General features: G+C 45.1%; 2 protein-coding genes and 2 non-coding genes across 7 annotated transcripts in view; all 4 read left to right on the plus strand.

Annotated features, from left to right (window-relative positions):
* The first annotated feature begins 5,421 nt into the window (after window positions 1-5,421).
* Atg16l1 (autophagy related 16 like 1) lies at window positions 5,422-37,177 on the plus strand. Of its 4 annotated transcripts, XM_051190736.1 has the most exons (19): window positions 5,422-5,669; window positions 9,611-9,704; window positions 14,767-14,872; window positions 15,496-15,569; window positions 16,255-16,506; window positions 18,779-18,844; window positions 20,905-20,991; window positions 21,600-21,656; window positions 21,868-21,915; window positions 22,543-22,645; window positions 25,264-25,369; window positions 26,414-26,484; window positions 28,464-28,535; window positions 31,845-31,965; window positions 32,281-32,386; window positions 34,096-34,245; window positions 34,336-34,383; window positions 35,344-35,445; window positions 35,923-37,177. In XM_051190736.1, exons 1-19 carry the CDS (start codon window positions 5,555-5,557, stop codon window positions 36,014-36,016), a joined length of 1,872 nt encoding a protein of 623 aa, XP_051046693.1. In that variant the 5' UTR covers window positions 5,422-5,554; the 3' UTR covers window positions 36,017-37,177. The 4 variants fall into 4 exon arrangements, with proteins under 4 accessions (XP_051046693.1, XP_051046694.1, XP_051046695.1 ...); XM_051190737.1 differs by lacking the exon at window positions 21,868-21,915 and having other exon boundaries at window positions 5,423-5,669; XM_051190739.1 differs by lacking the exon at window positions 9,611-9,704 and having other exon boundaries at window positions 5,508-5,669.
* LOC127226808 (small Cajal body-specific RNA 6) lies at window positions 23,869-24,138 on the plus strand. The gene has a single exon (XR_007834934.1). It is a non-coding gene; the product is annotated as a small Cajal body-specific RNA 6 (non-coding RNA).
* On the plus strand, window positions 30,530-30,794 carry LOC127226807 (small Cajal body-specific RNA 6). Its single transcript, XR_007834933.1, has one exon. It is a non-coding gene; the product is annotated as a small Cajal body-specific RNA 6 (non-coding RNA).
* Window positions 37,178-47,058: 9,881 nt separating the features above from the next.
* Window positions 47,059-70,792, plus strand: part of Sag (S-antigen visual arrestin) — a 37,769-nt gene continuing 14,035 nt past the window's right edge. Inside the window, exons 1-9 of the mRNA XM_051190655.1 lie at window positions 47,059-47,124; window positions 52,139-52,195; window positions 55,215-55,323; window positions 56,995-57,188; window positions 59,567-59,626; window positions 62,639-62,715; window positions 63,896-64,031; window positions 65,282-65,366; window positions 70,205-70,277. Of these exons, the coding sequence (XP_051046612.1) occupies window positions 47,059-47,124; window positions 52,139-52,195; window positions 55,215-55,323; window positions 56,995-57,188; window positions 59,567-59,626; window positions 62,639-62,715; window positions 63,896-64,031; window positions 65,282-65,366; window positions 70,205-70,277 (857 nt within the window). The remainder of the gene's footprint in view (window positions 47,125-52,138; window positions 52,196-55,214; window positions 55,324-56,994; window positions 57,189-59,566; window positions 59,627-62,638; window positions 62,716-63,895; window positions 64,032-65,281; window positions 65,367-70,204; window positions 70,278-70,792) is intronic.

The raw sequence follows: 70,792 nt of genomic DNA on the forward strand, positions 1-70,792 counted from the left end.
TCTGCTGCTGCTGCTGCACTTCCTGGCTCTGCCACATGAGAGTGCGGTGTTGGTGAGGCGCCCTGCTATAAATATCTCATGACTCACTGAACAATCCATTTTGAAATGCTGTCCCTTCATTTTCTGTTTAGGAAGAAAAGAAAAAATAGCTTCAACATATGGCAATAACAGTATTTTCTAATATTCTAAGTTATTCTCATCCTTCTAACTACTAGTTTACAATTTAAAAAAAAAATCAGTATCTCACCAGCAAATACTATCATGTATCTCATGTGATCTCAGCTCCAGAAACTTCTGAGTTTTGGACAAGGCTGACTGCTCACACGAAGAGCATCAGATCAACCCTTGCAAGTGGAAAGGACTGATTTAGTGTCTGTTTAGGCCTGGGCTTGCTTGCTGTAATAGTGGTAGGTGACAAAGAACACCTCAACATAATCCAGATGGACCATGCATGTAGCCAGGAAGGCAGAGGCTGTTTGCAAAGGAAGGAGAGCTGGGCAGCTCAAGGAGAAAGTGTGCTCTGCAAGTCCCTTCCGGGAACTCACAACCCCCTCCAAAGACACCCTCAAGGAAGACTGGTCCATCTTCTTGCCATGCTGGTTGTTAGGCAGGGGCACCTGTTCATTCCTTTCCTGTGAATGAAGACTGGAGTTCAAAGATCAAACTCTGTTAGGGGAGCCATTGATCTGCCACCATGGCGATGGCAGGACTGCGTAACAAAAATAATAGGACCACAAGCAAAGGGGAAGGGAACAGCAAGTTGTAGATGGAAAAAGATGCCAAGGGCAAAATACTCTTGATTATTCGGTATCCAGGCTACAGGGATTCCTGAGGGCTGGCCATATCCCTGCTTTACAGCACCCTGAATCCAGGTGGTTGTCACTCATTCACACTGCACATCTGTCTACCACTGGCAATGAGAAGCACTTACATTAACTCAACCCAAAACAACCAACAGAGAACTTCTTACGGTTAAGCTGAGATTTGACATCAGTCTTCCTGGCTATCTCTGAGCCATAGCTCTCACTTACCATGCACTTCTTTATGTCTGACTCTGTCTATAAAAATATGACATATTAACAGTTACTCAGACCACAATGTTGTGATAAAAAAATAAGTTTATTCTTAGAAAAGAGTGCCTGATGTGCAAAATCACCCAACAAAATTAACCATTATTCACAGTAGGAAAAAGCAAGAGTGATTAAGAGAAGTACTTATAATTTCCTTAAATATCAAAGAAATTGGGATTTCCCTACCCTGCTAAGAATCACGGAAGTGCCATGTGGAGGGGGCTGGGAAGATGACTCACTGGTTAAAAGCACTTGCTGCTCTTGCAAAGGACTGGGTTCAGTTCTCAACATACACACACACACACACACACACACACACACACACACACACACACACACACACACAGGCTCACAACTACCTGTAACTTCTACCCTAGGAGAGCCAATGCTGTCTTCTGACCTCCAAGGGCACCAGGCACTCACATAGTGCACATATACATGGCAGGCAAACCACTCATACAGTATGGAAGAGAAATTGCAGGGCACCATCTATGCAGCTGTGAGGAAGTCATCCTTATGGGGGAATTCCTGGAAGTCATTGTTTTTGGTAATATAGCTGTTTTAGAATCATCTTCATTTCTGTGACTCCTCACCCATGTTCTGTAATCAAGCCCAATAAAACTCACTGGTTCACTGAGTTGGGTCTTGGTGGAATTATCACTGTGGTCTGTCATTGGTAATCTATCTGGGTAGTAGCTGCATGTTCGTGTCTGCCTAAGAAAAGTCAACCCAACGTAGGCTTAGGGTGAGAATCTCCTGGAAGGTCTTAACAGTAGAAATGACACCACTGAAAATCCATTATGTAAAAGCAGGCAGTGTTTTATCTCCGTGAAAGCAGACTTCCCACAAAGTGCCCTGGTAGTGATGCTCCTTCCACTCTTGGGAGCAAATCTGTGCTGATTCTTATGTTGCGACAAGAGCTGAGAGATATTTCATGTTCTGCTTACATCCATTACAGGGATGGGAACCTATTTCACACATGCTGCTTCCCATCAAAGCATACAGAATCCTATAGACACTCATTATTTACCAGAACAGAGAAAAATGTCTTCAGATCTGTTATTAACCACTGCAAGAGCCTAACAGCCTCATTTTCTGCTGATTTCTGTTACTAATCTCTGCTTCATTTGTTTCCTTTAGAGCCTGTAAATGCACCAAGGCATCCCCATTACTGCCTCCTGGCTAACTGCTAGATGCCCTCTTACTGGCTAATTTGCAGATGAATTACAGAGGAGTGGACCCAATAGTCTGCAGAGGGAGGGAGCACAGTAATGGAAGGATGGCTCAGGGTGGTTCAGGGTGTGCTACCCAGAGCTATGATTAGGAAAGAGGATGGAGTAAAGTGTATCCCACTTTGTTTAGTAATTATCAATCATTCAAGTATCTATAGTGTCTGAGGAGTTAGGAATACTTTTAAACAAATAAGATCTATGCCATATACTGCTTTTACTATGAGCAATTGACAATGAACCTATAATAATTTGGACAATCTCAGGGTTGGAAAACCATCTCTAACTTTACACTATTATTAGTAATGCTCTGACAAACATTTTTGCATATGGTCATGCATCACAATATTATTGGACATAACTCCAAGTGATGCTGGCTGGACAAATTAGTAAAACTATCAACACTATTTTAATTATATGCCTGTCAGAAAAGTGTCATGGTCCTTTGCAGTTGATGCCACCATTACAGTTGGAGATATTCCTGGTGACTTTCAGGACCTGTTTCTTCATTTCATTCCCTGTAGGAGAAAATCACTTCCATCTCTGATTTCTGTGGGTCCTTTTGAATGCCTCCAGAGTGACTGACTGCTAATGGAGTGTCCTTACTACAGTTCTAGAAACTGACTCTCCTCTTCTGCTCCTTGCTTGTTCTTTTCCAAGGATTTCCTGTCTATGAAGGATTTTTTTTTTTTTGAGACAGGGTTTCTCGGTGGCTTTGGAGGCTGTCCTGGAACTAGCTCTTGTAGACCAGGCTGGTCTATAAGTCACAGAGATCTGCCTTCCTTTGCCTCCCAAATGCTGGGATTAAAGGCATATGCCACCACCATCCAGCTATTAAGGATCTTATTAGAAGATTCTCTGACATTTCTTCCCCCCTTCTGTGACCTCCTACTTTGTGTGATTCCATTATTTTTTTAAATTGCATTTATTTACTTATTTATGTACACATGTGTTTGTGGTGTGGTGTGCAGGCGCATGCATGCGCATGTGCATGGGTGCCCCTGTGTATGTATGGTAAGAAGATAATTGGAAGGAAGTAATTGACTCCTGCCAATTATCTCCTACTGTGTGGGTCCTGGGAGTTGAGCTCAGGTCATCAAGCTTGGCAACAGTTGCCCTTACCTACTGAGCCATTTTACTGGTCTGGCAACTTTACTGATATGTTAAAGGCAATGCATTCACTAGTCTATTGAAGGCAATGACATTCTGACAATTATATTTTGACCCAGGTTTTCTGTTCCTTTGAGCTTGTCAACCAAAGCCATCTTTTCAAGGATCTGGGCATCAGTTTCTCCCATCTAAATTCTACCAATATTAGATTGCCTTCCGAGGCTTCTAGGAGTCTAATGATGGACACAAACTCTGATTTATGCTTCACATTTCTTTTAATTAGCTCTTATTAGCTCCAGTGTTGTTGGTGGTGTTTCTAAGGTCAGTGGTTCTAGACACAGGGACACATGACTGCATATAGTTTCCGCTACTCCAGAAGTAGATAAATAATTTTGTGTAGAAGGCAACTTGAGGGGAGACTCTGGGAGAAGGGGGTCCTAAAAGACAGCTTAATCCTTATATAATTCTTTGCAGCTTGAGAAACTATCTTGAAACCATGGCCCAACTTTCATACCAATTTTCTTTGTTTTCCAAGACAGGGTTTCTCTGTGTAGCCCTGGCTGTCCTGGAACTTGCTCTGTAGACCAGGCTGGCCTTGAACTTACAGAGATCCACCTGCCTTCTGCCTCCCAAATGTTGAGATTAAAGGCGTGTGAAACCGCCTGGCTAAATTTCAATTTTTTTATCAGAGAGCCAAGAAATCTTTCTGGGAGCTTGAAGTCTCAAAGGATCTAGATATGAAACAACTATCTTAGATTTTTTGGTTTTGGTTTTTTGAGACAGGGTCTATGTAGCCTTGGCTATCCTGGAACTCGCCATGTAGACCATGCTGGCCTTAAAGTCAGGGAAATCCACCTTCCTCTGCCTTCTGAATGAGCCATCAAGCCTGGCCTTTAGTTTGTTTGCTAATCAAGAAAACATTGCAAGGGCCAATTTTATAGAGACATTTTCTTAGTGGAGCTTGCCACTTTCCAGACTGTGTCAGGTTAAAAGAAAACACAAACCCAGCGCAGCTCAAGAGAGCTACAGCAGCAGTTAGGTAGCTGTGTGTCCTGATAAACAGAATTCCTCTAGCTAATCAAAAACTAAGGCGCGCGTGCGTGCGTGTGTGTGTGTGTGTGTGTGTGTGTGTGTGTGTGTGTTCACAAAGGTTCTGCATTCCTCCAGCTAAATACCCTGTGGGCTTTTCTGGAAAAATCAGAATACCCTAAAAGAGTAAACTAGTCCACCATGACTTGGGAGAGGAAAAGCGACACCATACTCCATGAATTATGCTACCCATCGCCTTTTCATAAAAACGTCAATAAAACCCCCAACAGAGACAACTTTGCAACAGCCTGCTCCTCTCTTTGCTAGACTTCTGCTTCTGTGTATGTCAACTGATTTATTTCCTTTGACGGTATAGGAATTTTGAGCTCACGGGTTTGAGAGTAGCCTAGAAAAGACACACACATGCGCACACACATGTGTAAAGTCAGTTGCCTGCCTCATGTTACAGCAGCTAGACTGGGTAGACCTTGGAGGGCCATGGTTGTCTATTTAAAGATAGACTTGCCATGCAGCTGAGCCAGAAATTAATTTATATAGCTTTTCACAATCCTGTTAAGTCCCATTACTGTTTCTATTTTCAGACTAGGCAACTCAATGCTTATGGAGGCTGTCACTCAACATTCAGCTACTAGGAGAGGAGTGGTTCCCACTTTCAAGCTGAAATGAGGAAAAAGGAGGTGGACCAAGAAAGAAAACATTACAAAAATATAAAAGTAGCAAGAAAACAGACATTGGAGGACCAAACAGCCCCTTTCCCGTCTGCTTCCGCGCATCCAGGGCGCCCCACAGTGGCAGTTTCTCGTCACCGACGCTTCCGGCGTCATAGTTGCGTCATTTGAGAGCGTCCCGCGATGTCTCCGGCCGCGAGTTTGCGCTCACCCTACGACGTTCAGTGACGAGGCGGGCCTTCCGGCCTTCTCCAAAATCATTTCCTGCAAGGACCGGAAACCATCCCGGGTAGCCTCAGGAGTCCCCTGTAAGTGGAGGTGAGGTTCCGGCGGCCGGCCCCCTGCGCCCGCCGCTCGCTCGCTGCAGCCTGCACTTCCCAGTGGCGGCACGGATCGGCGGCCTTGCGGCGCCGGGGCAGCGTTCGGCATGTCGTCGGGCCTCCGCGCCGCTGACCTTCCCCGCTGGAAGCGCCACATCGCGGAGGAACTGAGGCGCCGGGACCGGCTGCAGAGGCAGGCGTTCGAGGAGATCATCCTGCAGTGTGAGCCGCGCACGCGGGCCCGGGGCGGGGAGTGGAGCGGCGAGGCAGCGGGAACCCCAGGCGAGCCCCGGCTCCGCCCGCGCGCATGGCGTCGGCGGGGACCTTGGGCCCCGCGCGCCCCAAGCCCTTTCAGCGCTTTCCTTCCTTCCTTCGGCTTAAACCTTGTGTGGGATCGTGGAGGTTCCACTTCCACTTTCCTTCTACAGGCATCCTTTGTGGTTGTGAATCTCGACAATCTACTCGGTGCTGGTGCGCTTAGGTAGCCGGGCTCCACAAACATCCTGTTTAGGGTATCAAGTTCGAGACAGACATTAAGCAGTAACTGGAGAGATTAACGTTGTCTTCGGAGTACTGTGGAACGAATGGCCTTTGATTTCTCAGGCTTCTCCATATGTTCCATTTGCTTATTTATTTTACACATTTTGAGTCTTACTGATTTGTCTGTTGGGTCATAGTCCATTATTGAAAGCCTTAGGCGAGAAGTGGTTTTCTTCGCCGCTCTTTACGACTTTTAAGAATCAAAAGTATCTTGTGTTGCTGAGGCAGCTATCAGGAGCATTTTCCTGCTTCGTGTTCCCTATGTTTGCCATTTGAGGGAAGAAATTGTCACTCCGGTCCTAAGGTCCCATCTGCTTCCAGAGTTAACCTGGGCAAAGTCTTCCTAAGTAATGGTTCTGATTTGCACACACGTTTGAGCACTTTGCTAAACAATGGCATGTATTATTTCATCTTAAATTCTACAAAGCACCAAGTCCAACGGTGATGAAGTGTGGATTAATGGTGGGGCTGGGATTCAGTCTTAGTTTTAATACACCTGCATTTGCTCTTGTTGGGTCAACCAAGAAGTGGCCCTTGCTTTCACTGCACTTAGCTGCTTTAAAAGGAGAGAAGAAAGAGGGGCTGTGTCTCTGCAGTGTTAATCTCTTGTATTCTGGGAGAGCAAAGGCTATTTCTGTAGTTTAGGAAGTCTCTGCTTCCTCAAAATGTGATTGATTCCCTTAGACATTTGATGGGTTCAGTTCTTGCTTCTTTAGAAGATAATGTACTTCAAGTGTGGAGAGATGCCTCAGGGTTGAGAGCACTGGCTGTTCTTCTAAAGGACTTGGGCTCAAGCCCCTGCTCTCTCAACTGTTTGTAAACCCAGTCCCAGGGGATGCAATGCCTTCCGTGGGCACCAGACATAAATGTAGTGCACAGATGTATACATGCAGGCAAAACACTTATACACAAAGTTTTACCAACCTTTTTCACTTCTCTAGCTTGATGCATCTTTAAAATGGGGGAGAAGGTTTGCCCTGCCTGCTTCATAAACAGTATAGGGCTTTAAAAGCTATCTGTGCGATTAAGTGTAATTGTCAGGTGCAAATAATCTCAAGACGCAAATTGAATAACTTTTTTTAAATTTCAAAACTGGTAGGTAGGAGAGGGTAGAAGTGTCTGAACAATCAGATTTGGGTTGTGAGCCTAGCTTTTAATGGCTGAACCATCTCTGCAGCCCAAGAAGGGCAGTATTTTTAAATAATGAAGATTCCAAGCTGAGATGAATTCCAGGTCCTTAAATATGCTGTCTGATTGGAGCAGGGGAAGCTGGGATATCCAACAACAAACATGAAGAAAAGAAATTTCTTATATTTATAGACTTGGAGCATGGGATCTCTGAGCTTGCTAGGTTAGTGAATAGAATATTTTTATATACTTGCTAGGCAGTAAGTAGAATACAAAGCTGTAATTTGGGAAGCTAATCCTGTTGTCCCACCCTACCTTGGGCTGTTATATTCCCATGTTTTGTCAGTTTGGGGAAAGTATGGGGTCTGATCCTACCGAAAGAAAGTTAAGTAATGGCTGCTGGGGGCCAAGGGAAATGAGAGCAATATGGGAGACTTGGAGCAGGTTGCACGGACAGCCTTTGCTTGCTTAACTCTTTCTTTATAGGCCCGGTATTTGCATTTCTTTTCCAGCTTGACTATGGCCTAGTTCATTCTAGCCTTCTCAAGCCTGTCACTTCTGACCGTCCACCTTTGTTTCCTGTGTAGCCTCTGTCTGAGCCAGAAGAGAACATGAAAAGGTGCCTTGGATAGGGTTAGGCCTAACCTTCTTAGCCTTCTCTTTAGAAGAAAAGAACCTTGATGAAGGAGCCCTCTTGAATAAATGCCTTGTGTCCTTTAAGAGACCTACCTATTGTTGTCACAGGGTGTCCATCTGTGGTGAAACTAAATGGCACCAGATTTTAAACCCCCCTTTTTGCCATGCTAGTTAAGGGATCACTTCCTCCTAAAGTTCATCAAATGTAGGAAAAAACGCTTCCTGGACTTCCATTGTCAAGGAAGAAGTGGGACCGCTGTAAGTCTGGCTTTTGTTGTGTTGATTTGTAACTACCCTCCTTCATAGGTCTACAAAGTTGCCTCAGTCAGTTAGGTTGGAACTCTTAGATTTTTGAGACTGGGATTCTTTTTAACCCAGACTGGCCTCCAACTGAGATCCTCCTTAAGCCTACAGAGTGCTAAGATTAGAGGCATTTCCCCTGATACGTTGAACTGTGTCTTCTGTTTGTCCCCTAGCACAAGACATTTTTTTTTTTTTTTCAAGTTACCAAATGAGAAATTTTCTTGGCAATACTTTGGCCTCACGCTCAGAGACTTAAATGTGTTAACTGGACTAGTTAGTACTCTATACCTCAGTGCATATGGATGAGAAAACTTCCAAAAGAAATGCAGTTGGGGGACATCTACCTTTTTCTTTTTTATTTATTTTTTACATTCCAATCCCAGTCCACCCTCACTCCTCCCAGCCCTCCTCCCATCTGCTCCTTGGAGAGGGCAAGGCCTCCCTAGGAAGTCTACTGAGTCTCCCATCTCATTGAGGCAGGAGGAAAGAGAATCTTGAACTTTATCATCTCACCTCTCAATTGTGTATTTTGCATGGCTCCACATTAATAGACTGGCCATGTCCTTTCTGTTAATTGCTTTTCATTATAGGGCCGTAGGCTTTGATCTTTTGAAGAGGGATTACCCCCATTTCTGCCCCTTCAGAGGCCCCTCAGTCACACCTTATTGGTCTGTGCCTTTTGTCCCTGACTACATCTTTCAAGCCCTGTCTGTTCTTTTGAGTTTCTTTACTATTTACCATTGCATATGGGCAGAAAGAACCTGTTTTATTCCCAAAGTCTTTCTTACAGTGTTTTGAGACAAACCTCCATCCAGTTGCCTGAGCAAGAAGCCTCACAGGGGACTTTGACATCTTTCTAATTCAGACTTTTTTTCATGTAGCTGCCTGTTTTTACAGTCTCTTATTTCATCATTGCCAGTAAGAAGTCTAAATATTTCACCTCACCTTTAATGCCAGCACTCAGGAGGCAGAGGCAGGTGGATCTCTCTTAAGTTTGAAAACCACCTGACCTACAAAGCAAGTTCCAGGACAGCCAGGGCTATATAGGGAAACCCTGTCTCTGGGGGGGGGGGGGAACAAACCAGCAATTAAAGTCTCAATATTTAATTCTTTTTCCTGTGTTGGGCTCTAATCTTTCCAGTCCATTAGACTTTCTGTTTTTTCCAACACCCTGATCTAAAGTCTTTAAATGCATCGATACAGTAAGTTTCTACACCTAGCATTTCATTTTGCTGTGGTACATGGTAATTTGTTCCTATTCCTGAGGTGGAAAACAATAACCTTGGAAGTAAAATGCAATTTTAGTTGTCTTTAGGGGTCATTCTTACGGTGTGTGTCCATGGTTGTCTATAGTTGACTTCACAAGTTTAGGCCAAGAAGCACCTGAAGAATTGAGTTCTTAGATTGCTGCATGTAACCAAGCCTACCAGCAAGCAAACTTGCTGCAGCCTAATAATGATGACACATGCCTGGGGCATCTAGTACTTTTTTGGTCCCAAGCTTTGTGACTTATATACATGGTGCAATAATAGCTTTTTTCTTTTATATGTATATAGATACCAAGTTGCTGGAAAAGTCAGATCTTCATTCAGTTTTGGCCCAGAAACTACAAGCTGAAAAGCATGACTTACCAAACAGGCACGAGATAAGGTATTTGGAAACAAATTCTATTGTACCTTTTTATTGGAAGCTTGTCTTAATTGTTCTCTCTCATGCTTGCTTGCTTGCTTTTTTTTTTTTTTTTTTTTTTTTTGAGGCAAAGCCCCACACTGTAGCCCAGGCTAGTCTTGAGCTTGTAGCCACCCTTCACCCTTCTTCCACCTCCCAGCTGTTGGTCATAGGGATGCACCAGCATGCCCTGTCCATTGAGCACTTTCTAAAGCAAATGCTTATTTTTCTAACCTAATTTTCCTCAATTTCCTTCAAATAAAAAACTCCTAAAGGCATATAACTAAAGTGGTTGTTCAAAAGTTATGCACACACACATGCCCCCAGAAGCCAGTACGATTTTATCAGGTTGAGAAACTTCTCAAGGCCTGTTCACATGGTACCTGTTATCAATCTCACATCTAGCCCACTGGGTTCTACTTTTTTGAGTAATCAGAAACAAGGGCTAGGTCTAGTGTAGCACACCTGTAATTCCAGCCCTTGGGAGGCAGAGGCAGGCAGGCTAGCAACATAGTGTGACCCAGCCTTTAAAAACAGAAAAAAAGTTGAATGATCAGAACCAACTGGGTTACTGAGTAGTCTTCCAGGGCCTTGGTAAAACAGGTAAAACAGGCAAATAAACACATATTGCTTTTTATTAAAGCACTGGTCTGTTTGATCCTTTTTAGCCTAGTGTTTTTCAGCTTTAGCTTGTGAAATCAAATTAGCAGGTTGCAACTGGTTTTTATTTTTCTCTCAAAAACTAGATTGGAAAAGAAGCAGTGTATGTTCATGTGGGATGCTTGATTGTTTACTGGACCTGAATGAAAAGCCATACTCTAGTGTAGATGGGGTTCAGAGTCTTTCTGCCTCCTTCTAGTGTCTGAGATGTATGCATAATTGGTGGCTGATATGGGGGCCATTATCAAAAATCTATATTCTTTTTGCATGTTGATACCTAGCAATTCTTAAAAAACAAGGTAGCTAACTTGGTTTTAAAAATAAAACCAGAAATGATATGTGTGCCCTACCGTTTACTTCTACCTGTAAAAGCATCTTCCTCGAAGCCTTCTGTCCATCTGGCAAAATGGTGTCCTGGGAAGTGATAGGGTGGGAAAATCCTGGAGAATAGTTGGCTCTGCCCAGCTTACTTTCTGTCTTTTACTTAATCACAATTCAGGGGATCCTGCCTGTGTGACTTGAAGAGGCTTCTTTAGTGTTGAAGGTATTAGTTACAATGATCTGGTTAATTACAGCAAATGTGGTCTTACCTTCCTGTTCATCTAAATTCATTCAATAAAAGATTTGTATTTCTGTCTGGGTAAGCGCTTTGGTTTCTTGAGACAGAGTTTCTCTGTTAGCCCTGGATCTTCTGGAACTCAGGCTGTAGACCAGGCTGGTCTAAAACTCAGAAATCTGCCTGCCTCTGCCTTCTGAAGGCTAGGATGAAAGGTGCTTGACCGCAGCAGGGTTTGTCTGGTAAGCTTTTGGTGTCTGTCCTAATTAGGCTTCTATTTCTAGCATCAAGACCATGATCAAAAGCAACTTGGGGAGGAAAAGGTTTATTTGGTTTATATATCCCAGTCACAGCCCATCATTGAGTGAAACTGGCATAGGTACTTAGGCAGGGCAGGAACCTGGTCGTGGCAGCTGCAGCAGAGGCCACAGAGGATCCCTGCTCCCCGTGGCTCACTCAGCTTGCTTGCTTGTTTTCAAATACCCCAGGACCACCTGCCCAGGGTTGGCACTACACGTGGTAGGCTGGGTCCTCCCACATGAATCATTAACCAAGAAAATGCCCCATAGACTTGCCCACAGGCTACAGTTGCAGTTTGATCTTCTCATATGGTCCTAGTTTGGGTGAAGTCAATGAAAACAGTCAGCACAGTGACTGTAGTCCTGTATCGTCAGCCAGTTGATGTGTTTAGGAGGGTATTCTAACTAAGACAGTGTAATTGTTTTACTGGAAGTCTTCTTTTCCCACAAGCATCCATGACGAGTCTTTCCTCTTGATCTCTTGATTGCCTTATTTCCCTTAATGGTATCCTTTCCACAAAGGGTTCCTTTTTCTCTAGATATCCTTCCCTACCATTTCTACTGTCAGCCAGGCTTTTGGTTCTTTATCCCAGGCTGTGATTCTGTCTATTGATTTACATTTATTTTGCTACCACTTTCATTCCTGAACTATAGCTAGAGTCTCTTTTACTTTAGATTTGTGACTACTGTGTCCAGGCATTGGGGGTGCAAAGGTGAGAGTTAAGAGTCCACTTTGTGAAGACAAACTAAGCCAGAGACGAGCACAAAGGGATGTCTGCTTGGAAGAGTGAGTGTTTTGTTTTTTGAGAAGGAGGACATCGCTGGTCCCAGAGCAGAGAGTTGCCTATCCCTTCTTGCTTTGTGCCTAGCAGTTCTGATGGGTGCTGTGTCCGTCTGTGTGGAAGTCGCCCTCGGCCTGCTGTTCTTGTCTGCATTTAGTCATCCTAGGAAGTCCTCCCTGTTAAAACTTTTTAACCCCTCCCAGCCTTATGTGAGGAATGACTTAATTTTCTTACTGCTTTGATGTCAGGAGCCTTTTTCTTTTGAATGCTGGTTTATACATTAGAAGGAGTATATTTGATGCTTTGCATAATCCATGCTGCCTTGCATTTAGAGAAAGATTTGGTAGAATACTTTATCTAATCACTCAAAGTCATTAAGAATGGCTTTATATAGGGTATTCTGCTTTTTGACTGCTGCTGTCTACTTTTTGGGCTAAGATTAGGGAAGTATCCAGTTGCATAAAGGGGTGAGATGAATGGATGAATACTTATGCTTAGATAATAAAAATCCAAGTATTGGTAGAGGTTTGAATTTCGAGGTGTTACAATGCTGTTCTGGGCTGGGCATTGGTGGGTCACACCTTTAATTCCAGCACTTGGGAAGCAGAGGTAGGTAGATCTCTGAGTTGAGGCCAGCTTGGTCTACAAGAGCTAGTTCTAGGACAGGCTCCAAAGCTACACAGAGAAACTCTGTCTTGAAAAACCAAAAGAAAAAGAAACAATGTTGTTCCAAACAAAACAGGGCTTCTCTGTTTAGCCCTGGCTGTCCTGAAACTCGGTGTATAGAGAGCAGGCTGGCATTGAACTCAGATCCTCCTGCCTCTGCTGGAACTAAAGGTTCTTACCACCACACCCAGCTTACTATACTGCTCTTTGTCACTAACCCTTCCCCCACTGTAGTCCAAATCTTAAAGAGCAGGCTATTCTCTCTCCTTTAAGTGTGGATATTCTAGTCACTATCCAGCCTTCTTCCTTTTTTCCTATCATTTTTTCCAGTTCAGAGTCATGTGCTAATAAGCACATCTGTAGCTCTTGCCAAGACCCTTCCCTTGAACCATAAATCTTCAGTTTTGCAAGATGTCAGAAATGAAACTGTTTATTAATCCAGTACAAATGCTGGCCAAAAAATAAAGCCAGAACCTGGGACACTGGGCCTTCTGATACTGGGAGCGGGGCTAGGTGGTCCTTGGTAAAAGTGTGTAGTCACCACACCTGATCAGAGCTATTGGCGGTTCAGTCTGTTTCCCCTTGAGCTTTGGGACTGGTAGGAAGTTCTTGGGGAAAAAGGGTTACTTTTGGATCTGTTTGGGTTTGAGTCCACAGATTTTCTCTGAACAGAGTTTGGTGGCCCTGGCAATCTTTTCTGATAGGATTTAAGTCTGGATTTCCACATAGTTTGTTTTGCCCACAGCTGTTAACTGATTAACTTCCTTGATGTCTGCCCCTCTTCCCTTCTGCCTCTCACTGTTTTTCATCATAGTGTTTCTGAGATAGTATCAAATGTCTGACAAAGTTCCCAAAACAAATTATTGTTGTGGTGGCCTGTACTCCTGTAGCGTCATGCACATCTGTGTGCTGACCTTACCTGTGCGCTTTCAGTGTGGATATCTATAACAGAATGTCCTCACCTAGACCTGTTCCAACCCAGTCTTGCCATGTAATTAATGATGCCTGGCTTGCTGGGTGCCTAGGCCCAAAGCCCTGAGTCATCTTTTACTCCTGTCAGTCTTTTATTGAGCACATCCAAGTACTGTAGGCACCATTCAGAAAGGGCCTAGACTCTCGCCCGTGTTGGCACCCCATGGTCTGAGCTCCTTTGTCTAGAAGGGTTATTCAGTGTCTGCTAACTGGTCTCACTGTTTCTGCTCCTGTCCTAGCTCCTCCTCCCCACCCCAGAATGGTAAGACCCTTCAGCAGTGAGCGAATGCCACCCCACAGTCACAGGGCAGTGGAGGGAAGACACAGCATAATCTTTCTGAGTCTTGGTTCTTGTCCCTCTTCACTGTCTCCCAGGTCTGTAGTATGTATACTCAGAGGGTCCTTTTCCAGGTAGGGGTGAGCACATGGCTGGCCCTTCATTTCTTTCTGGTCACCTTAGAGAAGCCCTGCCTCCTCATGCTGAATAAAATAGAACTTTCCTCCCCTCAAATATCAGTCACTTGAAGTTGGGAGCCTTACTGTAGTTTTTGACCTTACATAAGACAGTTCTGGGTGCGAAAATAAACTGTTCAGCTGAGTCGGTCACAAGGTGGAGGGTATGCTCTGTACCAACGTCCGGGCCAAGATAATAAGAGGCAGCAGACAGCCCGAAAGGCCCTTCCGCTGTAGCATGTAATGTCACACATTGACTGCTTTTTATTGATTGTCAGATGTCTGAGGACAGCTCTGTGCCCCCTCTGCCTTTCTCGTCAGCAGCAGCAGTACCTGGCGCAGGGCTGGAGTGCAGATATTGGGAATGAGGGGTGTGTTGGCTGTTCACCCACACTTAATTGAGAGCCCAGCCTTTGCTCCTGATCTCACTGGTTGCTGTGGTTGTGTTTGGTTTACCATCACCAGTCTCCTGCTTTATACCCATAATGGCTCTAAGATTCACCACTGTTTCAGATGCCGAAATGGTTTGGTAGATTGGCAGGTTTAAATTCTTGAGTTAGTGCCCCATTGCCTAGTGGGAAAGGTCTGGAGTATGATACTTTATTTCACTCTCCTTTTTTGCATGTTGCCTTCGTGTGGCTGGCGGTGCTTTTTAGTCCTGGACACGATGGTTCGCGGAATGATAATCAGCTACAAGAAATGGCCCAGTTGAGGATCAGACACCAGGAAGAGCTGACAGAGCTGCACAAGAAGCGTGGAGAGGTAAAGGAAGCCCTTCTGCTCTTTTCAGGGCCTTCTTGGGAAAGGCAGGGAAGCAGGCACTCTCTAATTTGACATCCCAAACTCTCCATGAGGCAGGGTGGAAGGTGGGGGCATGGGACAGGACACAACAAAGGAAATCCTCAATCAACATGAGGCCCAGAAGTAGGAGGTGAGCCAAAGCCAGACCACTGCTCTAACAGCAGTAAGAGAAATGATAGGCAAGTCTTCAAGAGCAAAAGGTTTACTATGTGGTCCCCTAACGGTCCTTCTCATGCATCAGCATTTGAGTGTGAACCCTCAAATATCAGTCACTGAAGTTGGGTGCTTTACTGTAGTTTCTGACCTTACATAAGACAGTTCTGGATGAGAAAATAAACTGTTCAGCTGAGTCGGTCGCAAGGTGGAGGGTATGCTCTGTACAAACGTCTGGGCCAAGATAGTAAGAGGCAGCAGACAGCCAGAAAGGCCCTTCTGTCTGCCTTGCAGCCATCTCCTTTTTCCTTCTAACTTTACCTAGCCCACGGGCACTTCTTCTTTCTTAAAAATAAAGGAAATAGCAACCCACTGGGTAGCTTGTGGTTAAGATTCAATGGTCTCTTATTTATGAGTGTTCTGTCTCCCAGTTAGCTCAGTTGGTGATTGACCTGAACAACCAAATGCAGCAGAAGGACAGGGAGATGCAGATGAATGAAGCAAAGTAAGTAGACTGTTGCCTGGGGGTCCGACTGTTGGCTTCCACATTAGTTTTGCCACACTACTGTGAGCAGGGCTGGTGGCAAGCAGTATCCACACTGCTCCCAGCAAGAATTGTGTTGCATTGCTTGTGATCTGGGGTTCTTTTCTAAGTGAAGCCCTGTGCTTCTTTTACTGGATAGCTGCCTAAGGAAGTAATGATGGCCATTGCAAGTGAATGTTCTCCAGGCATTCTCAGTTCTCCATGGCCACTGTGTGTGGTCACTGGTGTCTTTCCACTAGAGGTGGGGCCACAGTATCCAAGCGTGTGTCTGTTAGGATGGTGGAAAGTACATTTATGAGCAGCAAGAATTCTGGCAGATGGGAAACAGACTCAGACCATGTGCCTTAAGAGCTGTGGAGAGGTCCCTACAAGGCCTTTGCCATTTGGGAAGTGCCTAGAGCTTCCCCTTCTCTTAGGTCCTGTTTCCTGAAAGCTACTGTTACTGGCTATCTGTGGTCAGTAGGAGCTTCATCCTGGGTGTTTGCTAATAGAACTACTCTGAACACCAAGGAGCTAAAAGGGCCAGGTATGGTGGCCAGTGTTCCTGTTGTTGCTTGCTCAAGCCTGCCTAGATGGTACTTGGGCCAGGTGCTCTGGCTGTGATACAGGGCTCTGATGAGGGAAAGCTCTCAAATTGTATTTTCAGAATTGCAGAGTGTTTACAGACCATCTCTAACCTGGAGACAGAGTGCCTGGACCTGCGCACCAAACTGCAGGACCTGGAGCTAGCCAACCAGACTCTGAAGGATGAGTATGATGCCCTGCAGATTACTTTTACTGCGCTAGAGGAGAAACTGAGGAAAACTACTGAGGAGAACCAGGAGCTGGTCACCAGGTGGATGGCTGAGAAGGCCCAGGAAGCCAATCGTCTCAATGCCGAAAATGAGAAGGACTCCAGGTGGGATGTTTAGCTGCAGTTTGTGTTGTCGAGAATTGTGGAGCAGAACCTAGTTCTTTGCAAAGAAAAACATGCCAGGCAGTTGTCAATGTGGTGGTGATGGAGGAGACGTGAACCAGATAGAAAACACTGACCAAATTAGAAGTGCAGGAGACAGAGAAGTTTGCATTTGCAGGGACACTTGCAGCTGAGCAGGGGAATGCACTTTTTGGACACACTGTTGAAGTGGCCCACCCTTGCTTCATGTCTCCCTACTATCTCCCAGTGTCATGAAGCTGTTCAGACACAAAAAAAAATTCTGATTCTGCTAGTATATAAGAAGACTATAGTTTAATCTCAGGAATATAAAAGTGAGATTCTGAAACCAAATTTATTGCTAATATCTTTTAATACAGTGAAGTCTGGGTAGGGTTTCTGCTAGGAGTTAAAAGTGGGTCACTGGAGTGCCAGTGATAGCACCTTGAATAAGGAATTCATTAACCATCCAGTTAATATTGTCCCACCAAGTCATCTTGATTAAACCCCATAAATCCAGAACAGCAAAGCTTTGGAAAAGAACGTCTGTCTGACCAGTGTCCTCCCAACCTTCCTATTAGGAACTTTCATCTGTGTCAAGACATGAAGTTAATTTAGAATGCACATGAGTACACACATAGGTGCTGATGGTGTATTCATGGTCAAGGTCCACTGTTACCACACATAATGTCATTCAGACAACAAGACTGTACTTTAAAACATCTGGAAAATCTGTCTGTGGCTCAGTCTGAAAAGAATTTTAGTTAGTCTACAGTGGTGTTAGAAATGAGTCCTAAGGACTAATAGTGTGTACACTGCCATGTTTTGTGCTCACATTAGTGGAAAAGTATAATTTTAAAGGTCAAGTTAGGAAACAATGAATGCTGATCATTTTCCTAAATAGAAATATGAGAGAACTTTGCAGTCAGAAAATCAATTATAATAAACAAGGAACGATGGTAAATTGTTAGATTTCTTAATATCAGAGAACAGTAAATTAAATGTGCATTTATTTCAGTACTTTGTGTTCTTGGGTATGTGCCCACACAAGGTAGGGAAGGGAAAGTATGTAACCGCAGTGCACATGCGGGAGTTGGAGGACACCTTTGTAGAGTCAGTTCTCCCCTTTATGTGGATTCCAGGAAGTCAAATTCTGATCCTTAGACTTTGCACATCAATCGCTTTTATCCACTGGAGCAGAGATGCTCTTTCAAACTAAGTGTTCTTAATGCAGTCATTAGGAAGAGATGGGTATGACAAGCAGCAGTGGGTGTGGTAATAAAGATAGAAATGTTTGTTAGGCTAGTATGTTCTGGAAGCACAGGGCACCATCAGTAGGAGGACTGCTTTAGACTAGCAGGAATCTGACTGGACCTTGTCCCAGGGAGGTAAGAAAACTTGTTCACAAATGGTTGGTAAAGGTGGCATGTTATTCATAGTGGGAAAAAAAATTACATCCTTACATTAAGATGTGACATAAGCACACAGACAGTGGATATTTTTTTTAGGAGTGGGGGTGTTCAAGACAGGATTTCTCTGTGTAGCTTTGTAAACCAGGCTGCCTTCGAACTCACAAAAATCCACCTGCCTCTGCCTCCCCTGTCTTTTATTTTTGTGGCTGGGTTAGTAGATAGTTTACTACAGGAAGCAGTCATAAGCATAACTAGCTCTGGGGTCATGAAATACCTTTATGTCCTAGGCAACCATGGGTCCCTACAGGCCAATTTTCTTTTGTGTGAGAGAGTACACTTGCAAAGACAGGTAGCTCCCACAAGAGATCTGATGCAGGTTGTCAGGCTTGGTGGCACATTATCTTTTCACTGGCCCTGGAACCTTCGTATAGTGGGATTCTCATCAGTGTTTGGTTATCTTTGACCATACTAGCTGCTAGTCGAAATACATTCTTTTGTGTGCTTGAGGGCACACAGCTCAAGGGGGCTGTTAGGTGTTCTGCTCTGTGACTTTGCATTATTCCTTTGAAATGGACTTGCTCACTGAACCTGAAGTTAGGCTGGCACTGTCTACACTCCCATTGGGGTTACAGGCATGCAGCCATGTTGGGCCTTTGAAAGTAGGTGCTAGGACCTGAACGCGGGTCCTCGTGCCTTTGGCAGGGAACACTCTTACCCACTGAGCCATCTTTCCGGTTCTGCACTGAATATTCAAATATGCTTTCAGAACTAGAAGTGTTAAGAGTGAAACTTTAAGCAGGCATAAATGTATGTTTTGGTTTGTTTGTTTTTATTTTTGCAAACAGGAGGCGTCAAGCACGGCTACAGAAGGAGCTTGCAGAGGCAGCAAAGGAACCTCTGCCTGTTGAACAGTAAGTACAGACAAGTCAGTTTAAACTATACTCTTAATGGTTTGCTTTATTTCTTTAAAAGTTTAAAAAGTTTTATTTTATTCCAGGGAGGTACTAGGGATTGGAGCTCCAGCCCAAAGTTAAAAAATTAAAGACAAAGAACGAACACGTTATTCTGCCACCACTGGAAAAATAGGATGTGTACAGCCACTTTTGTTATTTTTACACTGTGCATCCCATTGCACTTAGGAATAATGTACTGAAAATGACCTTTGTCCATATTTCAGATCAGTTACTTGGGATGAACTTTTGAAAATAGTATTGTGTTGATTTAAGACTTTCAGATATATCACCAAATTACTTTCCAAGAAGTTTTTCTTGTTGACAGCGACCAGCTGATTCTGACTAACTCCTGAGCACAGAGCCACCTTACTGGTTCCTGTAGACAATTGGATCGCTGTCTCCTACTATCTTGGTCTGTGACCTTAGTGGAAGTTTTCCCAGTTTTTGAGACATAAGTGAGGTCAGAGATCTCTTTGCAAAAAGAACTAAAATCAAACCAGCCCTCCCTGGTCCACCTACTAATGAAGGTAAAGCACCTGGTATTAGAAGTCCTGCGTTAAGTGGTGGGCATTTCAGTAACAGTCCTCTGTGCTCTGAGATATGTTAGCTTCATAATTATGACCTGCTGTTACTTTCATTTGTACTGACTCCTGAGGCTGAGAGATGCTCGGCAATTTGAAGCACTGGCTGCTCTTGCAGAGGACCTGGTTCAGTTCCCAGCACCCACACAGTGGCTCACAGCCAACTGTACCTCCAGTTCAGGGGATCAAGTACCCACTGGCCTCCCCAGTACCCAGCATGATACATACATACATTCAGGCCAAACACTCACGCATGAGTACATTTTTCAAGTGGAGAGGAATAGTTTAAATTCAAGCCCATACATCTTTCCTTAGAGGAAAGGAGAATTCTCGGGCTAAGCCCTTGCTGTAGGAAAGAATATGAATGCCTTTGTCTCCTGGCCTCAATGTATTTTTTTTTTTTTTTTTCAAGCCCACAAAATAAATAAGTAGGTGGTCTAAGAGTTTGTGCCTTTAAAAAGAGAAATTGTCATGTGTCTGCCACCTGTTTGCCAGTGTAACCAGGTGACATGAGATTAAGAAAGATCCAGCATCCTGCCCAGGATCCCGCATGAAAGGCTTGTGCTGAAATCAAACTTTGGAGAGCTTGCCATAGAGGTTTTCCCAGTCTGCCTGCTCCTCAGGAATATAACAATCTGGATGCAGAGGAAAGACCTGGTATTTTCTGGGGTGTGGGCGTATATATACTACCAGGTACTTGAGAGCCATGAGACTGTCCCAGAGCATCACTGTAGGCTCAGTTCATGTTATTCCTCTTGTCATCTTTCTCCTGTGACTCTCTTCAACTCTAGATCTGAGAAGGCCAGCCAAGAAGGAAATCAGACATAGCCTTGTTCTCTTTATCCTCTTTATACTCCAGCCAAGAGTGTAAGACGGTTACATGTGACCCCAGAGTAAATAAATTTACTTAGTTATGGTTTGATTTGCTTGGTGTAACAGGTTCTTTAGTGAATATGCTTGTAATCTAGACAATCAGGGGAAGAAAAAAATCTTGCTTTTGAATTCTTCAGAATCCAAATAGTAAATGATAAACTCTTAATTTTTTTTAAGGTATTTTTTTTTCCAGTGATCATTAATACCAAATAATCACTTGCCTTCCCCAAAATCACTTGACCTGTAAGAGTCAGAAAGAGGAATACCAGAAGTGCCTGGCATCCACTGGCATAAACAACAAAAGAGCGTTTTCTGAAACCAGATGGTATCACAGGAAGTGTGCGGACCCTCGGCCTTTAGAAGCACATGCGTTTAAGTTTTGCTTTTGGAAAGTTATTTTTTGGTTGGCATTACTGGTTTTGGATAGGTAAAGTTTATGTTGCTCAAACGTGATGTGTTCCCCTTTCTCCTTCACCATCACCTTGCAGCCAGTGTTAAAGGGTCCATCTCTTTAAACAGAGCTCCTATTCAGGAAAATGACAGATCACGTCTATTTCTTTTCAGGGATGATGACATTGAAGTCATTGTGGATGAGACTTCAGATCACACTGAAGAGACCTCTCCTGTGCGAGCCATCAGCAGAGCAGCTACGTGAGTGGACCGGCTGGGTGGGGAAAAGGCCAGCTGTAACATCGGTGTGACTGCCCATTTGTGGACATGCCAGGAGAACCTAGTCAGATGTACCTAGACTCCCCTAGTCTCTTCCACCCCACAGAGAGGAGAGTGGGAGGGAGGCAGAGCACAGGTGGCCAGGCATTCTAACACAAACAGACGCAACGCCTCCTGAAAGATGGGTGAACTGGTAAGCTTTATTATGCACCATGAGCATTCAGACACTAGGACACAAGGATATATATTGTAGGATTTTTTTTTTGTTTTGTTTTGTTTTGTTTTGTTTTTATTTGTTAAAGTAGGGCTGAAAGAATGGGTAGAAATTTATTAACATCCTGAAGTTCTTGGTGAGTTAGATCCCTTGTCAGGGAATTTCTTAGGGAGCCTTGTTTCTTTTAAGACTGTAGACTGGGCTTTCCCTTCTGCCTTCTTACTACTTCCTGATGGTTCAAACGTTGTGTTGGTTGAGTTGGTCTTGACTGGGATTTGGGACTGGAAACTGTATTCCCAGATACTTGTTTTTAGGGGCTGTTTGATTTGGGGGCAAATGTTTCTAAGGTTTAAACCTATCCTCCCCTCCTCTTTAGTAAGCGACTCTCGCAGCCTGCTGGAGGCCTTCTGGATTCTATCACTAATATCTTTGGGTAGGTTAGAAGACCTTCACCTTTCCTTTTAAAAATGTGTGATTATACCTAAACGTATGTATGTGATGTATTATTTTTAATGTACAGCAGAATCTCAGCAGTGCTAAGGACATGGATGCCTTAATTCAGCTTGTCATTAGCTTCTTTCTCTTTTCTGCAACTTCCTTTCTCTTTATCTTGCTGTGAGCTGATCTATGGCCTTTCCCTTTAGTCTGTCCGAATCTCCCCTTTTGGGACATCATTCTTCTGATGCTGCCAGGTGAAAATATTACCCTCTCTCAGCCCAGCATGTGAGTGTGGGTTGTTGATAATCGTGCTGATCACACTGTGCTGCCCGCAATCATCGATGTCTACACGCTAACCAGGGCGCTTTGCATGCTCCTAGGAATGAATGCTGGAGCCCTTGGGCTGGGCAGTGAGGTTGAGCTCCGTGCAGTCATCATGCTCTTGACGCTCTTCCTCTTAGCATGCATCTGACTCTGCCTTGACCACGATGGTAAAAGCTGAGGCTTGTTGCACTAGGCATGGAAGTCAGCTCAAAACAGTGCTTCAAAGTGCCTGAGGTTCGCCTCTAAGCTGACTAGTGTGTTAAGGTTGAGAAGGAACGTTTCCCCGGAGTTAACTGAGAGGGCAAGCAACTTCTGTTCAGGATTGCGTCAGTGCTGGAATTTGGAGCCCATGAATTAGCAAACAGAAAAGTAAGGTGTGTGCTAACTCCAGTCATTTGAGTGAGATGGTATGAATCCTGAACTTTGAGGGTCTGGAAACATAACAGCTATTAACTAGGCACACTGTTAAAGCAAGGTTGTTCTTGAGGCCTGTGTAACAGTTTGGACACGAATCCTGAACAGTCCTGTATAATGTCTGCCTTTGTGTTGTTCCTTAGGAGACGCTCTGTCTCTTCCATCCCAGTTCCTCAGGACAATGTGGACACTCATCCTGCTTCTGGTAAAGATGTGAGAGTCCCAACTACTGCTTTGTATGTCTTTGTAAGTATGCTCTTTACCCAGACCCCTCTGAGCCTGGGATAGTAGCAGAATCTGGGACTAAAGGGTCCTATGGCCTGTATCTAGGCTTTCCATTGTTGACTATTTAGACATGCTAGCTTTGTGACCTATAGGGAATTAAGGTATGTTGTACTTGGCTTCAGCACACAGAATTTATTAAAGCTATCCTTTGTACCCTGGGGCTGGCTGAGAGGATTGGTGGCTTGAGCTATGGGTTAGGAGAAAACTAGGGATGGCGAGGAGCCAGTGTAATTAGTGTACTTGTTTTTAACCAGTTAGCTGCTGCTTAAGGTGAAATTCCTGATGGAGACTCAGATGCTCAGGTTAAATGGGGAGCCTTGCCGGGCAGTGAAAGCAGACGAGTCTCTGAGTTCAAGGCCAACCTGATGTACAGAACTAATGCCAGGGCAGGCTCCAAAGCTACACAGAAAAACCCTGTCTCAAAAGAAAAAGTAGAGAGCTAGAGAAAAGATTCTGTGGTTAAGAAAAAACAGCTACTCTTCCAGGGGACCTGAGTTTGAATTCTAGCATTCACATAACAGCTTACAGCTGTCTGTAACCTAAAGCTCTAGGGGATCCAATGTTCTTTTCTGGCCCCCATGTCACCAGGCATACACATGGTGCACAAACAAACATGCAGACAAAACACCCATGCATACACACAAAATTAGAGAAGTATAAAGTCCAGCAGGGCGGCTGTTGGTTTCATAAATCAAATTATATCTGGATGACTTCCAGCCACTAAGAGCCTGTTGAGAAGCAGGACACAGCACTGGACAGAAACCGTGGCAGTACCTAGGATTCTACGCTGGGTTCTGGTAGTAACAGTTAGCCTTAGTCCCAGGCGGGGCACACTGCAGAGAATGGCCTAGCCTGGGGAAACGTGGTCTACCTTGCTCAAACCTTTCAGAACAGTGGGGAGGCATAGAGGCATTGTGACTCTGTGCCTGGAGTTAGTTAGGTGGGTGTGGGAAATTGAGAGGGACATGCTGCTCTGGCAGCCTGCTTCAGTTAGTGCCCTAGAAATGGGATGGCCCCTGGATGGTGGCCTTTTCAGTCAGGATATTCAGGAGAGCTTCACTGATAGTCAGGCATTGCCATTCAGTGAGCAGGATGAGCCTTGCTTTGAAGGAGGAGTTGCACTGGGCAAACAGGGCCACACCCACCCCAGTCCTTGAGTTCATATTGGGCAGAGTCCTTCCCGAGGTCAATGATGATTGGTAAAAGGTCTGATCACACTAAATGTCACAGCTCCTTCCTTGCCCTCCACTCCCAGCAGCCCACTTTATTCCTGGCACATTGAAGTCGTGTGTGGGAGCGTGGAGCAGCTGACAATGTAGGATTGTGTCAGTGTGTGTGCCGAGAGGGAATGGTTCACAGCTGACTGCTGTCCAACAGAACCCATCATACAGGAGTCTTGCGGAGTGGCAGGGTGGATGTGACAGTGCATGATCTCAAGTTTTCAATCTGAGACCTCGGGAGCAAAGGAGAGCTGCGTGAGGTGAAGCGGGCAGTCGCATCACCAGAGTGCTCATAAGGTCCCAGTCCTCTGGGGAGATCTAGCTCATTAGCTTTGTCCGTAAGTAGTTGTGTGTCCACTGTCATGTTGAGGGAGAGCACCGTGACACCGCCTCTTATTCTTTCTTCCCCTTCTATGTGGATGTTTTTGCTGTTCTTACTCTGAACATGAATGCTCATCTGTACTAATTGTGGAAACTCCCCTGTGAAAAGTTCAGGCACAGTGGCACGTGCTTTTAATCCTAGCACTCAGCAAGCAGAAGCAGGCCTGGTCCGGAAAGGAATTTCCCTACGAAGAACTTACAATTCTTCCAAAATTAACTCAATTTTCAAGCACAGTTTGGGTCATAAAAATATTTCTGATTTAAAAAGAAAAAGAAAAAAGCCATACTAATGAACATTTGATGAACATGACACTGTTAACACATACTAGTGCCATGTTTCCGGAGTGATTACACAGGCTCACAGTATCAGGACTGGCCAAGAAAACTTTTCTTGGGGCTGCATTCATGGCCTAGTGGGTGAGAACACTTGCTGTAATCTACGAGGACCTGCGTTCATATCCATAGAACCCATTTGAAAAGCTGAATGGCAAAGTTTAGGCAATATACATTAATTTTGACTACTTTTTGTGGGGGTTCATCATTTTATTTCCTTTCTGGCCTTGAACTTCTGGCAGTCTGCCTTTAGGGAGATGGGATTAGAGGTGTGTGTCACCATGCCTGGCTGATTTTGAATACTTTTTTTTTTTTTTAAGTGACTACAAACCAAACATGGTAGCGAACTCCTGTAACACTTAGCTCAGAAGTTTAAGGCAAGATGATCACAACTGTAGTTCAGGTTTGCCTGGACTACACACTGAAATAGTACTATTTAAATGAATGGATTCATGCCACTGTAGCTCTAAGAATTAAATGAAACTAGGATCTTCAGAGGCTGGGTGCAGGGTCTACTCAGTTCATAGTTGGATCCAGCTCTATTTAAGATTTCATGTTTGGCCTAGTGCTAGCCAGTTGGAGTATGTATATGTCTTAGGCTCCTAGGTGATGGTAATGGGTTTGAAACAAGGTACTGTCTTGCAGGATGCACATGATGGTGAAGTCAACGCAGTGCAGTTCAGTCCAGGCTCCCGGTTACTGGCCACTGGAGGCATGGACCGGAGGGTTAAACTTTGGGAAGTATTTGGAGGTAAGAGCCCTTTATATCCTTGGCAGGAAACTCGGACATCTGAGTGACCTTTTGCTTTGTTTTAAATTACATTTTAATTTGTCTAATGTATGAGTAGTAGTCAGGGCTAACTGAGAGCTCATGACTTGAAATTAATTCTCATTGTCTCATGTCTCAATGTCTCATTTTTGAGACAGTCTCACTGTATTTGCAGGCTAGCCTGAAACCCATGAGTCTCCTACTGTGTCTGCTGCAGGACTGAGGTCAAAATCCCATACTCTTAACATTTAACATTGAAGACCTCTAGGCTCTAGAGTGGAGAGAGAGATATGGGCTTCTGCTTTGATGTGTGTTTGAGCCAGAGCAGCTTGTGGAACCTTTTGGTTGTTAGGAAGCATTATGCTGTCTTCCCTGAATTGTGGTTAGCAGGAAAGTGACTCAGATAAACCCCTAGTCTGTCGAAGCCTTGAGAATGTGCTTGTTTTACTCAGACTTATGTTAGAACAGATGGAATGACTGAAGTTGTTCGAAGATAAAGCTCAACCATAAGGAAATAAATCTTGGCAGAGTTGTAGGTGTAGTTTAACAGTAGAGCACTCGCCTACTACTAAGTAACAGCATAGTTTCTTTCTCTGTGGTCAGTAAAACACCTCTGAGGAGATTAGAAGGGTGGGAGAAGGTGAGGGAGGATTATGCCCAGAAAAGAGATAATTCATAATTGACTATCTTAATTGATAGACTTATGAGCACAACAGTTTTTCAAACCATAATGAAATGAAGATACCCAAAACAGGAATTATGAAAATTTGGTGGTCAATTTCATTGAGAACTAATACAAAGTCTTGGCATGTGCCCAAGATAACAACTTGGAAACACATGCATGTGACATTGCTGACTCCACTGTTTCTGGACTCGGATTGCAGCAGAATGCCCTGTTTTCTGTTTATCTTGTCTGATTCTGCAGAGCTGCAGGAAAGCTCCAGTTCAGTGTCAAGATTGACTTGCCTGTGTTTCACTGCCTCTTTTAAATGCATTTACTAACTTTGAGCTTTTGATTTCATGCAGATAAATGTGAATTCAAGGGTTCCCTGACTGGTAGTAATGCGGGAATTACAAGCATTGAATTTGATAGTGCTGTAAGTACCTAATAGCTATGACTTTAGGTTGTTGTTTGCTTTTTGAGACAGGGTCTGTACATAGCTCTGGCTGTCCTAGAACTCATTATTTAGATCAGGCTGGCCTGCCTCTGTTTCCCAAGTGTGACCATCATGCTCAGCCAATTTTAGAGATTTTTTTAAAAATACAATTTAGGATATCTGATTCTTGAAATTAAAAACAAAAACAACATGGGAGGCAGAATCAGGAAGGTCTTTGTGAGCTTGAGGCCAGCCTGGTCTACAGAGCCACTTCCAGGACAGCCAAGGCTACACAGAGAAACACCCCCAAAGAAACCAAAACCATAAGACTTCCTGTTTTCTGCAGTATGAATCCAGTCCACACTGGGGAGGGTTAGAAGTTAATTAGACGCTGGCTGTCACCACTTTGATCTGTTTCATAGCCTGATTTGGTTTGTTCAGATGCTTGCTCCTAGGGACAGGGAGGTGTCTTCTCTCAAGAAATTTCCCTTTTAAAGAGCCAGGCCAGCAAGTTGGCTCTCTACAGAGCACTTGCTGCCAAGCCTCACAGTTTGTATCAGATCCCTGAGATTGCTGTGGTGGAAATATAGAACAGATTCCTGAAAGTTTTCCTCTGATACACACACATACTTTTTTGTTTGTTTTTTTTTGTTTGTTTGTTTGTTTTTGTTTTATTTTGTTTTGTTTTTGAGACAGGGTTTCTCTGTAGCCCTGGCTGTTCTGGAACTCATTCTGTAGACCATGTTGCCTATAAACTCACAACGATCTACCTGTGAGTGCTGGGATTAAAGGTGTATGCTATCACTGCCCAGCTTAAAATTTTAAGAGAATGGCCAGAAAGCATTGAATTGATGGTCATGATATTAAGGTAATAAACCTCTGTCTTAAGGAACAAAATAAGCCATTTGAGGCAGACCTCAAGGTCATATTCAAAGGATAGGCATTGTGGGTAAAGGAAGCAGAGAGGAGCTGGAGCAGGACTGATCCGGTAGCTGGTGAATGATTATAGCATCCCCATTGCTCAAGAGCACTAACTGACATGATGGAGCACTTTCTTTGTTTTCTGATATCCTCCATGTCCCCAATTTTGTTGCCCTCCCTGAGAAAGGTGATAACCACATCTGCCTCTCCACAGAGCTAAACACCTTACCTTTTTGATTTTTCATGTAAGGGTTTCTCTATGTAACCTTGGCTGCCTTGGAACTCACTCTGTACATCAGGCTGGCCTCAAACTCAGAAATCTGCCTGCCTCTGCCTCCCAAGCACTGGGATTAAAAGCGTGCGCCACCACTACCTGACTGAGAACTTATCTTAAAGGATGAGCATTGACTAGGTGTCTTTGTGCCTCAAGCAGTATTGCCTGGATATTGGGGAAAATAAGGAAATAAGGCTAGTTATGTGTGGGTCAGAATGTCCAGATTTTTTAATTAGCCATTCTGAGAGTCTTGAGAGATTTCTTGGCAATTTGGGGGATGAAACTTAGATACTTGGACATACTACACAAGTGCCTTATCACTGAGCTACGTCTCTCAGGTTTTGAAACAGATTCATTCTAAAGAAGCGGGTCTGAAATGGCCCACAGGAGCCCAGAAGGACCGAAGCAGTGGAACTCCAGAGGAAGAGACCAAACTCACATGGAAGATGGACAGCCTCAAACATAGAGATGAGTTAGGAGGCTCAGTAATATAAGGAACTGTTTATTAAGGCCATTGGTGAAGGGAAAAGTAAGTGGGCAAGGCTGGGCTCTACTTTGAGCTTGATATGTCTACTGCACTCAGGGTAAGGTCAAGCGAATCTGGGGAAGAACAGCTTAGCTTCAAAGACTAAGTGGGGATAGTTGCCAAAACATTGGCAGTATAGGTTGTGTCTAGCTTAGAGGTGTAGTTAAATGCATCTGAATTCCTTCTTGGACCTGCTAACTGGGGAATTTGTACTATGTGGACTGAATTTTGCTAATTTTTTTTTTTTTATTCTTGTAGGGAGCTTACCTCTTAGCAGCTTCAAATGATTTTGCAAGCCGAATCTGGACTGTGGATGATTACCGATTAAGGGTAAGACCCAGTTTGAGAAAGCTAGCATAATCTTCTAATTGCATATGTCAATCAGTGTGTGAAACACACAAAAACTTGGCAGATGCTTATAAATATATACAAATATATATAATACAAATCTGTGTACATGTATATGTACACATACATACATATACATGTACATATACATACATACATACATATGTTTTATTTTTCGAGATAAGATTTCTGTGTAGCCCAGGCTATCTTGGAACTCACTCTGTAGACCAGGCTGTCCTTGAATTCAGAGATCCACCTGCCTCTGCCTCCTGAATGCTGGAATTAAAAGTGTGTGCCACTACTGCACAGCATGGAAATTATATTTAATTCATGCTTTACTATGGGAAAATGTGTTTGAGGTTTGTTTCAGCATATTTGCTACCAGACCCTCACATGTCCATGAATCTCAGGACTCTTGTGTTCTTAAGAACCAGGTATATTTCATAATCTGTTTTATTTAGTTTGTCATACTATGACACCAACATGTGAATTGAGACAGGATTTTTCTCTGTAACAGCCCTAACTGTCCTTGAAATAACTTTATAGACCAGACTGGCCTCAAACTCAAGAGATTTTCCTCTGCCTCCTGAAATATGAAGTTAGTGTTCAAAGTAAATATTAAAACAGAGGTAGGTGATCTCTCTGTGTTCAAGGCTAGCCTGGTCTACAGAGTGAAGAGTTATACATATAAGAAAAAAATATAATGGTTTGGGTGTGGCGGCTCATGCCTATAATCTCAGTACTTAGAGGTTGAGACAGGAGGATTGCACATGAGGAGGCTAGAACAACTTTCAGGAGCCTGCTTTCTCTTCACGAGGTCAGTTCCATGGATCAAACTCAGGGTGTTAGGCCTGGTGGTAAAGACCTTAACCCCCTGAGCTATCTCACCAGCCCAGGTGTGTTTCCTCCTCAGTTCGTCCTGCTGGGGTGTGAATGTAACAGCTTGACTTCCTGAACTTCAGGGACCTGTAAAGTCATCCTTTTCACATAAAGAAAAAAATTGACACATGGCCTTTAATCCAAGCACTGGGAGACAGAGACAGGAATGTCTTAAATAGCTGTGTGGTTAAGGGCAGCTTGGTCTACATGGTGAGTTTCAGGACTAAATGGAGAAGACACTCTGCCAGGAAGGAAGAAGGGAGGGAGGGAGGAAGGGAAGGAAAGAAGGAAGGGAAGGAAGGAAAGACTCGTTTGCATTTATTGCATTTATTCCTGTGGGGGAGGGGTGTGTGTGTGCCATGGCACTTTGTGGAGGTAAAGGACAACTGAAGGAGTAGATTCTTTCCTTCAACCATATGGATCCTTCTGTAAGCCATCTTACTGGACCAGGGCATTCTTTTCTTAATTAGAAACAAAACATTAATGAACCTTTTGGACTTTGGGGAGGGGGGGGTCATACTTATAAAAAATTATTCTAGTCAGGAGTGGTTGTACATAACCATAGTCCTGTCTGGTAAACATAGTAAACTCTAGGACAGCTAAGGTTACATGGTGAGACCCTGTCTTTAATTAAAAGCAAACAAACAAAAAACACAAAATGACCCCTGGAAAGTCAGAGATAGCTCAGCAAGTGTAGTGCCTACCATACAAGCCTGATTCTTTGAGTTTGATAATTGGGACCTTGTAAAGGAAGGAGAGAACTGTCTCCATTTGGCATCCACACACATAATACTACTAAATAATAATTAAAGGGCTGAAGAGATGCCTTGCCAGTCCAGTGCCAAAGTGCTCTTGCAAAAGACCAGAGTTTCATTCACAACTACTTATAGCATCAGCTCTATAGGATCTAATGCCTCAACCACCTGGAAACTACAGTGGTGTGCATAAAGAAAAGTAAACCTTTAAAAATAAAAATAAAAAGCCAGGTATGTTGGCACATGCCTTTAATCCCAGCACTCAGAAGACAGCCTTATCTACATCGTGAGATCTTGTCTCAAAAAAAAACAAAAAAACAGACAAAAACTACCTTGAAAAGAGGTCAATGATGAATAGTAAAAGGTCTGACTTCCAAGGTTGCCTACCAGCATCCTACATCCCCAGCTGCTTGCTTCTTTTCCATCTTACTCTAGTAGTGCTATCATGGCAAAACCAGTAGCTGACATGCAGTGATGTCTCCATTCTGTGTTCTCTGACAAGCCCAGAGAAGACACCGGTTGGCATCCAACAGTTTACTCTCAAAGGGATTTGATTGTTGGGAGTGCTGGTATCCCTTGGCTATGATCTGACTTTTAAGCTGAGACCTCTTATTTTACATGCCCCGTGGCTTCTAATTGTGTATGTGGAATTCTGATGTTTCTTTTTGTAAATGATGCCTGCAGTGGACCTGCCTTTTCTCTATAAGTATAGAACTGACTTTAAGGGCACTGGTAATTTGAGCCAGACTTGGTAGCACATCTGTTTATCCCAGCCCTAGACAAGTGGGAGGCAAGAGGTTTTAAAAGCATCCATTTGGTTTTTGTTTCCCCAGTTTTTTGAATTACAAGGAGTTTGTGAAGTTTTGTACTGAGGTTTGTATTTATCTTTGGTAGGAGGTCCCCACCCCCCTCCAGTGCTGGGGTCTAGAGCCTCATGTGTGCTAGACAAGTGCTGTACCACTGAGCTATCTCCCAATTCTTAACTGTGTTGCCTAAGCTGATTTGAGTTTACAGATTCCAGGGATCCAAGTACTGGGATTATGTATGCAACCCCGTGCCTGCCTTTATCTTTGTGGTCTTGAACCCTGTGTTACTCAGCCTGTGTCACTATTGTGAGAGACCTAAGATAGGACAAAACACCTGACATCAACATGTCAGGTTCAGAAGTTTAACCCATGGTTGCTTGGGCTTGGGTACACTGTGTGTTTGAGGAACCTGTTTGCCTCGTGAGAGTCAAAGGTCAAAGCAGGAAGGGTCCAGGGGCCCCAGTCTTTTGGGGGGAGCATGAACTCAATGTGTCATCTTCCCACTGGGCCACATACTATAGAGACCAAGCCTCAGAACATAACATCAAACCAAAGCAGTGCCTCATCTCTAGGCAGCACCAGAAATAGTTTCTGGAAGATTCTGAAAGCTACTTCTCAGGTCAGAAATGTGACTGCCTGGTTGAAAATACTTCAAATGAAACCTGCAGCTTCTTTGAGTGAAGCCAAGTAGGTGAAGCTGTCTCCATATGCTGTATGTCTTTGCCCTTTTCTAATGATGTCTTTGAGGATGTGTGGCTGGATTTCAGGGCTTTTTGGGACTGGCTCTGGAGCTTCTCTGGGAGGGCCGTGTGCCATCCCAAGGCTCACCCTTGCTGTGTCCTCTCTCCTAGCACACACTCACAGGCCACAGTGGGAAAGTGCTCTCTGCCAAATTCCTGCTGGACAATGCTCGGATAGTCTCAGGAAGTCACGACCGGACCCTCAAACTCTGGGATCTACGCAGCAAAGTCTGTGAGGAAATTCAATCTCTCCCCTCTCCACCTCTTTCTCGTTACACCTCTTTCTCTCTACCTCCCCCCCCACCCCCCACCCCCGTTTGTATAGATACTAGCAGTGAGGTGGGTGCCCACATCAGAGCTTGCATTTTGTGTAGTCAGTCTGAACCCCAGTTTTATTTCAGTCTGGGAGACTGGGGTAGTGAGGGTCATTTCTGCGTGGTCTCATTTCAGTTCGTAATTTGGGGGGCTCAGTGGTCAAGCATGTAGCCATGTTCTATATGTTTGTGGCCACATGGTTGCCTTTGATTGATGTTTGGTTTTCTTTCAGGCATAAAGACAGTGTTTGCAGGATCCAGCTGCAATGACATTGTTTGCACCGAGCAATGTGTAATGAGTGGACATTTTGACAAGAAAATTCGTTTCTGGGATATACGGTATGACACCTAAGAGCTTGGTGGGGATGCTGATAAGGACGTATAAAAGAGCTTTGAGCGTGTTTATGTGGAGCTGTGTTCTTGAGCTCCAGGACTGACCTGGGTCTGACATGTGCTGTTCTTTATACAAAGTAGTCTGGATCTATATGTACTATAAACCAGATGCTCTGCCTGCTTGGAGATAAGCAAGATGAGGAGATAACTCATTCCTATCTTTAGGCAAGTGAAGATGAAACAGGGAGGACGGAACTCAAGGCAGTCCACATTTTGCTATAGTGGAGACAGGTCTTTTTCCCTGGTGTGATGGGTATGGGAATTAATCTGGAGAAGCAAATGGACTTCATATGGCAGAGAGCCATTGAAAGACATGCCAACTAGAACAGCCTGGTGAAAGTGACATGAAGCTAGCATGTGCCAATGAGGTGGTAGGATGAGTGGGGAAGATGTCCACTGGCTTTATAAACCACTTTGGATGTCTTGATACTTGAGTTGTAGATGGTAATAGAAAAAAGTCATGACTCTGACTCTAAAACTCTGCTCAGTGATTTTTCGGAGAGCAGGTTAGGGCATATTGAAAGCTAAGTGTTGGTGAGGACCTGAATTCATGGCAAAAGGGCATAGACGAGGGACATGCTAGATAGAAGGTTCCTATTGCTGGGCAAGGTTCGGAGGGGGACATCTGTCAGGAAATTAGACCAAAAGAGGTCCAGCGAAATGAATCCCTGAGCTGCTTGCTGAGGAAGATGGAGGTGACTGATAGTTGGATTGAAATAGGGAGGCCACAGAGGCTCATAAGTGTGAAGGAAGGGGTAAGAATGTATGGCTCTGGATGGACTTTGAAATGCAGAGCACCCACAAGGACACCGTGGGTGTGGTCTCGTGAGTCCTAGACCATACTTCAAGCTATGCTTTACTCCCTCCCCCAAACTATTTCACTGGATGTTTTAAGTCTCCTAGCTAATCCCTTAATTTGACAGTAAAATGGCCTACATACCAAAGAATTAGAGTAGGAGTCTAGGGCTGTATATATAAGAAAAAGACAAACTCCTCAAGTAAGTTCATTGAAAACCTTCAGCAAAACAATTCGAAGTGTCCCCCTTGAACCTTGTCTATTGGTGGCCTATTAGCTGACTTCTGTTGGTTGAGTATATAAGAGAATTGGGGAAGCGGCAGCAGAGGATGCACAGAGTGATAACTGCCCTGGGTCATCCAGTCCCATGTCATAATGAAGCTACCTGAGCGTGAACAGGGCCTGTGGGCTCCCTGACCTACCAAAGCAGCTTCCACTCCAGCCTTACATAAAAGCTAAAAGTAACATTGCGATTGTACTGATCTGTGGCTTGGGGACACATGTTTATCATACACATGAGGCCTCCCTCAGATCAGTCCACAAAACAAAGTAAGAAAAAGCAGTGCTAACTACCATTACCCTGGTTTGCTCTTGCCTATCAGGAGTCGGTAATTGCTATGTTATTCTAAAAACAAGCAAGGAAATTCCTAACCAGTTTCACAGTTCTAGTACTCAACATTCCTGTAGGCTCTTTTGTTGGGAAAGTTTGTGAGCAGTAGTGAGGCTAGGAACATGCTTAGTGCCCTTGAAGACTGTTGGATCTAGCTGGGTGGCAATATTTTTTTGCTCAGTGACATACATCCTAGTCTAGTTGGACGTAGCCTACTTGTCTTAGGTCTCAGGCATCTGTCTCCCTTAGATCAGAGAGTGTGGTCCGAGAGATGGAACTGTTGGGGAAGATCACTGCTCTGGACTTAAACCCTGAGAGAACTGAGCTCCTGAGCTGCTCCCGTGATGACCTGCTGAAAGTCATTGATCTCCGGACAAATGCCGTCAAGCAGACATTCAGGTATTGGGCCCTGGGCCAGGCCTGGCCTGCTTCTGCTCACTGGGTGAGTGCACTGTGGGTGATAGCTAATCTGTCTGCTGTTTGTTTCAGTGCGCCTGGGTTCAAATGTGGCTCTGACTGGACCCGAGTTGTCTTCAGGTTAGTAGCCATGTCCTCCCCCCTGCCTGGTTTATCTCAGATAAACCTTTAAGGGAAGTAAACACCGCTCAGAGCTTGCAGGAGTGAGTCTGAGGGTCATCCGGTGGCCCTGCTGCAATCTTTTTTTTTTTTTTTTAATGGTGCTCTTGTGGTTGTGAGCATGGGCATGGTTGCCTGAAGATTGGTTCAGAGTGAGCTACCACATTCCCCTTTTCACCTGCCCACCTTCCAGACTTGGCACAGTTTCCGGGAACACTGGACAGGCTTGACCTCCTGGGGCGGAGTGGTACAGTCTGTTTGGGGTGACACTCCAAGGTGATCCAGTGTCCCTCTCGTTCTGCCTTCTGTGTACCATACTTTTCTCAAGAGTATTCAGGGTTGGCTTTCATAATAGGGCGAAGTGTCTTCTCTGTGTGTGTGTGGGGGGGGGGGCTGGTCCATGAGCTTTTGCACACATGCAGAGACATCTGGTGTCCTCCTCTACCACTCTACCCTATTCTCTAAATCTTTTCACTGAATCTAGAACTAGGCTGGTAGCCTGCAAGCCCCAGAAATCCTGTCTCATCCCCAACAGTGCTGGGGTTATAGGTACAGACGCGCGCACACATACTTTTTCAGCGTGGGTTTTGGAGATTCAAACTTGGATCCTCCTGTTGCAGCACTCTAATCCCTAGCTTATGTCTCAACATTTCATGATTCCCCCTGCCTACTCTCACTAAACCATTCAGCAAAGTTCATTCGTGGGTAGAAACCTTAAGTTGTGCTTTGGGCTCCCGGTGTGTTGCTTGAGACAGGTAGGTAGGGGTGGGTGGGGAACCTCAAGATGCGACATGGTACTGCTCTTTGACAGCCAGGTGGCTGAAAGAACAAGGTGAACACATGACCCGCACTCCTGTGAGCACAGGAGCGGTCATGTGAGATCAAAGCTCTATAGCTCTTGTATCTTACTGTCTTCTCTAGCCCTGATGGCAGTTACGTGGCTGCAGGCTCAGCCGAGGGTTCTCTTTACGTCTGGAGTGTGCTCACTGGGAAAGTGGAGAAGGTTCTTTCAAAACAGCACAGGTAAGAGGAACCCCATCAGTAGGCATGTACTCAGGCCACATCTCAAGCAGGGTTCACCACTCAACAGTGTAGCAGACCGCAGTGCCTGAGATGCAGCAGGTAGAACCATTGATCAGTGGCCACTGGGGAAAGGGTCAGAGCAGTTCCATGCCTTCCTTAACCTACCAGAGAAGTAGCCCTTGGGCTTCTTGTTTTTGTGTGCCCAGAGCTACCTGCCAACTAGAACACAGGCCCTGGCTTCCTGTGGGCTGGCGGCCTCTGCTGATGACCTCGTGGGTTATGCAGCTTTGCAGTGTGTTGTCTCTGCTTCCTCAGAGCTGTTCTCAAGGGTGAACAAGATAAGGCCTGGTTGCTAAAGGAGACAGGCATCTTCTATCTAGTCCAGTACGGTTTGCTGGAATAGTGCAGCCTTCTTAGCATAAGCCCCAGCTGTGGGTGGGTATGACTGACTGGCATCTCTTCTAATCATCTTTAAAGCTCCTCCATAAATGCGGTGGCGTGGGCTCCTTCGGGCATGCATGTTGTCAGTGTGGACAAAGGAAGCAAAGCTGTGCTGTGGGCACAACCTTGATGCACCCCCTCAGGAGCGGCGCAGGACCCCCACAGCCCTGTCTTGGAGGGTGATGTGTCCTCCCAGAGAAGACCTGAGTGCCGTGGCTTTCCTGAGAACTTTGACTTATGGTCTCTAAGGCCTAGAAAAACCAACACTGAATCACACTGACTCTGCAAGTGCCTAGCAGAGGTTTGGATTCTTGTCTGTATTTGGGTGGGAAACACTACTAACTGACCTTCCATACCTCATGGGGAGCACAGGGTCCCTGCTGGCTCTCCCCACCGGACACAGTGCCAAGGACAACCCCACACACTGGGTATTGGGTCCGCTGTGCTTTTCTTGTCTTTCCAAAGTTTGTTGTGGCCTCATGCACACTCCCTTTCTGGGATCATTACCCAGGGGACTCACTGTAGGCATTGGGTCAGTGGAAACCAAATGCAGGGCCTGTCCTCGAGTGACAAGGGATGTGTGGAGCTGTTTTCAGGGCTGGGGGTATGGTCTGGTCCCATTGCTGAAACCTGCGTCTTCAGCTGGCCTTTAGAACTGGCTCCCTTCCTGCCTACATTTCCACGTGGCTTTGTATGTATGTGTGTGTGTGAGAGGTGGGGTCTGCTCAGAAAGGACTTGTGCCAACCTTTCCCTGCCGGGTAGATGAACAGCTGAGATGAGAGCACATCTTTACCCTGCATCACTATAGGCGCATAGCAGCTGGCTGAGTGCTCGCCTGGGTTTCTTGCTGAAGCCTGGGGTGGTGAGTCTTGGCCACTGTGCCTGCAGTGACCATAGGGTCCTGTCCAAGAAGCCTATCTAGGAACTGGTTATTAGGAAGGCTGGGGAAGCAGTATCTATACTGCTTGCCTGTGCATGTGGTCTGAGCTCTGTGTCTGGGTGGCTGAAGCACCATGTGTCTGTCACATTTACTTTGCACTTTATTTTTTGCCTTCACGCTGGTTCTCTGGACAGTCGGGATGTGAGCACTAGAGTTAGGGAAGAGGGCCAACGGCCTTTCCTCTGACACCTTTCCCTGCTTGCATCTTACCTGGTGGTTTGCTGCCAGAGAGCTTGTGTTGATGGAAGTTGAAATTTGCTGGCCAGGGCACATCTTTTATTTATTTAATTATGTGTCCCAACAGAACTTGATTGTAAATAAAGAAAGAAATGTGTTATATACTTTTCAAACTCCTTGTATCATGGTGTTTTTGTTTGCTTTTCTTTTATGTCTGTAAGTAAGGGGGAAAGGAACTAATTTTTAAATATTTACTCCATTTGTGTGTGCCCTGAACCAGCTTTAAACTGAGATCCTCTTGCTTCCCAGTGAACGGAGTAACAAGGTTACACAGCCTTGCCCAGCAGGTAGGAAAACAGTGTTTTCCTAGTGTTTCTGGACATTTTCAGCATGTCACCCATCCCCATAAATATTAGTTCCTGTAATTATTAATCCCAGCACTCCAGCTTTGTGTCCTATGCAAGTCTGAACACTAGGAAAGCGTCAAAGATTCCCCTCACCCCACCCCATCTGGGTGCTGCTGTAGATGGATACCCTGCCTCCACTGAAGAGGTGTAAGTTGGGGGTGCAGAAATTGCTTGGCTGTTGCGAAGCTGTGCCAGAATCAGCTCTCCTTGTATGGAAGGGAGAGGGAGCATCAGGTGAGTGTCACGGTCTCTTCAGGTCACCCTGTTTTTTAACTTAAGCAGAACTGCTCTTGACTTAGTTCATCCCCTTCCCCAATATTTTTGGTCTTTTTGTTTTGTTTTCAAGATAGTGTTTCTCTGTGTAGCTTTGGAGCCTGTCCTGGAACCTACTCTGTCCACCAGACTGGCCTCACAGAGACCCACCTGCCTGTGCCTCTGCCCCGCAAGTGCCTTTTTAACTGCCAGAACTAGAGTGTGTCTTGTTCACCCGTAGTCTGTCTGCACCACTCTTTGCCTGCAGATGGAGTCCTTGCATCACTGGGTTTCTAGTCCGGTCTTTACATGGTGCGATTTTGCTTTCAGATGTTTCTCATATAGAACCTCCAGGGAGAGCAGACTTCTTCCTCCTAATCTAACCTGGGGTGTTGTCTGTACAATGAATGTTGCTTGTGTGTAACCAAGGATGTTTTTAGCTAACAGCTGTATATTCACTAGGTCATTTTCTAATGCAGTATTATAAGTCAGGTTAGAGGCTTGATTCCTAAAGTACACTCTGGGTACCTCTAACCCCACTCCCCCTATGGTCTCACTGTGTGGCCTTGACTAGCCCGAAACTCAATGAGATCCCCTTACCGCTGGAGTGCTGGAATTGAAGGAGCGCACCACCATTTCTGACCTTGTACACTGCTTTATATCATCCTAGAAACTGGGGAACTGGGAAATCTGTGGACATTGCAGTAAATATATGGAGGAGAGGGCAGGGGCAGCCCGGTTCCCAAGGATAGTTTGGCTGGGAAACAAGATTACATGATTCAAGGCACACAGAACATTCATGTGTCTTAGTGCCTGTTTGCCTAGCTGGGGTGTTTGTCAGTCTCAACATTTTGAAGCATGAAGTTTACATTCTTGCCTGTGGAATACAGTAAGAGGTGAGTAGCGGTGACATGGCTAGATTGTATTACTTCTGCTTTCTCTAACCACCATTTTAGTTTCTATAAGGTGTCCCAGGTAGTAATAAAGTGAGTTTTTAGTTCTCGAACTTAGTCATCTTAACTTTAAGAATGAGAGGAAGTTTCACAGCTGAGTTCTGACCAGCTTCATAACCTTAGATGAGCACATTAGTGTTAATACTGCCCACCTTTCTAGGTCCAGATGGAGGGGAAGCATGCAAAGGAGTCAGCTGTGGTGTCATCTGTATCCTATTTCAATAAATGTGATCCATCATCAACTTAAAACTCAGATGAAATGAAGAATCCCCAAATTGACTGGATATGTGTGCCAGCAGGAGACCACACTGATCTGTTGGCTGCCTCACTTCAGACTGCTGCTCTGAGCTCCCAGAGTATTTTAAAGTGAACAATTTGGTGATCCTTTGTAGATTTGTGGTGTATAGTCACCAGCTCCTAACACTAACCACAAAAGGCACTGGTTGTCTTTCAAGTTAAGGTCTCTAAGCCAGGTGTTGGTGGCTCATGCCTTTAATCCTAGCATTGGCAGGCAGAGGCAGGGGGATCTCTGAGTTCGAGGCCAGCCTGGTCTACAGAGCAAGTTCCAGGACAATCTCCAAAGCAATACAGAGAAACCCTGTTTCGAACAGCCAAAACAAAAAGATCTCTGTTGCAGATCAATCCAAAGAAAAGTGGACAGTTTGTTCTTGGGGGAGACCACTACAGAAAACTACAACCAGTCAAAATGTAAGAGTTGTAGACCCAGTCCCAATGGATAACTAAAGCTTGGAACATTGCTCAAGAGAGCCAGAAAGATTGTAAGAACGAGAGGAATTTGCTGAGACTGTTTCCTAGTAACATCCAAAGCTCACCCCATAAACCCTCACCAACATCACCACCCAGATGTGAGGGCCCATGGAGGACACCAACAAACGCCAAACAATGGGGCAAAGTTCATGGGGCCTCAACCATACACAGCTTTAGGTAACTGAGTAAAGCTGGAATGGGAGAGGTGCCCCTCCCAGGAAGAGCACACCAGTTGGTTCCGTGCCAGATGGTTAGCCGGCAAAGTGTACAAGTAACCTTCAGCACACATTTGCACAAATGTCAAGTTCACAGATCCATGAGTGGGGGAGGAACACTGAGTTCTTTAGAAGAGGTTTCACTGTATGGAGACCCCACTGGCATTGGGGTGCAGTGGGCAGGACAGAGCCTAAAGAAGCACCCAGGTGTATATCAGCTTCTAGTGGAGGAGGAAAAGAGGAAATCTGATGGAGTCCTATACTGAACATTTTTTTTCCAAGGGACTTGTCTGTACAATCCACAGGTTTCTTCACTCCCCATCCCTCTACTACAAAATAAAATGGTCAGGTAGTGGTGTTGTCTTATACAAATGGAGAAAAGGAAGTACGGAGACTGAGCAGCTTTCTCGGGAACTTATCAGTGGACTAGGGAACCCCCACCTGGAGCTACCCACCTCCCACTACACAAACATGAGGCATCAGTAAGTAACGCTGGATCCCAGAATGGTAAAGGGATTCCAGTACTGCTGGGAAGTAAGCATCCTTGTTATCATCACAGAGAAATTTGCATGTGGGAGAAAGAATAATTTGGAACAAGCCAGAGACGGAAGGAATGCCAATTTCATTCCAACAGCCTTCCCACGAGTAAGCTATGGTGGTGCTGTAAGCCTAGCATCTGGGAGGCTGAGGCAGGAGAATCCATAATTGAAGACTAGACTACATGGTGAGATCAAAAATGAGTATATGATGAGTTAGTGGTTTCCCAATCCTGGAGACATTCGATAACTTATTAGGAGTGTTGCACAGGAGATCCAAACAAGGGCTGGAATGTGGACTAAGGGGTTATTCGTAAAATCTTACTATCCTTGAGAGTTTAACTACAATTATGCTTCATCACTATTAGCCAGCCCTCTGTTCTGTAGATTAACTAATGTAGGAGTTGGAATGATAGTTTAAATTGTTTTTCAGTATTTTATGTGCTTTACTTGCATGCATGTATGTACACCACTTAAACGTCTGGTGCCTTTAGAGGCTAGAAAAGGGTGTCAAATCCCTGAAACTGGAGTTACATACAGCTGTGAACCTCTGTGTGGCCTGTGTGCTAGGAATCTAACCCGAGTCCTCTGGAAGAGCAGCCAGTGCTCTTAACCACTGAGTCATCCCTCCCACCCCAGGTGATGGCTTTTAAAAGCTCCTGTCCCCAGACACTCTTCAGAAATGGCAGCTACTTCAGACTTCCCGGTGTTTGTGCCATAAAGCTCTGGCAATGAGAGTAGACATGCCATTTTCATTTGCAGTTAATGCTTAGCACAGCACCTATTTTCCTGCAGCGAGTGCCTTTAAGATGACAAGCTAACTGCAAAGTCCATAAGCCTCTTGGCTGATAGACCCCATAGCTCTACCCCTCCCCCATGAGCCCCGCCTGTCCTTAGTGTTTAGAGTTTAGGATTTTGTGGTATCTTTGCCCACTGAAGCATCTTGCTGGCTCTAGCTTTGGAGTAGAGCTATTAGGGGAAAGTTTAGTGTCTCGCATGGGTAGATCACACTGGCTTTGAACTTATAGAAATCCTCCATCAGCTTCTCAAATGCTAGGATTACAGATATGCATCATCATACCTGGCATGATTTATTATTAAGTTTATTTATTTTACATCCTGACTTTTTCCTTCCTCCCTCCCTCTCTTCCTTTCCCCCATCCTCCAAATCTACTCCTGTTTTGTATTTAAAAAAAAAAAATTTTTTTTAATTATGTTGTTTGAGTGCTTTGCCTGTGTATATGTATGTGCATATTGCCTGGTGCCTGCAGAGGTCAAGAGAGGGGGACAGATCCCATGGAACTGTAGTTTTAGATGGTTTTGAGCAGCCTTGTGAGTGTTGAGACCCAGACCCAGTCCTCTGCAAGAGCAAGTGCTCTTAACCACTGACCCTTCTCTCCAGCCCCTAATTTTATATTTTAAAGGGAGAAGTTAAAGAGTGTTCTGTGGGGGTGAAGAGATGGTTCAGTGGTTAAGAGCACTGGCTGCTCTTCCAGAGAACCTGGGTTCAATCTCAGCACCCATATGGCAGCTCACAACTTGTCTGTAACTCCAAGATCTGACACCCTTACACGGGCATACATGCAGGCAAAACACCAATGCACATAAAAATAAATTTTAGAGTCTCCTGGATTTATAACTGGTGTTTTTTTTTTGTTTGTTTGTTTTTGTTTTTTGTTTTTGAGACAGAATCTCACTGTGTAGACCAGGCTGCCTCAGAGATCTGCCTCCCTCTGCCTTCTGAGCACTGGGATCAAAAGCCTGTGCCACCATGCTCAACTTATAACCTATTTTAATGCTTATTGTTATTTTGTTGGTTATTTCTTTTTTAATTTATTTTATATGCCCGAATGTTTTGTGTGCATGTATGTGCATATGTGTACCATGTCCATGCCCAGTGCTGGTAGAGATCAGAAGAAAGTGACTGGTCCCTTGAAATGAGTTACAGGGGACTGCAAACCACCACTTGGAACTGAACCCAGGTTCTCTGCAAGAGCAGTCAGTGCTCTTAACTGCTGAGCCATCTCTCTAGCCCCCTTTTTTTGGTTTTTGATAAGGATCCATGCTTGTCCTCCTGAACTTGCTAAAGCACTCATGCAGAGTTCAGAGCACAGCTTTTGGGAGCAGATTCTCCCCCCTCCCACATGGGATCCAGTGATTGAACTCAGGTCATCATCAGGTTTGCATAGCATGGACCTCTACCCACTGAGATATCTGCTAGTCTCAATTCTGGTTATTCTCTCAACCATTTTCACATTTCCTGATTCATCCAAAATGTTCTCTGCAACCCACTTAACCCAATTGAGTATCCAGTCTGGGGTCGCACATTACACATGCATGTTGAGTCCTTAACTGTATTTGAATTTAACACATCCCCCTTTTTGGCCAAAAGTAGGATCTAAAGACTACGGATGCAAGCTATCCAAGAGGATACCTCACATACAGTTGGGACAGAGATCCATATGTAGCACCTTGAACTAGAGGGACTTCATCCCCACACAGCCTTACTGCTCAAAGACCAATGCCTGGTCCTAGGGTTTTAAGATGTAAGGTGAAGCCAAAAGATCAGGATGTAACTAACAAATGTGTCACTCATAGTTACCAAGTGGACGGGGCATGCCACACCACACTGAACCACACTAGGAAATGGTAGGGTTGCCAGGGAGTAAGAGGAAACCATGGCAATAATCTTTTTGTCGTTTCCATGGAAATAACAGGAAGACAGGCCATGTAGGATCTGGAGAGTAGGGAGTGTCTCTAGCTGTGAATTGGGCAGACCAGGGCCTAAAGTATAGCATCCTTGATAAAAGGGTTAGGGTCTGAGGGAAGCATGATGGTGTAGGTAGGATTGTACTACTAGCACTCAAGAAGGTGAGGCAGGAGGAGCATGAATTAGATGAGAGACCCTGTGTCAGAAAAACAAAACCAAAGGGCAGGGGATTGGGACTATGGGTTCTGAGTTAGGAGCACTAGGGAGCCAGAGTTTCACTGTCTCTAGGAGAAGAGCAATCTCTTTGGGTCTGCAGTGTCCCAGCTGCAAAAACTAGTCACGTTTGGTGGGCACAGACCTATAAGCTCAGCACTCGGGATACTGGGGCAGGAGGATTGCCATGAGTTCCAAGCTAGGAGAAAAAAAGAAAAACAAAACAAAACAAACTAAACAAGCAAACAAACCTAAAAAGCTAGTATTCATACAGTTGCATTTTGTTGGTTAATGTTTTATTTTATCATTCCTTTTACATTTGTTAGATACCATGTCTCTGCATTTTTATTTTATTTTTTATGCTTGGACTAGAGAGATAGCTCAGTGATCAGGTACATTGACTGCTCTTTTAGAGGATCTGGGTTTGATGCCCAGCCTTTTTTTTTTTTTTTTGGTGGAGGCTCATAACTGTAACTAGTTCTAAGGGATCCTGTGCTCTTTTCTGGCCTCTGCATGTACTATATACATGTGATACACAGTCATGCACTACAGCACACACATACACATAAAATAAATTTTATCTTATTTTGGTTTTTCAAGACAGGGTTTCTCTGTGTAGCTTTGGATTCTGTCCTGGTTGCCTGGTGTACCAGGCTGGGCTCAAACTCAGATCTACCTGCCTCTGCCTCCCAAGAGCTGGGATTAAAGGCATGCATGCCGCCGCTACCCCCTGGCTAAAAGAAATATTTTTTAAAAGACAATTTTGGGGCTGGAGACATGACTTGGTGGTTAGGAGCACTCACCGCTCTTGGAAAGGACCTGAGTTCATTTCCCAGCAACCAAATGAAGGTTCACAACCATCTATAATTTCAATCCAGGAAACTGGGTACCCTCCTCAGGCCTAGGCAAGCACCAGGCAAGTGTATGATACACATTTATGCAGACAGAACACTCATAACAAAAGTAAAAATACAACTCTAAAACCTTTTGCCTGGTGTGTAGTATACACCTTTAATTCCAGTACCCAGGAGGCAGAAGCTCAGATAGACTTGTGATTTTGAGGCCAGCCTAGTCTTATGAGAGTTGTAGGCTGGCCAGAGTGATAGTAAGACCTGTCTCAAAATAAGAAAAAAGTTTTGACTCAAGAGGCTGAGATGGAAGGATTATGAATTGTAAGCCAACCCAAGGTACATGGGTATGACCCTATTTCAAAGTAATACAAGTAGCTATCAGGTAAATTAAAAGCTTTGCCAGTTTTAGGTAAAACTAAAAGGGGGGCACAAAGGAGAGCTTATGGGAGACAGGATGAAACAGAATGAAGTTCAGTGACAGATGTGTGAAAATACTATCATCAAATCCATCACCATGGTAATTACTTCACTAAAGCATGAGCTGTTACTGCTGCAGTCCAGGAACTTGACTTGCTAAGTGTATGGAGTCCTAAGTACTCCTTTGGTTGCATGCTCAGAAACTGAGGAGGAGAAGAAGCAGGTTTACAGAAATCAAGGTAAGGCAACAGACCAGACAGTGGCTGTGGGCAGAGTGCTGAGAAAGGAGGCTGAGACCTGGCAGGTATTATCCAGGAGGGATTGAAAGCCACCAGACTGGGGGACAGGTACTGACACCCCAACCATCACACACAATAAGCCTTCCATTGCTACTGTTTTATTTCTAGAGTGAATTCCATTCTATATAGGTGAGTTAGTGGTCATAGCATTCCAGACTTTCAGTCCCTGGGGGTTTGAGGAAGTATGGATTTTTCCCCTCAAAGTGAGGGAAACACAATGTGGTGGGCACTCTGGGACCCTTCAGGTCCAGAGTCTAAAAATGAAGAAGAACCACTAATAAGTGTGAATGACAACTGGCCTGGTCCTGGTGACTGCAAGGACTTCCTTGAGGAAATGACATCTTGTCAAACTTGGAAGGACCCAGGTAGAAGGCTCATATCCACATACAAGAGTGACAGGACCTCCCCAACAGGGGAATTGATGTTTCAGGACTAAGGTCTGTGCTGGGTGTGGAGAAGGGTCTGGAAAGTATTGATGGATGCCCATCAGATATGGACTCATTGCTGCCTGGGGAAGATGGTGTGTGGACCCATACTGAATATGTAAGGATATAGGAAGATCGAGGGCCCAATAGGACTCTTGATGTGGAGTGCAGAAGAGGGACACATGCAGCTCAGCCCTGGGTTGACATTTCTCCTTGACCTTTTCCTTTATATGAGGCCTTCTGTCCGTTGAGCTTAATTGTATCTGTCACTTGAACATCCCCCTTCCTGATGATGTCGAGGAGTGAAGGGATAAGCTATCTATTTCCAGAACCCAAAGAGGTTTAGGATTTAAAAAAAAAAAATAGCTTTTAATTAGCTGTTCCTCGCTTTGCACCTTCCCCAGGCCAGTTGGATGGCTCGTGCATCTTTGGGATCCTCAGGAGATTGGAGCTCCCGTTAATGCTTAGAACTGCTGAAATGGCCAATCTGCCAGCACACTAATCCAATCTCCTCCCTGCTCTTCAAATCTGATTTGGTTTTTAGATACTGAGACCTCAGTGCCGACCATCCCCACAGATCCCTACAAATTCCCCACGTGGCAGCCAGGGGCCTCATTCTTGCCCTGTGGGGTCATCTGGTGGAACTTCACCAGCTGCCTCCAAGAGCTGGCTGCTCACCATCTGAAAACAAAGAGACCCTCTCCCAACCTCCCTGACTATCCTAACCGGTTGGTGACAAATCATAAGGTAAGTGAGAGCCAAACCCAAGCATTTTCAGAAACCAGAGTGGACACGGGGAGTCACAAGGACAGGCATGGTTGTGCAAGGCATAATACAGGGGTTTGCTACCTCTCACTTCCACAGGACTTGGCTTGGAAAAAGAACTCAGAGGGCATTCAGTCCTAGATCAGGAGATGCCCTGATAATCTTCCAGAGTGAGAAGAGGGAACAAATACATTGGGTGGGGGGGAAAGGCTTTCTTGATGGAACTATAGGGTTCTCATAGGCCCCTGACAGCTATATTTGGGGAACAGTCTGTTTCGGAAACATCTGTATGCTTACCATACAGTAAAGAAAAGCCAGGTGTGGTGATCCACACTTGTAATACCAGCACTTGCCAGTTTGAGGCCAACCTGGGCCACATAAGATGAGGAGGGAGAAGAAGAGAGAAGGGATCTAATCATGATAAAGTTGTTTGGTTTGGTTTGTTTGAGACAGAGTCTTAACCGTGTAACCCTGGCTGCCTTGGAACTCCCTTATGTAGACCAAGCTGGCTTCAAATTCTCTGTATTCTAGCTCTGTCTCCTCAGTGCTAAGATGACAAGTTACTACACCTGGCATGACAGCATTTTAGATGTGACCTGAGAAGTACATGACACTGACATTTAATCCAAAAAAGCAAAACTTCATTATAATCTAGCTGGTGAAGTTTACTGAAATGTTCAAATCTTACCAAGAAAAACAGAACACACCAAAATATATATACACTGGGCCAAGCATGGTGGCACATGCCTTTAATACAAGCACTCCAGAAGCAGAGGCGGGGGAATCTCTATGAGTTTGAGGCCAGTCTGATCTACATAGTGAATTTCAGGCCAGCTAGGGCTACAAGTGAGATCCCATTTCAAGGGTGGGGGATACTGGTGCTTGAGAAATGGTTCAGAAGTTGTGTTTGCCGCTCTTCCAGAAGACATGAGTTTGGTTCCCAGCACTCAGGTCAGCTTTGAGGGAGCTGTCACCCTCTTCTGGCCTCTTCAGACATCTGTACACATGTGGCACACATACACATAAATGAAAATGAAATATTTGAAATGTACGCTACAGTAAAGTACAATCAGTGAGACGGCTGATTTCCTCAAGCATGGATGCTGGAGCATGTGGGAGGAAATGTCCAAGGGAGGAAGTCTCAGGAGTAGGCTTGATGTCCAGAGTGTCCTTAACTTTATGTTTGGAATCACTGTACTTTCCCAGCCCTCCAACCTGACATACATCCCAAGGGACAGACAACATGGCAGCCTGTGTGAAGACCAGTAAGTCCCAAGTCATCTTTAAGAAGGTCTCTCGGGACAAGTCGGTAAGTGGTACAGAAGAGAGTGGCTTCCTGGAGATTGTTGTGAGAATAATAGGAAGCAGACATTTGCCAAGTATAAGTGTGATCAACTATCATGGAGCCCAGGGATGCTCTGTGTCCATGGGCTGGGCAATCAGTGAGAGAGGAGTGAGGAATACCCATGGGTCCTGCAGTTCCATTGTCCCACCCCAACCGTGTTAATTTTCCTTGTAAGTTATGGAAATGTGTTGTGTATTACAGCACAGGCCAATTTGAAAGCACACTGAGGCTGGTGTGTCTAGTAGCTACCTAATGGACAGTGCGGATCTGCCTCAGTCTACTGGCTGGTTTCCTTATGGTGCCTCACAAAGGAATCAGACTTCCACATATGCCTTCCTCCTGCCTGCAACTCTGTTGGCTGGAAATGTCATCATTTCATCAAGCACTTGGGTTCTTTGTGGTGATAGCTTTGGTACCCTATATCTTTTCGTTCTCTAACACCTATTTCCACTGTGTCTGACCATTCCTTTTCATCTGCACTTCTGATAGAAAAAGAACTGCTTTGTGCTAGTTTCCCTGGTCACTTACTGTTTCCCCCCAATACCCAACAGATATCTATTGTCTATAGCCATGCCTTCTTGAAATGCACCTGATCTCCAAACAGACATCATTTGAACCAAGAAATTTATTTCCTATTTTCCTGCCTCCCTCCCTCTTATGGGAATTGAACTTAGGGCCTCATACATGATAGGCCAGCACCCTCTCTCACCGAGATATATGTATGTATGTATGTATGTATGTATGTATGTGTGTGTATGTATGTATATGTGTGTATATGTGTGTATATGTATGTATATGTGTGTGTATATGTATATATATATGTATCCCCAACTTTAATTTTAGTTCTATTTTGAGACAGAATCTCATGAAATTTCCCAGACTTGAACTTGGACTCCTCCAGCCTTGGCCTCCTAAGATAATAGGATTCCAGGCATGTGCTGCCAGGCCCTGCTTAGTTTTTTGGTGGCTCAAGGATCAGAATGGAGAAGAATCCATCAATTAATGTTTTATGTACTGGGGTTTTTCTTTTGTTGGTTGTTTTTGTTTAGTTGGTTTGGTTTTTGGTTTTTCAAGATAGGGTTTTTCTGTAACTTTGGAGCCAGTCCTAGAACTCTGCCTCTGCCTCCAAGTGCTGGGATTAAAGGCATGCACCACCACCCCAACTGCCCCTCCCCACGTGACAATGGTGTGGATCTTGAGCATGACTGGCTCTTTTAGCCAGGAAGGTGTGCTTAGTTGTGTGTGGGTTACCAGAAGCTTATTGGTTTCACATGGCCATCCTTCTCCACCTATTCATGTCCTTGCCCTTAATTTCCAGGGCAGTAGAAGGGTGACCCTGTTCCCAACTGAGTTCAGAGTCATCACTCACCTCTGGGAGGATTCATGATCTACCACCACTGGGAACTTAGTCCCGTCTAGTCTGGATTGAATCTACAGCCTTTTCCAGGGTGAGAACAGTTTGTAGCTGGGCTTGATAGCGCAGACCTTTAATCCCTATACTTGGGAGGCAGAGGCAAATGCATCCCTCTAAGTTTGAGGCCAGCCTGGTCTACATAGCAAGTTCCAGGACAGCCAGAGCTACATAGTTAGACCCAAGTATCAAAAATAAAAGATATCAGTCGGGTGGTGGTGGCGCATGCCTTTGATCCCAGCACTCGGGAAGCAGAGGCAGGTGAATCTCTGAGTCTGAGGCCAGCCTGGTGTACAGAGCATGTTCCAGGACAGGATCCAAAGCTACATGGAGAAACCCTGTCTTGAAAACCCTCCCAAATAAATAAAAGATAAAATAAAAAATGTCTTAATAGCCTGCATCTTAATAATGGTTATTAACAGCTCCCTTGGCCTCCATCTCCAGCTCGTTCCTTTCCAGCCAAAGCTTGGGAGAAGAAAATGCTCCCCCATCTACTCACCTTCATCGTCCTAGAGACTCTCTTATGCCCTCTTTTCCCAACCATAAAGAGGCTGCCTGCCTCCCTTTCCCCTGCTAATCGTCCTTCCACTTAGCCTCAGGCAGGACTCAGTTTCTGTACAAGACAGAGCCAATCTCATCTTCCACAGCTGTTTTGGGTTTGAAATGACCGGAGTGTCTAGAGTGCTACCTGGTTGTGCCAGGGCATCTTCCTGGGCTCCTGTATCCTAAAGACCTTGCCTCACTCAGCATTCATCCTTACTCAGTGGCCACCTGATACAAAGGAGGCCATTGCTGACTCCAGAAACATTCTCTTCTCTTTAGCATCTTTCCATCTCTTTTGCCCTGAGAGCCACTCCTTCCTGTTGTCCGGCCACCTCCTGTGCAGTCTGCTCTTCAAAGGCAGAGCTTCCTGACCATACCCTTTGCCTGTCTCTTCCCCACCACTTACCTCAAACCTAAAGGCAGCAACATGGTGAGACCTCCATAGCCCTGAAGCCAGATACGGCATGTGCTGGGGTGGGGTTGCAGATCTGGAATGTTCCTGTGGTGCCGTAGACTGAAAGATGTTAGGCATGATGACTGTGCCCTAATTTCAGCACTTGAGAGGCTGAGTCGGGGCGGGGGGTTTGAAGTCAGCCTGGGCTACACAGTGTATTCTAGGATAGCTTGTTCTACAGAATGAGAAACACTATCTCAGAATAACACGGGGGCAGCCAGAGTATGCTGAGATGCAAGGGATTTGTGGTGCCAAATTGTTCTCTCGAAGCATGGGTAGGGTTTTCTCAGCTAGAGATGTGGCTGAAGGGCTTTCCTTGCTGTGCAGGCAGCAGGAACAGATAGGTTCAACAGCACTACATGGCCAAGGCCAAGGTGAGGGCTGAGGGGCCTGGAGCCCATAAGAGTCCTGTTGGCCACCTTCAAGGAACAGGATGCTATTCCATAGGAGGGAGGGAGCAGGCACATCTACAAATTAGGTGTCCACATGTTAGGGTTCCTTCAAGAACAGAAATAGATGGATATGAGGAAAGTTTGTGCCCCTGAGTAAAACTCGAGGTTTACTACCACTGGGGAACCTTAGTCCCATCTAGTCTGGTTTGGGCCTGTAGCACTGAGCACAGGTGCCTGTCTGGGCTGAAGAGATGGGATATTCCAACAGGTTTCAGAACCTAGAAGCCAACAGAGCTGCCCTCCAGGAACTGTGACCATGTTGGGAGGAATGTGCCAGCCACAGGCCAGGCAGGAAAGCAGGGGACAAGCACCACCTCCCCTTCTTTCCCTCAACGTTTGGGTCCATCCCTCATAGAAAGCAGAAGGCCAGGGAGTTCACTGGTCTAGAGGGTGAAGCTTGGTACTTGCTGCATCACACTTTGCAATGTGTGTCCCTGCATCCTTCGCCCAGCCCCCACCCTTCCCAGGTGGCCGAGGCCTGCAGAAGCACTGTGTATACATTTACAAGGTTTCTCACGGGATCCTCTCTGTTAACAGGGATCTAGAGGCATTTGCTTGATACAGCCTCCAACATCAATCATGCAAGTAGATCCACCTGGGAACAAATGATGCATTGTGGAGGATTGAGTATAAGACATGATTTAATGTCAAAAATCAGTTGGATTGTTTGCAGAAATAAAAATGTGTACTTGAGAGGCCTAGAGAAACATAGAGCTAGCCAGAATGCATGGTTTTGATCATTGGTGTACTTAGCAAGCACTGATTGAATCCCTCTATATACAAAGGCTGTATTAACTACCGAGAAGGCTGAAAGGGGCATAGAATACTCTAGATCAGCAGCTCTCAACCTGTGGGTTGCCACCCCTTTTGGGGTGGGGGTTGAACGACTCTTTCACAGGGGTCTCACCTAAGACCATTGGAAAACAGACAGTTATATTACGATTCATAACAGTAGTAAAATTAGAGTTATGAAGTTGCAATGAAAATAATTGTATGGTTGGGGTCACCACAACATGAGGAACTGCATTAAAGGGTCACAGTGATAGGAAGGCTGAGACCACTGCTCTAGATTCTCACCTCAAGGCATTTGTGGTCTCTGAACAGCAGGGAAGCAGCTCCCTGCTCCCCTACAGAATAGGTGAGGGGAATGGCTACCAGGAGAATGGTAGTGTCTGTCGTAATTTAAGAAAAGCAGTGAGGGAGAGAAAGACACCATGCAACAGGGTTCAGCCTGAAGGGGTTTTTTTTTAATTAGGAAAAGGGATCATAGAAGGGGGAAAGGGGAGGCCAGTCTCTGGAGACGGGAGCAGCAGGAGAGAGGAGAAAGGAAAAAGGAGGTGGGGGGAGGGCAGAGAGAGGGAGAGAAAGAAAGGGAGAAGGATGGGAGGTGGGCAGGGCCCTTTTAAAAGGGAAAGTAGTGAATGTGCAGAGGTGGTGCTCTTAGTGGCTGCACCTGAGGGTGTATCCTGTCAGAACCCTAAGGCCAGGCCAGTACACAGCAGATGCCTGAATACAACAGAGCCCCACCCACTGAGCTTCACAACTTCCTTCCTTGTTGCTAGTTTACCTGTACAGAGTTCACCCAATCACCCAGTGGGATTTCAGCCTCCTCTGGAATTCCTACTTCTTTTCCTAGTCCAGAAAGTCCTGGACAAGAAGACAGGGTCTTTCAGAACACAGCTAGAAATAGAAAAGCAGACTGTGCCCATGGGCATCTCCTTCCATGAATGCATGGGTTGGTCTGTCAGATGTACCTGGTTGCTAACAGACTGGACTTGATGGGAAGGACAGAACCCAGTGGAAAGAATTTCCACCGTCCATATGGATGGAAAGAATTCCTTGGAGCTGATATAGGGTTGGAAGACAGTATCCTGCCCTTTGAATGAACTATCTTCACCATAGTCAGGAGAGAAGGAAGTCACAGAGCAGCTGTGGAGCCAAGTGACTCCTCTGTTGAAGACTAATGGAAAGGGATGAGGCTCTAGGGTGGAGCATTTGCCTTGCATGTGTGTGGCCCCCAGGTTTCCTGCTCAGCACTGACTAAGGAAGAGAAAAACACTACTGGAAAGACTACTGGGGTTGTTGGCTTATAGGTGAACACCTTCCTTCTTTCTACAGGTGACTATCTACCTGGGGAAGAGAGACTATGTTGACCATGTCAGCCAAATAGAGCCTGTAGGTAAGTTGAATTTGGAGGGAATTTAATTCTAGTTTTCCTTTAAGTCATTAGACAATAACTAGCTTTTCATTAAAATAAAAGAATGGATTTCCAGCCAGGCATGGTGGTATAGTGGCATGATGGCACATTCCTCTACTCCCAGAACTTAGGAAGCAGAGGCAATGGATCTCTATGAAGTCAAAGCCAGCCTGGTCTACATTATGAGCCAGGGCTGTTTTGTCCCAAAACAAACTAACTAACAAACAAGCAAGCAAAAAGATGGGTCTCAGGCTGAAGAGATGGCTCAGAGGTTAAGAGCACTGGCTGCTCTTAAAGAGGACTTGAGTTCCTTTCCCAGCAGCCACATGGCAGCTCACAGCCATCTGTTACTCTATATCCAGAATATACGATGCCCCCTTCTTGCCTCTGTGCATAGTACACATAGATGGCATGCTCACATACATACAGACAGACATTCAGGCAAACACCCATATATATATATATATATATATATATATATATATATGTGTGTGTGTGTGTGTGTGTGTGTGTGTGTGTGTGTGTGTGTGTGTGTATATGTATATATATATATATATATATATTAAATAATATATATATAAACAAATCTTTAAAAAAATCACACTAATAATCTAATCAAAGAGCTAGAAATTAAAATGTCATCAAGTGGCTGCTGGTTGACCAGAAACAATTTGTTTTCACAGTTATTTATTTATTTGGGGGGAGAACAGTTTTCTATAGTCAGTTCTCTTGTACTTTAGTGTGGTTCCATGAATTGAACTCAGGTTGCCAGGAGTGTATAACAAGCATCTTTACCCACTAAGCCATCTTGCTGTCCCCTCAAAATAATAATAATAAAAAAAAAATTAAAGGATGGGTTTACAAACTCGGTACTTGCTTAGTCCTAGGTCCTGGGCTCAATCTTTAATACTAGAGGGAAAATTCACCTCTCTCCCTTCTGACTATGTATGCAATGTGTCCAGCTTCCTTGAGCTCCTGCCTCCATATTTTCCCCATCATGATAGACTGTACCCTCAAACTGATGTGAAAGAAACACAGAAAGACCTCAAAGGAGGTTTTGATCGAGAGACGATGTATGAAGTAAATGGGCTGCAGAAGTCAAAGACAACAGGAGTTATCCTAATCTTAAAAGTATAAATGTTTGGGCCTAAGGGAAGAAGGATCCAAAAACTACTGCCAATAGCATATGTATGTATGTATGTATGTATGTATGTATGTATGTATATATACATGTATACACATGTACATATATACATAATTTTATATACATACATATACATATACATATACATATACATATACATATATATATATATATATATATATGAGTGAATATGTGGCTGGACTAGCCATTTCTTATATCCCCAGAGCCACCTAGACTCTAGGAAACACCTAGGAATCCAACTATGTGTAGAAAAAGAAACTGTTCCTGTATGTGGTTTTCCTGACACAAAACCAATATATTTCAATTTTTCAAATGCAAAAAGAAAGATGGCCAAAAGAACAGGCAGTAGCAATGTCAGTAATGATGAGGATGCCAAGGGACTGGCACCTGTAGACTGCTGGTGGGAGTGTATGGTGTTGCAGCCACCAGGAAAGCAGCTTGGCAGTTTCTTTAAGAGCTAAATGCACACTTACCATAAGACCCAACAATAGTGCTCCTGGGTATTTATTGAGAAGTGAGATCTATGCATACAAAACCTTGCTTGGACATGGTTGTTCATAGCTGCTCCAAACCAAAAAGAACGAAAATCTCTCTTTAGTAGTAGAGGAATAAGGTTAAACAAAGTGTGGTATATCCATACCATGGACTACTATTCAATTATATATATATATATATATATATATATATATATATATATATATATAAGCAGCTAGTTGTTGTGGCATATGTATAATCTCAACACTTGGAAAACTGAGGCAGGAAGATGGAGAATTTGAGGTCAGCCTCAAAGAAAAAGAGGAGAGACCCTTTTTCAAAAAAGAAAGAAAGGAAGAAAGAAGGGAATGAAGGAAGACAGACAGAAAGAGAAGAAATGTAAGAAGTGTGAGCCATTGAAACCTGCAACATCTTACTGACATCTAAGGCATTATGCTGGTTAACAAGAGAAATCTCAAGGGGGCATGGACCTCCTGATTCCACTTACATACATTCTCAAGATGACAACATTCCAAAGGCAGCGCTTGCCAGGGCCTGAGGATGGTGGGAGCAAGGATGCAAGGATGGGTGGATGAGAGAGCCCAAAGGAGACCTTTGCAGTGCCAGGACGATTCTAAATAGACTGTGGTGGCTGTCACACCGGTCGCCTGTGATAAAGTAGCTCAGAACTGTACACTCCCATCATGTGCTTACCCATGTCCTCATTTAACACTGTATGTAAACTGTGAACACAAGAGGCAGCTGGATAAAGCACACTGGAGCCCTCTGTACTGGCTTTGCAACTTCCTCTGGCTTGATAAGCGTTTCACTATCTGTCCGTGTCTGAAAGAAGTTTGAGGGAAGCTGGCAGTTCTAAGCACTCCCTCAGTGGGAGAGATGCTTGCTGCCAAGACTCACATTCTGAATTTGATCCCCAGAGCCACGTTTTAAAAATGACTATTCTTATTCTTTCATGTGTAAGTGTGTGGGCCTGCATGTACACGTGTGCACCTTATGCATACAGGAGCCCTTGGAGGACAGAAGAGGTGTTGGCTTCTCTGAAACTGGAGCTACAGACATTTGTGTGTTGCCACATGGGTGCTGGGGACCAAACCCAGGTCCTGTGCAAGAGTAGCCAGTGTGCATAACTGCTGAGCCGTCTCTCCAGCCCCTAATAAAAAAATTACTATTTGTAAAAACAATAAAAAGCAAGCTGGTTTGGTGAGGCAGGAGGATCACTTGTGTATGGTCATCCTTAGCTACCTACATAGCAAATCCAAGGTTAGCCTGGGCTAGCCTGAGACTCTGTCTCAACCTCCCCCCTCCAAAACAAAAACAGAAGATGCCATATTGTATAGAGCGTTAAAGCCAGCGCCTGGTTTTCTCGATCTCACTCTGCTGGTTTTCTCTCCTTCGGTTTAGATGGTGTTGTATTGGTGGATCCCGAGCTTGTGAAGGGGAAGAAAGGTGAGTTGAGCTCCTTGCCCATCCTCCCTGCGCATCCCTCTGGCAGTGAAGGTTATTTCTGTGGATAGTAGGCTTTCATGTGGGAAGCCATGCCTATTGAAAGAGGCAAGAGTTTGTTTTTCTGCTGCCTTGCAAAGTTCTGTGCCACAGTCTCACGGTGCCCTTGAGATCTCTGGCAGTTGTGGTGTGTGTGTGGCAAGCCATTTGTTACTAATGACAGTCACAAAAACTGAATTAGAACAGATTCAAGCTAGGCTTATGATAATGTCGCTGACTCAGTTCCATTCTAAATATGCCTTTGGAGTAGTTGCTACTGGCAACCACAAGGCATTGTTCTAAACCTTGGATGTGCCCTCTGGAATATGTCAGGTGGGCTGACAACAGCGAGGGGGATTAGAGGGGCCACGGCAGGAAGAGCAGAAGACCCTTCTCCTGCTTCCCCACCTTCCTGGCTGCTCTGCAGCTGCCTGGTTTGAACCCAATTGGTCCCTGCCCTTTACCACAGAGATTCAGTTATCAGGGAAAACCACAGCTGAGTGGGTGCAAGCAGAGACCCGGCCCTGCTGTGGGTACTTTTCTAAGATACTGCCTCAAAGGGAGGACACACAAGTGGTTAGTGACTCATGTGAGTTTGTGGTTAAGGGGTAGCTGGCCTCAGAACTGGCACAGGAAGAATTCTCAGGCAAAGCTAGAGGACTTGAGGTACCACTTTTGGTAAGCCTTGAGATGGAGAACTAGGCACTTCCTGTCTTCAAAAAAAAAAAAAAAAAAAAAAAAAAAAAAAGCTTGAAGTGAACTCTCATACACTGGGCACAGGCTGTCTTTAATCAGACAGAATTTTGGGAAGTGGTGATTTGGAGCATGCTTAATGTGCTTCCGAGAGATGCACAGACTATAAATGAAACTTCTCAGGCTTGATTTTGTCTGCCTGCCTGGCCCAGGCCTTTGGCTGTCCCCTCAGCCTCCATATGGCTCAGGCACATGTCTGTTTGGCTTCCAGCACTGTTTCTCTGTCTCTGCAGACATCCTTCCCTCTCTAACCCGAGCAAGCAAGTGAGCACCATTTCAGACTCACAACTCTAGATCCCCAAGCTGGTGGACCAGGCGGAGGGAGGGTGGGAGAGAGAGAGGAAGCAGTAAGGCCAGGTGGACTGTCCGCATATTTTTAAACATTTATTACATTTTTGCTTATGTAGTGTGTGTATGTCTGTGTGTCTCTGTATGTTCACATGTATGTGATGGGTGCAGGACATACCTGTGGAGGTCAGAGGACAACTTGTGGAGAGTTGGTTTCCTCCTGCCACCATATGGGCCCCAGAGCTTGACTTTGGTTGTCAGGATTCACACAGACACCTTTGCTCAATTAGCCGTCTTGTCAGCCCTGCCCACAGATTTCTACCATCCTGGCAAAATAATGTGGTTGCCAGGGAGATGCCTTCCAATCCTGTGACAGTCCTGTTTAGGATAATGAACTCTAGCCCTAGGAACGTGCTGATTCTCCCAAAATGTGTCAGCCAGCTGCATGGTATTATTCTCTCAGCCCCCCGTTCTTTCCGGGCAGCAAAGCCTGGAACCCTGGGGGCAGACAGAGTGTGGTGTGGCCACTCTGTTGCTACCCCAGTGGAAGTGGCTGGGATAGATGGTCCTAACCTGTGTGCATCTTCTTCCCAGTGTATGTCACTCTGACTTGTGCCTTCCGCTACGGCCAGGAGGACATTGACGTGATTGGCCTGACCTTCCGCAGGGACCTGTACTTTTCTCGGGTCCAGGTCTACCCTCCCGTTGGGGCCATGAGTGCCCCTACCCACCTCCAGGAGAGCCTGCTCAAGAAACTGGGAGACAATACATACCCATTTCTGCTCACGGTGACTCTCCTTACCCTGCCTGCCCCCCTACCCGGGCCTGCCTCCTTTATCCACAGTACCTTATAAAGGGAACGGGGCAAAGAGAAGGGGGCAGAGGGAGGATTTCACATCTGTGGGCCTGTAAATTGCACCCTTGAAAGCAATTCTAGATTGCACAGTCTGTGATTGTCTGGTTTTAAGTCTTTGAAAATAGCCTCCCTGCCTCTGAAGGCACCATTTCAACCTGCCCTTTGGATATTTTCCTTCATCTGACTGCCTAATTAGATGAGTATGTGTTCTGTCTTCTGTCATTCAGCTATAAAAAGAAACTGGTAGCTGTGACCCTCAGTTGGCCCCAGGGAGTTCTAAGCAAGCAAGAGTCCCCTATGAGACAGGAGGTCTTGGTAGATCACTACCATCCTTTACCATTTTGCCCCCAACATGGCACTGGGAATTGAATCAGGGCCTTAGTCTGTCCCTTCACCTCTCCTGAGGCCCATGTATGACCCAGTGAAAGCCAAGTCCTCTGCAAGAGCTGGGGATGGGGAAGCTTCTGTGGCCCTTTCTGTTTGCACTGTTAATATCTTATTGACATTTGCACCTCCAAAATGCTGGGGTTCAGCCTTAAAAAGCCACACAGCACTATCCAAGCCAGGACATGGGTGAACCCCCAAAACATGATGCCATATAAGAGAAGCCAGACAAAAGGAAAACAGTATTATACAGTCCTGCTTCCTTGGACCAATGGGCATAGCCCCACTAATTTAGACAGAAAGTAGGAGAGCAGGTCTACTGGTGTATGGGGGAGGACAGGGATTTCTGGCTCCATGGATAGAGCTTCTCTTTGGGTTGATGGGAAGACTCTGGAGACAAATGGTGCACAGATTTAACTACAGTGAAGCATACATTGAAATTAGCTGAAATGGTAAAATTTTATGCTATCCTATGTTACCACAAATTTTAATATGAAATTCATTTTAAAAAGATTATTTAGCCAGACATGGTGGCCATTAATCCTAGCATTCAGAAAGTAGAGACAAGTGGATCTACAGAACTGGGTGATCCTATGCACCTGTGCCAAGAACCTGAAGTGGCATTACTTTTTTGATGACATGTCAGTGCATATCAAAACCTGTTAGAGGCCAGATATTTTGGTGTATGTCTTCAAACTTAGCAGTTAGGATGCAGAGGAAGGAGGATCTCTGAGTTCAAGGCCAGCCTTATCTACATAGTGGGTTCCAAGTCAACCAGTGCTAGCTAAATAGAGAGACCCTGTCTCAAAAACACACAAAAAATTAGGGAGGTAGACTCAGGTGAATTGCGGAGTATGAGGCCAGTTTGGGCTACACAGCAAGTTCTATATAGGGCATCCAGGGCACACAAAGAAACCCTGTCTTAACCTACCACCACCACCCCCCAAAAAAAAGAAAAAAGAAAAACAGAAGAATCTTTAGAAATGGGATTTTTTTTTTATTTTTTTGAGACAGTTTCTCCAGGCTGTCCTGGAGCTCACTGTGTAGACCAGGCTGTTGTTTGGTTTTTACTCCTTTGCTCTTTTGAGGGTCTGCCATCCAGCTCCCAAATGAATCACACACATGGAGTCATATTTTTACTTATATATGCCCAGCCTTAGCTTGGCTTGTTTCTTGCCAGCCTTTCTTACCTGAAATTATCCCACATAGCTTTTGGCTCTGGGCTTTTGCCTTTCTCTATTCCTGTATACCTTTCTTTACTTGCTGTGTGTCCTCTTGCAGAGGACCAGGGCGTCCAGCATCTGAATGGCAGCTTACACCTATCTGTAACTCCAGTTTCAGAGGTTCCATCTCCCTCTTTTGGCCTCTAAGAGTATCAGGCACACATGCAGGGCACATATATACATGCAGGCAAAATGCTTACGTACATAACATTTAAAAATTAATAAATCTTTTTAAAATGTGGTTTTTCAGCCATGAAAACTGGAATCTCAGCAATATGGAAGCAGAGGCAGGAAGATTGAAATTCAAGGCCAGCATAGACTAGAGAAAGATCCTATATCCCCTTGTCAAAAATATGATTCTAATCGGATGGTTCCCTTTTGAGCAATGTAACACAGCATTAATTGGCTAAAACTGGACTATCCTGGTACTCGCTCTGTAGACCAGGCTGGCCTTGAACTCACAGAGATCTGCCTGCCTCTGCCTCCTGAGTGCTGGGATCAAAGGCGTGCTCCACCACTGCCCAGCTGTTTTTGGCTTCTCAAGATTAGGTTTTTCAGTGTAACAACTCTGGAAGTCCTGGAACTCACTTTATAGACCAGGAAAGCAGAATTCAGTATTTTTGTGTCTTCTTGCATGATGATCTTATACTACAGGTAGAATAACTCCTCTGAATGAAATGGTTTTGTATTTGTGTCTTTCCAGTTTCCTGACTACCTACCCTGTTCAGTGATGTTGCAGCCAGCTCCACAAGACGTAGGGAAGGTAAGTTAAAGAAGAAATGCCACAGTCTCCTCCTCCTTCAATAGGCTTTTGGTTGGTTGTTTTAAGGCGGGGTCTTATGTAACTGAGACTGGCCTTGGACTCCTGATCTTCCTGCTGCCATCTTCCAAGTGCTGGGATTATAGTGATGAGCCACCACCCCAGGCTTTCAGATAGACCTTTAAAGTAGCTTTTTATTGTGGGAAATTTCAAATACACACAAAGATAAAGGGCCCAGCGTAAAGACTGTCCATGACCCATCACTCATCTCCAGCAATTATTAACCATGAACATTCTTCGGACAAGAGGTTAGATCCTCCTAGGTCTCACATGTTAAAGGAAAGCCACAGGCAACAGCAACAATACACAACTGCAGGACATATTAGATGGCCACAGGTCCTCGGGAAAAAGTCCCAGGCTTGCATGAGGGAGGGACAACAGATGCCATTCAAAGTCAGAATCCTTATACTGAGAAAAGGGAAAAGCCAGACTCTGGGGGGAGAGAGGCTCTGGTACTTGTGGCAGAGGGAACGTGCTCAGGCTGGTTCCTGCTAATTGAGGGGAGAAGGGATGAAGAGGGAGCTGAGGTCAGGGTGGAAAGCATAGGGAAGTCAGGTCTTGAGGACTTGGGGTGGAAGCAGAGTGACATGGGAGCCACCAGTGGGCCTGAATAAGCAGGCTCTGAGTCCCATGTATAAAGGGTCAAGAACGGACCTGGGGTTGGTCAGGCATGTGCTGTGAAGAGAAAGGGAGGGGAAGGGGGGTGTGACTAAGATGGACTAGGGACTTCAGGCCCGAAGGAAGGAATGAGGAGCAGAGGAGAAGGGGATAGATGGGTTGCCAGGACCCCAGGATCGACCATGGTGGCAGGTCTGAGCTGAGTATGAAGGACAGTAGTTGATAATGACAAGTGTAAGGACGGTGTCCCTCAGTGTGCTGTCATCACTCACTAGTGGGTCATGGGTCAGAAATGTCATTAAAATAAAAGCAGGTGGGATGGGATGGCACAGAAGAGAATTGAACTGGATGGAGTGGGATGGATGCTCTCAGAACTGGTCACATGTCACAAAAGGCCAATGTCACATTGTGAGAGTAGTTTCACATATATGTGTCTGTTTTCAAGGTCACACTGTAAATATTACTTGTAAAACATTTGAGTGCCATGGTTCAGACAGCTGAGATCAGGGACAAGGTGGTCACTCAAGAAAATGCAGGCTGGAGCTAAGAAAATACATTTGAGCCTTGTCAGATAGATCCACCAGTGCTCTTTCCAGGAGGCTCCAAACCCTGATTCTTAGATGACCTTTCTGAAGTTTTACAATCCTGTGTAGCCAGAGCCCCTCCCATCACCTCTATTCTTAGAGGGGAGAGTGTGTTAACTTGGTGGGTAGACTTCTGGCCTGAGAACCTCTAGTACCCTGGAGCTGAGGACTTGGTTGCTGCTGGGAGGCGTTAGGGACACATAGGAGATTATTTTACATATATGTTAATAAATATATAATACATGCATATAACACTATATATTATTATAATATATAGTACAATATATTTCATTACTATATAGGTTATATAATATAATGTCTTAATATTATATAATAGTTAACAGTACACAATATATGTGGGTACAAATTTTAAAGTCCATGATATATTACTATGTTTTTATTCAGTTTTACATAGCTATAGAGTGAGTACATCAGTCTAGGGGAGCCACACAGCCCAGGGAGTCCTATAGAAATATGTGGCTTGTTCAGAGACCAGCACAAACTGGGACATATGGGTGGGTTGGGTAAGTGATAGAACGGGGTGCCTATACATTGCCTGGCTGTTGGAAGTGGCACTTGTTTCTTTACAACCTATGGTTAGAGGTGCTATGTCCTTTAGTCTCAGAAGCTTTGGGTCTGTGGCTCAGCTGTCGCCATTGGCCTGTAGCATTGAGACACAAGAGACATCTTGCTTTCTGATTTTCTCTCTGGGCAGAGACCAGGATGTGCTGGGCCTACACAGGGAACTGAGGGATGGAGATAACAGACAAATGGTATTTACTCCATCAATGCAGGCTTAAAAGTTCTCTTTCACTTTGAAAATGATGTGCTCTTACAGTTTTACCTCATTTTGAAGGGGGGAAAAATCAACCATTGTAAGCCATTGCTGTCTGGCTTCAGTTGGCTTTAGGGAAATCACTGAGGTCAGAGTGTTTGCAACATGGCAGGACATTCATGTACACCACTCCCAGCCCCATGAACATCTGTGTCTGTCCCCTTTGTTGTGTGCAGCATTAGTCAGAAGCTTGTTCTGGGTGGACATTTGTGGACAAAGTAGATAAAGGTGTGGACCTACCAGGACTCAGGAGGCATGTCGACAAGCTGTCCTTCTGTAGGGCTCACAGGCCCCTGCTATTCCTTGTGCTGGCCAATTCTGTGTCAATTTCACACAGGCTAGTCATCCGAGAGGAGGCAGCCTCAGTTAAGAAAGCGCCTCCATAAGATCGGACTGTTGGCAAGCTTATAGAGCATTTTCGTAATTAGTGACTGATTGGGGAGGCCTCAGCCCACTGCAGGTGGGGCCATCCCTGGGCTGGTGGTCCCCGGTGCTATAAGAAAGCAGTGTGAGCAAACCATGCAAAGCAAACCAGTAAGCAGCACCGCTCCATGGTCTTTGCATCAGCTCCTGCCTCCAGGTTCCTGACCTATTTGCATTCCTGCCCTGACTTCCTTCAGTGATGACCAATGATGTGGAAGTGTGAGCCAAATAAACCTTTCCCTTCCCAACCTGCTTTTTTTGGTCATGGTGCTTTATCACAGGAGTAGTAACCTTAACTAGGGCACCCATCATGCTGATGCCAATGTTGAATTTGCAGCACACATCTCTACTAGTCTTCATGGATTAACCCCAAGCTAAGGTGAACAGCACAGCTAAGGGAAAAGCTAGGGCCATAGATCTGCTTGCAGGTGTGGCCTTCTGTCCTAGCAACAGAAGGGAAGTGCTAACCACTGACCTGTCTCTTGTCTCACACAGAGCTGTGGGGTCGACTTTGAGGTCAAAGCATTTGCCACAGACATCACAGATGGTGAAGAGGACAAGATCCCCAAGAAGTAAGCGTTCTCGCGTGGGACTGGGAAGGGTCTGGTGGTTTACAAGTAGGGACAAGAAACAGCCCCACTCTAGCCAGGTAGTGGTAGCATGTGCCTTTAATTCCAGCACTTGGGAGGCAGAGGCCAGTGTATCTGTGAGTTTGAAGCCAGGCTGATCTTCAAAGCTACACAAAATGGTTGGGGGCAATAATTAAATCATATGGGGTGGGGGGATAAAAGGTAATGACAGTGGGCTCAGGGACCCAGGCCCCCAAACCTCCCAGGTCATTTCTTTCATTTTCTCCCTTTTATTTTCTCTTTTTAATTTTTCTTTTCTTGTAAAATGGTATCACTCTGTAGCTAAGAATGGCCTAGAACTTATGAGGGTGGTCGTTATGCCTCAGCTCCTAAGATACCATGTCTATCTTTTTCTTTCTTAAAACACTCCTTAAACTTAGGATACAGTGCATGCACTAAGAAGCCTATGATTCTAAGCACTTTTAAACGCGTAACTCCACAACACGAAGTATATTCACAATGTTTTGCCATCATCAGAATCCAAATCAAAGCCTTTGTGTCATCCCAAACAGAATCTCTGTCACCAATAAACATTCCTCCTACCAACCAGGTGCTCCATTTTCCTTTAAATTATTTTTGAGAACTTCATACATATATGCAGTGAAATACGATGACACACATCTCCACTTTCTTTTCTTTTCTCCCCTCTCCCTCTTAACTCTGTGTCTCCTTTTGATTTGATAACTCACTTTCACTCCTGAGGCTCCATCCAGCCCATCCCGTCCCACATTGTGCTCATACTCAGCATCCACATCTCCCAGTGCTGGTGTTTCACTGCGCATCTGACCCATCACACTGTACAGACTAGCAAGCACTCTCCCGAGCTCTGTGCTTTTCATGCTTATGACAGCGACAGTGTGTCACAGTCGCACAGCGCTCTATAGTCTGGCCACAGAAGGCATCTGAAACCATGCAGGCTCTCCCGAGAGGAGGCTAAGTGGAGTCTGACAGGATGAAGGGGATCCTTGAGGGCACTGCTGGTTCAGCGTTCAGTTCCTGGGATCATGGAAGAGAGATTAGTGCAGCACACACACACCCATTCTCCCACGGGCCCGTGGAGGGTCAGTTTGCAGATGGGTGGGGGTGGGGTACCAACCAGGAACCCTGGACGTTTTCTCCTCAGGAGCTCTGTGCGGTTGCTGATCCGGAAAGTGCAGCATGCCCCTCCTGAGATGGGCCCCCAGCCCTGTGCTGAGGCATCCTGGCAGTTCTTCATGTCTGACAAGCCTCTGAACCTCTCAGTCTCCCTCAGCAAAGAGGTAATCCACATCCCCATGGCCATTCAGCTCTGGGGTCTAGACTAAAGCCTCACTGTGTGGACACATCCCAAGTCACCTTGTTTCTGCCATTGTGGAAACATGGATGTTTGCAATTTGCCAGCTTACTTCCATTACTTTGGAGCTAGTCACCATGAGCCACCATGGCTTACCATTGCACTTGTCGGCTAGCCCAATAGACTGGGGGCTGTAAGCATACTTCTCCTCCCATCCACCTTGGCCATTTTCCACTCCTGTCTCTCAGGCTGTGTTGCTCACTGTACTACTTAATATTGCTCACTTCCTTGGGAAATTGAGATTTCATAGAAAACTCACAGGGTAGCCATGTCAAGAGTGATGCCATCCGTGAGGAGAGTCGTGGCAGTAGAAGGTAAGAGCTGCTGGCCAAGGCTCTTGTGATCCAGAGTCAGTGATATACAGGTTAGCCAGTGCCACATGTATTATATATACACGTGTGTTTGTGTGTGTGTGCCCACCCAGAGCTGGATAACATAAGGTGTGGCTGGGTAAAGCTCCATGATCCAGCTTTTCTAGTGTCTTCTTTTCATTTCACACATCCCATCCCCAAACAATGAATCAAGGCAGGAATTTCAAAGAGCTAGTTAAATCACACCCACAGTGAAGAACAGAGACAAACGAATGCATGCATGCTCACTGGCTCGCTTACATTCAACTTGTTTCCTCCACTCTTTTTTTTTCAAGACCGGGTTTCTCTGTATTGTTTTGGAGCCTGTCCTGGAACTCTCTCTGTAGACCAGGCTGGCCTGGAACTCATAGTGATCCACCTGCCTCTGCCTCCTCAGTGCTGGGAGTAAAGGCGTGGGCCACCACCACCTGGCTTTCTCCACTCTTAATACAGTTCAGGACCCCCTGCCTGGGGAGTGGTGCTGCCCACATCAACTAACAATCAGCACAGTTCCCGCCCCCCACAGACCCACCTTATGTAGACAGTCCTTCATCAAGACTGTCCTCCCAGGTGATGGTTGGTTGCGTCAAGTTGACAAAGCTGACCATCACACCCCTCGGCCTCCTTGGCCTTCTGCAGAGAAGGGGCTGAAGGTGTCCATACTCTTCTCTAGAGGAAATGTTGCTATCATTTTAGCATCTCTAATACTGGGGGTGTTCAGCCCTATTCATTGGAAAGGGATTAAGAAAATCTTGGTGTAGAGAGCCCTCCGATACAGTTCCACCCCACTGCAATCCATCCTTCTGATGTCTCTCTCACTTTTCAGATATATTTCCATGGGGAACCCATCCCTGTGACTGTGACAGTGACCAACAACACAGAGAAGACTGTGAAGAAGATTAAAGTATTAGGTAGGACCTTCTAGAACTCTCAACCTCGTGCTGTTTCCTAGGGGCCACTCTAACTTGATAAGTCTCCACCTCACCTGTGTCCTTGGGTTTGCTTGCTGTTGCTGCTATCATTGACAATGGGACCTTAAAGAGAGAAGGGTCTTAAAAGTCAGCACATTCCCGGAGCTGTGGTGGCGCATGCCTTTAATCCCAGCACTTGGGAGGCAGAGGCAGGCAGATCTCTGAGTTGGAGACCAGCCTGGTCTACAAGAGCTAGTTCCAGGACAAGCTCCAAAGCCACAGAGAAACCCTGACTTGAAAAACCAAGGGGAAAAAAAGTCATCACATTCTGGCGATGGACATATCTCATTTGGTAGTGCATGCAGGAAACCCTAGGTTCAATCCTAACACCATATAAACAGGTGGTATACACCTAAAATGTCAGCACTTGGGTGGTAGAAGCAGGAAGATCAGAAGGTCAAGGTTGTCCTTGGTTATGTCTAGATTGGTCTACATTAAGGCCAGCCTCAGTGACATATCTAGATATGCCTGTGAGCCCCTACCTCAAAATAAGGCATTGCATTCACCATCATGGTCTCTTAGGCTGCCTTTTGTCCTGGTACTTTGTCTCCTCTCCTATAGATGGCCTTCCCATCCTCCCATGATCATGCCTCCCCAGAGATAGCCCCCTGAGCCAGGCCTCACTTGGGAAGTCTAGGGAGAAGCTTCTCTTTGTATTTGTTGGTTGGTTTAATTATTTATTTAATGTGTATGGGTGTTTTCCTGCATGTATGTCTGTACCATGTGCATGCAGTGCCTGTGGAGGCCAGAAGAGCCATCAGATCCCCTGGAACAGGTGGTTGTTTGCTGCTATTTAGGTTTTGGGACTTGAACCTGGGTCCTCTGGAAGGACAGCCAATGTTCCTAACCACTCCGCCATCTCTCCAGTCCCACTTCCCTTTTTGGACAAGTGGTAGTTTTTATTGATAAATACAGCAAGAGTATGGAGCAAGGAACTAGATTTGAAAACACTCGGCTTAATTTGAGGGCTCCTGGTGTGTCACCCTGGAGTCCCAGTTGGTTCCCACAGCAGTGGCTCCTCACCCACCTTACCAGGCCTAGAGGCACTAAGAGGTTCCACAAAGAATGACCAAGTGGGGAGGATCAACTCTGTTACTTGCTGCAGTGGAATCACCCCACCCCGCCTCCACTGCTCCTGTATATTAGTTCCTCAACTCAAAGCCCATCCGAGTGCAGGGATTAGAGCCTTGTGGCATACACCTGCAATCCTGCCACTCAGGAGACTCAGGCAGGAGGATTAGGAGTTTGAGGCCAGTCTGGCTGCCATACCTAGTTTTTATCTCAAAACATTAAAAGTCTAAAACAGCAACAACAAAATGTGTAGGTCTTTTGGAACAAACAAAACCCACAATGGATTGACCTGGGAGAGTAAATTCAGACTTCAGCTTCCAACTAAAACCTTTGATGGCCACAATGAGGTAGATTTACAGTGTGAGGGTAATGTTAGCCATCCCAGATTACCCAGGACAGAGGATACAGGAACTTCAATGTTAACATAGGCATTGTAGATGGATCAGAAGTTCAAGGCCATGCAGAGGCCAGCCTGGATTATATGAAGTCCCATTTTTTAAAAAGTTAGAGATATTGCTAGTTGGTAGCATGCTTACTGGGTGTAGGCAAGGTCCTGGGTTTAATCTCCAGTGTGTACACAACACACACACACACACACACACACACACACACACACACACACACAGTTTGAATGTGCCCACTGAAAACTCATGTGTTTGAAATTTGATCCTTACACTCATACTTTAATGATATTTGCAGGTGAGACTTTGGGAAGTAGCTAGGGTCAAATGAGGTTATGAGGAAGGACCTGTAATGACATTAGTGGCTTTGTAAGAAGTAAAGAGACTTAAATTAGCTCAGCTGCCCTGCCCCCACCATTTGAGGTCCCCTGCTATTAGAATCAAACAGGAAGGCCCTTATCAGATGCCAGCACCACTTGGGATTCCCAGGTTCCAGAGCCAGGGGCTGGTTAGTTTTCCATTCTTTATAAGTAGTCTTGCCTATGATATTCAGCTATAGCAACAGAAAGTGGACTGACATGTTCCTCTTTCCCTGTTTGTCCATCAAAGATGAAGTTCAGATCGTGTGCATGCATATTAGAGACTGTGGTTTTTTTTTCATATTGCCAATATGAATATTAATTTAGCCTTGTTTTATGTTGGTTTAGGTCTCTGTAGGACTGAATTATTCAGCATATTGTATGTAGTGCCAATACCCTGATCTGTGTGGTAGAGTCTATCTATCTGTCCATTCAGGCTGCTGTTGCAAAAAATAGCATAAATTAGGTGGCTCACACACACTGAGATGTGGGCCTCAAACGTGTCATCCTCCTGCACCTGCCTCCCTAGTACTGATATTTGCAGGGATATGCCACTCTATCCAGATAATAACAAACAGTATTTCTGGCAGTTCTGGAAGCTGGGGAGTTCAAGAACGAGGTTCTGGAAGATTGGTTTGATGAGGATCTTGTCCTCCAATAAGTTCCTAAAACCTCCTTTTCAAGGCTACTCATCCTGTTTATGCGTGTGCCAGCCCCATGACCACATCACTTCGCCCCAAAGCCCTCCTCTTAATAATGGATGCCTTCTTGGGCTAGTGAGATGAACCGGTAAAAGTGCTTGTTTCCCAGCCTGATGAAATGAGTTTCATTTCATCATGTGGGTTGATATCCAGAACCCACATGGTGGAACGAGAGAACTGACTCCAACAAGTTGTCCTCTGACCCCCAGACAAGGGCCTTGACATGTACACTGCTCCTTCTAATTGTGAAAATGTAAGAGATAATGTCACTTAATAATTTCAATTTCAAAAGAACAGAAGCAAACTTTCAGAAACAGCAGCAAAATCCATAATGTATCATTAGAATACTTGCATTCAAAATGATTTCAGCATAGTGTGGGTGGTACATGCTTGTAATGCTTGCACTTGGGAGCCTGAGGCAGTATTGTGAGCTTTAGGCCTGCCTTTGGTGCACAGTACAACCTGTTTCAAAATAAAATACTTCTCAGAGTTCATTGATTACTGATAGCAGAACTAATGGCCTTGAAAGAAACTGTTGCATTTTCTGAAACAAAATGTTAATAGCTTTCTATAACTTAGGCACATGATAGGTGCTTTAAATTGTTTCAGCTAGGTGGGGGTGGTGCACACCTTTAATCCCAGCACTCAGCTTCAGAGGCAGTGGATCTTTGTGAGTTCAAGACCAACCTAGTCTACAGAATAAGTTCCAGGACAGCCAGGGCTACACAGAGAAACACTGTCTTGAAAAGCCAACAAATTTTATTTTCTTTTTATCCTCAAGCTTGATTTTAAGACATTAAAAAGCATCTCTAAAAATGTTTTAAGTTTTCCAGGTAGGCTTTGCATATACCCTTAATCCTAGTAGCTTGGGAGTTAGAGGCAGGCAGATCTCTGAGTTTGAGGATAACTTGGTCTACAGAGCAAGTTCCAGGACAGCCAGGACTACACAGAGAAACACTGTCTCGAGAAACCAAAACAACAGCAAAAATTTTTAATTGATTTTATTTTTCTTGTTGCAACAGGATCTCATATAGCTCAGGTTGCAGCTGAGATTGTCCCTGAACTGCTGATCCCCTGCCTTGCCCTTCCAAGTCTTTCAGGCATGAGCCACCAGCCTCAGCTTCATTGTTACTCTGTTGTTTTCTGAGGCAGGGCCTTTCTTGTCCATACTGCTATGTGGACTAGGCTAGCCTCAAGCTAGCAGAGTCCCTCTTGTCTCTGCCTTCTGAGTGCTAGGGTTTATATGTGTTCATCACACACACGAAGAGACAGAGGACAATCTCAAGTCTGGTTCCTTGGGTACACTTTTTGGGGGGAACAAGATTTCTTATTGGCCTGGAGCTCACCAAATAAACTAGGCCAGCTAGTAAGCAAGCCCTAGGGATTCATTCACCTGTGTCTGCCTCCCAAGTGCTCGGATATGTGTCTACTGGAGACTGAGTGCAGATCTTTGTGCTTGCAAGGCACAAGGCTATCTCCCCAGCCCATTTTTGCTTTATATTTGTGTGTGTGTGTGTGTGTGTGTGTGTGTGTGTGTGTGTGTGTGTACGTGTGTGTGCCACATCATATGTGTGGAAATCAGAGAACCACCTGTGTGAATCAGTTCTCTCCTCTCCTTCCATCCTATGGGTTCCAGTAATTGAACTCATGACATCAGACTTAGTGACATTACCCCAGTGCCAGCCTGTCTTTTACTCTTCAGACCAATCCTATGCAATCATCACTCTCTTTTTCCTGGTGGGGAAACTGAGGCTTAGGGGAACTAAAGAATTTCCCCCATAGAGATTTGAGCCTAAGTCGTCAGGCTGCAGAGCCATCTTCCCTGTCCACGGTATCATACCATGTATGGGTCCCCTGTTACTTCTGGCAGGGTCTGGGCTTAGGGACTGGGAAGACAGTACTCCTTCTGTAAGATAGAGACCAATGGAAAGGGGCTGGGTTTGTAGGTGAGTACATTGTGACTTCTGGGATGCTGAAGACACAATGTCTTTAGATAAGGACACCCAATACAAATCATAGGCTGGAAGGGGACTCCTGGGAGCCGAATCTGAGAGCCTGGTGTTTTGGTGGGAATTGACTCAGAGCAAGTCACTGGTGTACAGAGATGGCCTGAAACCAGACCTTGAAAATGTGTACCCTTTAAGCTGGGGGCGGAGAAGGCCAGAACTAGGTTCAAATGGTCTGTGTGTCTCCTGCAAGGCACGAGGGGCTGCACTGTTGACCCCACTCCTGTCTTCCCATTGCAGTGGAACAAGTAGCCAATGTGGTTCTCTACTCAAGTGATTATTACGTCAAACCTGTGGCCGCGGAGGAAGCACAGTAAGTAGCGGTTGCCTTTCCACTTCCTGGGCGCCCAGCCCACTTTGTCAACTTCCTCTTCTGAAGAGGGAACTAGAATGCCCCTCCAGGCCCCCAGCCTGTGCTTTCTTCCCCTTTTCTCACATCAAGGGCTACAAAGCAAGTCATCCTCTAAGCTATGTGTTTACTTGGCCCCTGGGGCCCATCTGTTAGGCTGAGAGATCAGGCTTCATAAACAAGGGATCAGAGGGGAAAAATTAAGGAGAAACATCACCATGGGAGCAGCAGGGACTCTGTATATCTTTGGAATGTGTTGATAGGAATTGGGTGCTCTGTCCATACCCAGAAGATGACTAAATGAGCTATCAGCCCTAGGCTAAGACACACATATATGTATGTATGTATGTATGTATGTATGTATGTATGTATATATATATGTGTGTGTATATGTATATATATATATATGTTTAATAGAGATATTTTAGGAATTGAGATGTCTCCATAGTTAAGAGCAAATACTGCTCTTATAGAGGATT

Source organism: Phodopus roborovskii, unplaced genomic scaffold (assembly GCF_943737965.1).
Source record: "Phodopus roborovskii unplaced genomic scaffold, PHOROB, whole genome shotgun sequence".
NCBI classification, from domain to species: Eukaryota; Metazoa; Chordata; class Mammalia; order Rodentia; family Cricetidae; genus Phodopus; species Phodopus roborovskii.

Bases quoted from the DNA above. Each gene is read 5' to 3' on its own strand.
- Atg16l1 (XM_051190736.1), top strand. From the start codon at position 5,555: ATGTCGTCGGGCCTCCGCGCCGCTGACCTTCCCCGCTGGAAGCGCCAC. The intron at 22,646-25,263 runs GTAAGTATGCTC...ACTGTCTTGCAG, and splicing joins CTACTGCTTTGTATGTCTTT to GATGCACATGATGGTGAAGT. The intron at 34,384-35,343 runs GTTAGTAGCCAT...TGTCTTCTCTAG, and splicing joins TGGACCCGAGTTGTCTTCAG to CCCTGATGGCAGTTACGTGG.